This window comes from Cannabis sativa, chromosome 3 (genome assembly GCF_029168945.1).
Source record: "Cannabis sativa cultivar Pink pepper isolate KNU-18-1 chromosome 3, ASM2916894v1, whole genome shotgun sequence".
Taxonomy (NCBI): domain Eukaryota; kingdom Viridiplantae; phylum Streptophyta; class Magnoliopsida; order Rosales; family Cannabaceae; genus Cannabis; species Cannabis sativa.
In genome coordinates this window covers 61,618,108-61,690,196 of record NC_083603.1, presented here as the reverse complement: position 1 = coordinate 61,690,196, position 72,089 = coordinate 61,618,108, and the positions used below count along the sequence as shown (strand labels likewise).

Sequence of the window (72,089 nt, the reverse complement as noted above, 5' to 3'; positions counted from 1 at the left end):
TGTATGATATTATTATGCTTTTCTTACTGAGTCTGTCGACTCACAGTTTATGTTCATGTGTAGGTAAAGGCAAGGTCAGTGGGCGATGGACCGTGAGCGAGCTTATGAGATTGTACATGTCGGGGCGGTTAGGCCCTGGAGCGTACGATCCTCGGGACGACACGCTGAGATTTTTGTAACTGTCGTTAGACGACTTTCATTTTGATGTAAAAGTTAATCAGTTAAAACTTTTGTAAATATTTTATAAATCGGGATCCCGAGACTTTTGTAAAATGGTTTATAAGTTTAATGAAAAAGCAAAATTTTAATTAATCACGTTTTTCCATAAACCTCGTTGATTAGCAACGAGCTGCACAGTACGTTTAAAAATCACGTAATACGCCTAAGATAGTTAGAGTGTTACAATTTGGTATCAGAGCGGCCAGGTTGTCTTCCGAAGATCGTCACGACATGTACAATCATCATCAGCAGTTAGCTCGGTTCACGGTTCAGTAAGCCTTTATTGCTTTAGTAGTTTATTTTATTCAGTTATGAAAAAGAAAAGCCTGTTAGGAAGCATGTTAGTAGCCTGATAGTAGAATAGGCGTATGTTTCATTTCTAATTTCCAAATTAAGCGGCATTAGTAAGCTCGCCTTGAATACGACCTGATATGCCAACTCTTGGTTTCGCAGGCGGTTCTAACTAGATGGACGCCAGGCGGACTACCACCTGCTAGGGGCCGAGGCAGAGGCCGAGGCAGAGGTCAGTTTCCCCCACCTGCTAGGGGCCGAGGCAGAGGTCCCCGAGGCAGGGCTCGTGGCCGGGGTGATGAGAACCCGCCACAGGCTGCCTGTGCTCCCCGGCCGATCGTGGAGCCCCGAATCGGGAGTTACGGTTTGCGGAGATGCAAGCCCGGATCGAAGAACAAGACCTCGAGATTCGAGAGGTTGAGACGAGCGGGGTGCTCCTGCGGTTCCGGTGCCGTAGTTCCGGTGGCACTGCCCCTGCCGCCTGTGCCGAGATAGTGGTGGCGGCCCATAGATTGGAACCATTGTATGAGCGGTTCCGGAAGCAAGCACCTCCGGTATTCTTGGGAGGTCCGGATGTATCGAAAGCCGAGCAGTGGCTGACGGTGATTACCAGAATTCTGAATTTCATGGGTGTCACCGGTAATGACAGAGTGGTGTGCGCCACATTTCAGTTCCAGGAGGACGCCCTGGTATGGTGGGACATGGTGTCTCAGATCCATGACGTCACCACCATGACTTGGGAGAGGTTCCAAGAACTCTTCAACGCGAAATACTATAATGAGGCGGTCAGAAGCGCCAAGAGGAAAGAGTTCGTTCACCTGACCCAGCGGGAGAACATGAGCGTCACTGAGTATACTACTCAGTTTGACCGGTTGGCGAGGTTAGCCTCGGGAATTGTGCCGAGGCCGACTTCGGCGGGGAAGGAGAAGTATCTGGACGGGTTGAATCCCAAGATCAGGCATGACCTGATGATTACCACAGACGACAGCACCACCTATGCTCAGATGGTGGAGAAGGCAGTGCGAGCTGAGGGCGCAGTGGGGTGCATGTCAGATTCAGTCAGTACTCCGGTTGGTGGCGGGGCTCCTACCCCTCCTGCATCAGGCTTTAGCAGGGGGAGTAGTGGTTCGGCCATTGATCAGAGGAAGAGGGCACCCACTGCTTCGGCGGCTCGAGTCGAACAAGAGGTTCGGGGGAACCGCAACGAGAGGGAGTCGTCCCGGTGGTAATGAGACCCGATTCTCCTATCCCGAGTGCCCTAGCCGCAAGAGGCATCATCGGGGTGAGTGCAAGGGGCGGGGATGCTTTCATTGTGGCATGCCCGGACACTTCAAGAGGGAATGTCCCCGGCTCGGCCGGAGGCACCGAGAGCTCCGGCGATACCCACTCCGGCCGGGGTGTTCGCTATCACGCAGCCGATGCAGATGCCAGCCCATCAGTTGTTACAGGTCAGATTTTTATTAACAACTCGCTTTATTCAGTGCTGTTTGATTCTGGGGCTACACACTCTTATGTGGCGGCCAGAGTCTTTAGTAAGTTGGGTAGACCCTATGATAGATATGAATCAGGGTTTGGAACCCTGTTACCTGGCGGAGAATTGGTTATCTCCAATAGGTGGATTAGGTCTATGCCGATCAGGATAGATGGTAGAGAGTTAAGCGCTGATCTGATAGAGATGAGCTTAGTCGAATTCGATATTATTTTGGGAATGGATTTCCTATCTAAATATTCGGCGAGCATTGACTGTAAGAGGAAGATGGTGGTCTTCCAACCGGAAAGTGAAGAACCGTTCGTGTTTGTGGGTTCGGTTCAGGGATCTCGGATCCCGGTGATCTCGGCTATGTCAGCGAGAGAATTATTGCACGGTGGGTGCTTAGGGTTTCTGGCCGTGGTGGTGGACACCACTCGGCCAGACACCATTCGGCCAGAGGACATCAGAGTGGTTCGGGAATTTTTGGACGTTTTTCCCGAAGAACTTCCAGGGTTACCACCTCAGCGGGAGATTGACTTCGTGATTGACTTGGCACCAGGGGTGGATCCGGTTTCCAAAGCCCCGTATAGGATGGCTCCAGCTGAACTTAAGGAATTAAAGATTCAGCTCCAAGGGTTGCTTGACATAGGGTTCATTCGGCCCAGTGTGTCACCCTGGGGAGCCCCGGTTTTGTTCGTGAAGAAGAAGGATGGATCTATGAGGATGTGCATCGACTACAGAGAGTTGAACAAGCTGACGGTGAAGAATAAATATCCATTACCTAGGATCGATGACTTGTTCGATCAGCTTCAGGGGAAGACGGTCTTTTCTAAGATTGATCTCCGTTCGGGTTATCATCAGTTGAGGATCCGAGAGGAGGACATTCCAAAGACGGCTTTCCGCACTAGGTATGGACACTACGAGTTTCTGGTTATGTCCTTCGGACTAACCAATGCTCCTGCAGCATTCATGGACCTGATGAATAGAGTATTCAAGGATTTCCTCGATATCTGTGTGATTGTGTTTATCGACGACATCCTCGTGTACTCTCAGTCAGAAGAGGAGCATGAGTTACATCTTCAGATGGTACTGCAACGACTTCGAGAACATAGACTCTACGCCAAGTTCAAGAAATGTGAGTTCTGGTTGTCTCAGGTGTCCTTCCTAGGGCACATTGTGAGTAAAGACGGGATCAAGGTGGATCCCGGGAAGATCGAATCCGTCAGGGATTGGCCGAGACCGAAGACAGCGACAGAGATCAGAAGCTTCTTGGGATTAGCTGGGTACTACCGTAGGTTCGTGGAGGGGTTCTCCAAAATTTCAATGCCCCTAACCGAGCTTAGAAAGAAGAATCAGCGATTTATCTGGTCAGATAAATGCGAAGCTAGTTTTCAGGAGCTGAAACAGAGGTTGATTACTGCTCCGGTACTAGCTTTGCCTTCGGACGAGGAGAAGTTCGTAGTCTACTGTGACGCATCCAAACAGGGTTTGGGGTGCGTATTGATGCAAGTCGATCGGGTTATCGCTTATGCCTCCCGTCAGTTAAAGGATTATGAACAGCGATACCCGACTCATGATTTAGAATTGGCCGCAGTGGTTTTTGCGCTGAAGATTTGGCGGCATTACCTGTATGGGGAGAAGTGCGAGATCTACACCGACCATAAGAGTCTCAAGTATTTCTTTACTCAGAAAGATTTGAACATGAGAGAAAGGCGTTGGTTGGAATTAGTGAAGGACTACGATTGCGAGATCCTCTATCATCCCGGAAAAGCCAATGTAGTGGCTGATGCCCTGAGTAGAAAGGGTCCCGGGCAGGTAGCTAGCATGGTTCAGATCTCACCCCAGCTAGCAGAGGATATGGTTAGATCCAGCATTGAGTTTGTGGTAGGTCAGCTTCACAACTTAACGCTACAATCTGATTTGTTGGAAAGAATAAAGGTTGCTCAGACGACAGATCCGGAGTTAATGAAGATCCGAGATGAGGTATTGGCTGGTCAGGCCAAAGACTTTTCAGTGTCAGATAGTGGAATGCTTTTGTATAAAGCCAGGGTTTGTGTTCCAAACAGTGTGGAATTGAGAAACGAGATCTTTGAGGAGGCTCATTCTACTCCATATTCTCTGCATCCCGGCACCACCAAGATGTACCAAGATTTGAAACCGTACTTCTGGTGGAACGGTATGAAGAAGAATTTGGTAGAATTCGTATCGAGATGCCTCACTTGTCGGATCAAGGCTGAACATCAGAGACCAGCAGGGTTGTTGCAGCCTCTAACCCTACCAGAATGGAAATGGGAGGATATTACGATGGATTTTGTGGTCGGGTTACCTAGGACCACGGGTATGTATGATTCCATCTGGGTAGTGGTAGACCGATTTACGAAATCTGCTCATTTTCTCACGGCCGAACAACATTTACAGTGGATCAGTTGGCAGAGTTATACGTCAAAGAGATAGTGAGACTTCACGGGGTACCGAAGTCTATAGTTTCGGACAGGGATCCGAAATTCACCTCCAAATTTTGGCAAAGTTTGCAACGGGCAATGGGTACGAAGCTAAAATTCAGTACAACGTTCCATCCTCAGACAGATGGTCAGTCCGAAAGGACAATTCAGATATTGGAGGATATGTTGAGAGCCTGTGTTATGGACTTTGAGGGTTCATGGAGTAAATATCTACCGTTAATAGAATTCTCGTACAACAACAGTTATCAGAGTACGATAGGGATGGCACCCTACGAACTGTTGTACGGTAGAAAGTGTAGATCCCCTATCCACTGGGATGAGACAGGGGAGAGGAAATATCTGGGTCCAGAGTCAGTTCAGCGGACCAATGAGGCGATAGAAAAGATAAAAGCTAGAATGCTTGCCTCACAGAGCAGACAGAAGAGTTACGCAGATCCGAAACGTAGAGATGTTGAGTTCCGAGTAGGGGACCATGTGTTTTTGCGGGTATCTCCGATGAAGGGGATAAAACGTTTCGGGAAAAGAGGCAAGTTATGCCCTAGATTTACAGGACCTTTCGAGATTCTCGAGAAGATAGGTCAAGTGGCATATCGGTTAGCATTGCCCCCAGCCTTATCAGCAGTGCACAACGTATTCCATGTCTCTATGTTGAGAAAATACGTTTCAGACCCCTCTCATATACTCAGTTATGAGAGTCTTCAGCTTCAGCCAGACATGTCATATGAGGAACAGCCAGTGCAGATCCTGGATAGAAAGGATAAAGTCCTTCGGAATAAGACCATAGCATTGGTCAAGGTTCTCTGGAGAAACAGCAAGGTGGAGGAAGCCACCTGGGAGCTAGAGTCAGATATGAGAGCTCAATTTCCAGAGTTATTCAGGTTAGATTTCGGGGACGAAATCCTTTTAAGGGGGGAATAGTTGTAAAGCCCGCTTAGCTAATTTGGAAATTAGCAGTTGTTTATGTTAATTATGAAATTATTTATAGCTATTTAAATAATTTATTACTGTTATTTATGGAATTCAGATATGCATGATTATGTCATGAGTAGTTTTTATATTTCGCATTTCCGGTGTCCGGTATTTTGGAACTCGGCGTTTGGCTCAGTAGAAATCACAACTTAGTATAGTAGTATTTTGGGGACGGGTTTTAGACATTGGGAATGTCGGGAATGGCCGGGAATTTAGAATTTCCCAAAAATACCCCTTTAGTGGTTATTATGTGGTTTAGTATGGAGGGGCAAAATGGTCTTTTTGCCCCAATGATATTTTGTCTTTTAGTGATTATTAATTGGAATAAATGTTTATTTTAATTGTTAATTGTTGGCTGAAATGATTTTGGGTTAAATGGCTTTATTCCTTTTATTTCTTTCATTTTACAACACTTAGAAAAAAATTAGAAATTTTCAAGAAAACTCTCTCTCTTTTCCTCTCCATTTTCGGCTGGGTATTTGGGGTGCAAAGCTGGGTTTTTCTTCAATTTTCAAAGCTTGATTCAACCTTAATTTGTGAGCTCTTGATTGTGGTAGGTGATTCTAACTCTTTCTCTTTATTTTCTTGAATAAAATGGTGAAAAATGTTGATGCATGCATGAGTTTTTAGTTGATTTTGCTGCTGTGTTTTTGTGGTTAATTTGTGTGATTCAAAGCATGATTATTGATGTTGATTGAGCTGTGTTGAAAGCATATTAGTTAGGTTGTTCAAGCTTGTAGTTTTTATGTGAAAAAGTTGTGAATTTTTGGAAGAAATGGTTCATTTTGTTCTGTGATGTTGCTGGATGTTCTTGTTAGGTTGCAGAAGTGATATTATGCTTAGTTATGTAGAATTAAGTTGGTTTGCATGCTTGTTTAGGTGGTTTGCTCAAGCTTGAGTTTGGAACTCAAAGCTTGAGCTCCAATGGCAAACTTTGTATCTGTGGTTTCTGGGTAGGTTTGATGCCTTGGATATGTTATTTGGGACATATAGAACAGGTCTGGAAAGTTTGGGACCAATTGGGGTTGAATTGGTCGAGTTATGAATTTTTATGTTTGCTGCCTGCGAGGAACCGGAATTCCGGTTGTGCATCCGGAATTCCGGATGGGGGTCCTGAATTTCCCAAAACCGGAATTCCGGTTGGGCAACCGGTCTTCCGGTTGGGGGATTTTTCAGAACCCTAGTTTTCCTCGTTTTTGGGTTTTTAGGGGTATTGCCATGCTTTTTATCGATAGGGAAACTTTTAGTTTCGAGTTTTAGTCCCCGGGAAGTGATTTAGCGTGTCACTTATAGCGTTGTGATTTTTATGGTTTAGGAGCCGATGTCCGCCGCTCGGCTTCGGTTCCGGTCGGGTTGACGCACACCTGAAATCGGAATCCAGGTAAGATTAGTATAACAGTATGCATATGTAGATTACATGTTTAGCGTGCATGTAGGAAGCCTGCTAGATTACATTAGATATGTATTTAGGCTTCGAACCATCCAACCCTGTCACGTCGGTACAGGCTGGAGTATGACCGACGGCGGAGTATGACCGGTTCGACCGATCAGCCGACACTTGGTTGGTGGTTCGGCTATTGACCTATCCGTCGGTACGCTGGAGTATGACCGGCGGCGGAGTATGACCGGTTCGACCGATCAGGAGGATACTTGTCAATAGTACCGTCCCCTGAACGTTCAAAACTCAGTACCATGTTGGACATGGCAGTAGCGGGACTCAGTATCGTGTTGGACACGGCAGTTAGTTATGTATGATATTATTATGCTTTTCTTACTGAGTCTGTCGACTCACAGTTTATGTTCATGTGTAGGTAAAGGCAAGGCTGTAGCTGATGGACCGTGAGCGAGCTTATGAGATTGTACATGTCGGGGCGGTTAGGCCTGGAGCGTACGATCCTCGGGACAGCACGGCTGAGATTTTTGTAACTGTCGTTAGACGACTTTCATTTTGATGTAAAAGTTAATCAGTTAAAACTTTTGTAAATATTTTATAAATCGGGATCCCGAGACTTTTGTAAAATGGTTTATAAGTTTAATGAAAAAGCAAAATTTTAATTAATCACGTTTTTCCATAAACCTCGTTGATTAGCAACGAGCTGCACAGTACGTTTAAAAATCACGTAATACGCCTAAGATAGTTAGAGTGTTACAAATTTATACTACAAAGGTAATTAATTCAACAAGGATACTCTCTGATTGTTCAGAAATATGAATTTCAAAAAGTTAGGATGGCAAGGTTTGGGAAAGATTTTTGATTCCCAAACATCGATTCTTTAATTGGCTTGCTACTCTTAATCAGCTACAAACAAAGGATAGGTTATCTCATTTCAACATAGTCACAGATGGGAGGTGCTTGATTTGTGATCAAGGGGATGAAAGCAACTTACACCTATTCTTTGACTCCCATTTCAGTAGGAAATGCCTTGAAGCCACTGTAAACTGGCTTGGATGGAGAATTACAAGAACTCCTTTAGTTTAACTCCTGAGAGTACTCAAAAAGAGCAAAGAAGTCTAGATTTCAATAGTAGGTCTGTGCTACAGCTCTTGCTGCTACAGTTTACCACATCAGAAGAAGTAGAAACGATGTACTTTGGTGCCAAAAGTTGAGCACAATTCAGTCAGTAATCTTGTAGATTCAACAGGATGTAAAGATGAGAATTACAACGATTTTGCCAAAAAAGATAAGGGGAATTGACATTGAATGGTTTGATCAATTGTAATTAATATATGTAAAAATTACATATTCAGGCTTTTAAAAATAAAAGTGGTATTTGCTTTTAAAGTTTTGAAAGTTTGAAGCAATACAACTTTCTGATTTTCTCAAAAAAAAATAAAAATAATAACAATAAGAAATTGAGATTCTAGAGAGAGAAAGCTCGCATTGAGAGAACGATTATGAGCCTAAGGGTGGATTTTTATTGAGGAAAAAAGAAAAGAAAAATCAATATATATATATATATATAAAGGAAGGTTTTTAGAGAAGTGATGTGGCATGTTTAAGCTTCATATTATCTCTAATACTCATTTTTCCCTTTTCTTAATTTTTTTAATTTTTCTTTCCAAATTGTTTAATGTTGCAAGTTATGATTTTAATTAATATTTCAGTTTACGTTTTGTAATTAATTGTAGTTTCTCAATGTGTCCCTTCATGTGAAGATTATATCACATATAAAGTGTATTGATGATTAATTCAAAATCAATTATAATCTTTAATTATGTGGAGGAAGATCAAAAGATAAAAAATGCAATATATATACTGTATAGTTTTTTTACCTACAATTGCACATATCTAACACATTCTTTCCACCATCACTCTTTGCAATCTCAATTTTATTTTTAACATTTAAAGCAAAACTCAAATCAATTTTGCCTCTATATCTCTTTCAGTCCTCAATCTCTCTCTCAACCAAGTCATGCATAGTCACCACAAGCACAATGAAAGGAAGGTGACTCTTTGTTTCTTATTCTCTCCCTCACACCTAGCATATTATTACTAAAAAGGTAACTATGTTATTCATAAATTTGCTTATTAATCAATACATTTTTGTTATGGTACACTACTTAGTTTAGTTCTATTTAGTTTATATATTAGTTGAGTCATTATATATTCATATTATAATAATTAGTTAATTCATTTTTTATTAGTAAATTTTATTTTAGTGTGGGAGATAGGAGTGGGGGACGTCATAGCTATGCCATGGCCTCAAGTTTAGGGGTCAAGTCCTCTTCTATGATTCACTCTCTTATTTCTGGTGCTAATTTTTTTAATTGTCATATATTTTTTTTGATAAATTTTAATTGTCATATTAGCATATCATATTTTATTTTATTCTTCCTCCTTTTGTTATAGAATCATGATAATTAAGTTTATAGTAATTACATTTGTTTGTGTATTTTGTATTTGATCGCGAGCTGTATAAATAAATATTTGACAAATGTAATTTTCTTTTCACCTCAAATATTGTTACATTGTCATTCATGATTTGTTTTTTTAAATCACAACTCTTAAAAATATTTGAAATATCTATTTATTTTCTATTGTTATTTTTTTCTTCTTAAAATTGTAGTTCTCAAACCATTTTCCTTTTTTTAATTTTTTTAATTTATTTTTTTCAATTGCTTTAAATATTCTTATTAATATGCTATGGTTAAAATATTATTTATATATCATTTATGTATATTAATATTTTTTTCTGTATATATTTATAACTATTGTTATAATACTATAGTTAATATACTATTATATTTTTAAATGCATAACTATTGATCTTTGGTATGTAATATATTTATTTATGTCTTTTAATATACTTATTATAATTAATATTTAAATGTTATGAGTAATTATTTAAATTTATTAATTTATGTTATAAGATTTAAATGACCACCTAAGACAATATAGCTACAATTTAAAGAGAATATCATTATCTAAGAATGATAAATGAAAAAAAAAATATATATATATATATTTTAGTGGCCGATATGTATATGAATCACATAATGATAATCATATTTACTCTCACTACTATTATTTTGTATAGTATTATAATTATATATGTAAATTAAATACTTTCTCTTAATTTAATTATATATGATTATACTTCAATTAATATATATATTTATATAGAAAAATTTAAAAGAGGTCATGTGGCACTTCTTTCATCTTTTCTATTTATTTATTTATTTAGAGTTTTAAAAAAATAAATAAAAAAAATTGTACCTAAAAAACTATTTGAATTCTTTTCAAAAAAACTATTTTAATTATTTATGTAAACCTTATTATTTATGTTTATATTAATTTCATATTATTATACTAAAACTATTTATGTTCTTTAACTAAAAAAAACTATTTGTATTCTTATATAACTCTTATCATTTATGTGTATATTAATATTCTATTATTATATTAAAACTATTTGTATTCTTTAACAAACAAAAAAAAAAAAAACTATTGTATCCTTTTACTACAAAATATCTATATATAGTGTCCAAATCTAAGTTAAACTTTTGTGCTAACTTATATTTTGGATGTTTTTGTTATTAATTTTTTTTTTTTGTTATATTAATTTTTTCTTTCTAATTCTTGATTTGATCTATATTTTCAAATTTTAGAAATGATCATTCATGGATAAATTCTTCTCTAATGGATATTTGGCAGTAAAATTATTTGGTAATTTTTTCTCTTTCTTCGAAACATTATATACTTTAATTTTTATTTGGTTTTTAATTAAAGATTAAGTATCAAGTTTTTCTGCAATAGATTTTTTTTTGTAACAAACTCCACTTATAGTTATGAAATTTTTATTATATTATTTTTTTTTTTCTAATTTTTTATGTTTTATAATTTTAGATTACATAGAAAATACTATTTATTAACAAATTATTCTCCAATAGATATTTTACAACAAAATTATTGAATAGTTTTTTTTTTCTTACTTTGAAAAGATTATATTAATTCGATATATATTTGGTTTTTAATTAGAAATTAATGGATTTTAATTAGAAATTAAGTATCAAGTTCTTCTCCAATAGATTTTTTTTACAACAATGTTATTAGTAATTTTTTTTACTTTAAAAATTTGTAGTAATTTAATTTTATTTAATTTTTAATTAAAAAGTATATTAAAAATGAGAAATTTCTATCTCTCCATAAACTTTATATATGTATATATCTATATTAATATATATATATATATTTATAAAAAAAAACAAAGGCTATATAAGAATTAATATGATATTCTTTTTTTAATTTATATAATGAATTAATAATTTTTAATATATTTTTCTCCTTCAATCAATCATGAGCTTTAGGTTTTCATTATCTTAACTATTTAAATCACATACATTTGTATTAATGTTAATGATGTTTTTTTTATTTTTATAACTTACACCATATAATAAATATATTGAAAATAATGTATGTAGTATGTTTTTTTTTTTTATTAATTTAATAATTTGACTTTTAAACAAATTATTATTTTGAGAATTTTTTTTTGTTATTGATAAACTTAATTATTTGAATAATTTTTTGACGTTTTTAATTATTAATAATTAATTTCAATTATTATTTTATTTTAAGTTATCTTCTAAGTTATCTGTCTATTGTAAATTTTATATCTACATATAATCTTGAAATAAAAATAAATGAGGTGACTTGATCTTCTTCTAATTTTTATTTTATTTTGTAGTTTTTTTTTATATTTTTTTTCATTTAATAATATTAAAAAAATTGTAATATCTGAATTAAATATACACTCAAACCATACTACTTCTTCACTTATATAGTTAATTAAATCAATATCACTCATACATATTCTACTTACATCGAAATCAATGAAAAATTTATTGATTACTTCTTATAGTTTTTTCTTCTAATTTTATATTTTCTAATTAATTGATATAATTAATAAATACTTTACAACTACTAATCATGCAAAATAGTACGTATATAAATAGAGAATATCATACTAAATATCAATCAATATTACTGGATCAATTAACAACACAAATCAATTTTATATTAATGGTAAGTATTCTTGATCACTATTTTTTATATGTTATATATATATGAACAATTTTTTGTTATATATTGTTTAATAAATAGATTTTTATTTAATTTGAAAGTCTTCTATAAAAATGCATATGGAGATTCATGCAAAAAAGCACATTAAGGAGATAAGGACCAAATTCTCTATTAGAAGCTAAGCTTAACTTGATTCCTATACTGATGATATATATATATATGAAAAATTATTAGATAGTGATTATTTTTGCTATTTATATGTACTTTTAGTATTTTTGGGAATTAATTTATAATTTTATTATTTGTTATCTATAATAAAAAAAGTATTTTGATATCCTAACAAAAAAATTATATTGTGATGTAAATTTTTTTAAAATTATTATACATACCGCACGAAGTGCGGCTTCGTTAACTAGTTAAATAATAAATGAAAAGTTAGAGCTTGAAAAAAGGAGAGAATATGAGCCTTTTTGGCTGTGTTTTCAGTTTTCAATTTTTAGAATTGTGTTTTTAAAATTGAGAATAGAAAACAGTTTTTTGTCATTTTAAAAATTTAATGGTGTTTGGCACAAGTTTTTTAAAATAATTTTTTATTTCTTTTTACTAAAAAAAAATTAATATTTTAACACCATACCATGACATGAACCCATCCGAGTCCGGGTTCGGGTTCGGGTTCGGTTCCGAGTATGTGAGTAAAAATATAAAATATAATATGTTAGATAAACAAAAATTGTTTTTGAAAGTTGAAACTAATATTTTGATGTTTTCTGTTTTCTAGTTTTTTAAAACTCAGTTTTTAAAAATCTATTTTTAAAATTTTTTGCTAAACGACCCTTATTAGTTTTTAAAAACAGCTTTCTTTTTTTAAAACTGAAAACAAATTTTAAGTTAGGAAGCCAAACAACCCCACTTTTGACCCTTTGTCTCTTTTTAGAATAAAGAAAAAATTGCATGGGATTAGATCCGACCGTGATAAGTTGGGTCGGAAGGTCGGATTAGATCCAATTCGAAAAACTAGTCCAACGGGGCGGGGCGAATCATCATCTGATCTCGATTGAGTTAGATCATTGCTGGATCAGATGCAACCCAATCCATTTACACTCCTAAATGCCCCCAATTATTCCCACAATTTCCAGCCTGTGACAAAGAACTAAAATGGTCCTTCGGAACCCTATTCTCTGGAACTCTATTGATAATGTGAGGTGGCCTTTAAGTTAGCATTCTATTCACCATTTATGACGCCTTTGGATTTTAGAATGAAATTTGTAGCATTAGAAATTCCTAGCTATATTTTAAGTTGGGTATTATTAATATGATCCATTCTAACCCAAAACGAAATCTTCATGAATTGATTTCAAATGGTCCCATTCTCTTCCGGCCATTGTACACAAGTGGTGTACGTCTTCAATTAGATTTTTATAGCTAGATAAAGAATCCATCTCCATCTCTATTTCAAGCTCAGAATCCTTGTCTTGGTGCCACCTACACTAAACTCTAATCCAACATTTAATTTTTCTAACTTGATTCATCTTTTTTCTTTTTCAATCATTATAGATTTTCTTTGACCAGTTCATGTAATGGGGCTAGACAATAATGCAAACAAAAACAAGCAGGTAGCAAGTAACAGAAAAAGAAACTATTAATTTGTGAATATTTTTCAAATTTTCTCACTCACACAAGTAACAATTATGTAGAGAATAAGAATTGTAAGTTTAGACTTACAAAAGTACTAATCACTAAATCAAGAATAACCTGCCCGTGTTTGTGTTCATTTCCTTTTTTATAATTTCTCTTTCAATTTTAACACATGTGAAAATCAAGGAAAACTGTATTCTGATTTCTTTCTGAATCTCTTGCAAAGAATGTAAAAGAGTCATTGTCAATCCCACTCTCGATCTTATTCCTTGGCTGACACAAGCGAGCTCCTCTCTTTCTGTGACTTTAGTTCTTGCCACAGATGGATGTAACAAGGTCTAAACCACTTACGAGCCTGCAACACATGAAATGAGTCATGTAACACCAATGGGGGTGTGTTTCATGGTCCCCCACACCAATTCATGTGAAGAAGTTAATTACACCAAGAACTACTAATCTTAGGCTGGCCCCAGTACCTAGTGAGTAGGTTTAAGATGATAGAGATTATAGGCAACATGAATGCATGAAAGTTGGCCTACAATACATGTATGTTTAAGACATGATATGAGAGGCCTTATGCTTTAAATATATAATCCATCCATAGACTCTTCTGGAAAAATTTTCCTAGTTTTGATGGATAATTGACTTGTGCCAATCAGTGTGATTCTAGTCAATTTCCTGCCATGTATATTTGGTTTAAGAATATCAAAATTTTTACTTTAGGAGTGGTTTGGAGCAATGTTCTTTGACCAAAGTAGTGGTGTTTATGGTTTCTACAAATCGCACCAGAAACTACAATTTTTAGTGCTGAATGTCTTACATTTATGTTTTTGATTTTGTAGAAATTAGAACAAGAAAAATAAGAGAGTGACAAATAAGATGAATTCATACTACTTAAGAGAAAATTTAAGGCTGAAAACTTATGTGTAAACAATGCTCCTCTATGTTTCAATTTATGTTATACACTTATCAAAGACTATATGATCATTTTTCAAATTAAGAATAATGGAAAGGATGATCATATTCCATAATTTCTAAATACAATTTTTAGTTCAGGACTCGTAGAATATGTCAAGCCTTATTGAAGTGATTTAGAGATTATAACTTAAAGATCAGATAAGATATATTTAGTATATACTTAACATGTTCCATTCTTTGAAGAATTCTATTACAAATTCTTAGTAAGGGACCATCACTACATCTACAGAACAATTTGTTTCTTTCTTTTTAATAATATTGTCTTGGTACTATTTTTTTTTAATTGCTCAAGATAGTATTTTTCTTTTTATGTTACATTGTTATAAAAGTATGATTCCAACATAGATTATATCTATGTAAACATAATTTATGCTGGTTCTGTGTGTATGAAGTTCAAATAAAGCTATGCTCTCCACAGAAAAAAAATGAACCAATAGGAACATTAGGGATTGCGGAGAAAGAGTAGAATAATAATTTTCAATTAGGCACATCAATAATCATGAAATACAAACATTGTGTAATCCAAGCTTCTAGAATGCTTTAAAATATTTTGAATTTTTCACTATTAGTAATTTTTAATCTTGAACATGAGTACTAAACTTAGGACTTTTTGCTGCCTGTCTAGTCTGATTAACTTGTTGACCGTACAATGCTGCTGCCATCTTGTTGTAAAGCTCCATATTCACTGGCTAAAAAAAACAATAACAAAAGTGTAAGAAAATATTTACATACAAATGACATTTCAGTGAAAATTTTCATATAATCAATCAATAAAACAGATTATAAAAAGTAATAAGAAAGGTTATTAGTCAATAGTAAAACTGCGGATCATACTTGTGCCATAAGAGCACAATAAGGATCAGGTAAAGAAACCGAAGAAGAAGTGGAGGTGTCTGCAGGGCCAGGCTTTGCACCCTGAGCCATAAGTATCGGTGGCACCATAAACGGCGGTGGAACAAATGTTGAACCGGTGGTGGTGGCTGCAGTAGGGTGGATGACTGAAGAGAGAGACGGAGGTGAAGATCTTGCCATTGAGCTCATGTCAAGCATTCCCATTCCCATTCCCATTCCCATTCCCATCCCCATCCCCATTCCCATCCGGGCTAGCATTGACATCTGAAGTTGTTGTTGCATTCCCAAAGACATCACCATTTGAGGTGACATGTTTCTCAAACTGCTCATCACTTGAACTTGAGTTTGAAGTTGCTTTAAGTAGTGAATCACCTCATCAAGCATTGAAGCCTTATCTGTCTGTAAAATAAAAATGAATACAAATACCACACACATAAGGTACTAATAAAAACAAAAGGCGATACTTTGTTGTAAATTGTAATGTAACAGTATCACTTACCTTACTTGCATTTGGCACCAACTTTTGCAGGGCTTTCATCTTCTGGTTAATCCTATCTCTTCGCCTCTATACAGAACAAGTAAAAGAAAAAGACTTTGAAACTCTCAATAGGTTGTATCTAAGCTATACAAATATTTCATATGCCAAACATCATCGAAGACTATTTCTATTGATGATCACAAAGCTTATAAGTACAAATTTGTATACCCTTTCTGATTGGTTATGAATAGCAGCAGCACGACTTCTTCTTGTTGAGTTAGAGCGTCCAGATTCACCTTTTGTTTCTTGGTCTTCATCTTGGTTTCCCTGTTACACACATTTTAAGTTTAGAAAACATTGTTTTACACTAGTTATTACAACAGTTTATTAGCCTCTTAATTTGCATCAATACTATTTAAAAAGTTGCAAATTGGCATATGTTTGCAACAATAGTTAAGAATCAAATTCAATATTTCCTGGGAATTGTGTTTTGTAACTTTATCTATTTATTTATTTTTTGGAAGTTTTCAAATTTGTTGATGTTACACAATGCTGACAACTTTGAGCAAGTCATATATAGTTAATTACTACAATTCAAAAATCTCTCCTTTTTTTTTTACCATGCCATCATGACAGGCTGAATCCTCATCGGTACTTTTGTTCTTCAAGCTTTGGGGAGATTCAAAGGAAGCCCATGTCATCAGAGTTGTGTCACTTTCCTTGCAAAATGTTGTACTAGCACTAGCACAAGCACTTGGGCCTCCTTGCTCTTCTTGAATGCTACAATTATGGCTACTTAAATTCTTCCCTTCATTGTTGGAATTTGACTGATTTCGCTTTCTCATCACCGGCGGGGCCATGAAGGCGTTCTCGACCCGTTTTCCGCTAGAAGTTGCATCAGTTTCGAAGGTTATGGTGGCCGGGGTCTGTCCATGATATGTCACATAGGGGTCTTGAACTTGATTGTTGCATGTTGTAGCTTGGTGGACTATAGATTCTAGTGTCTCACAATTTGTACCCCATGTAGGCTTTGTTGGGCCTGAGGGAAGTAGTCCATCAAGCCCATGCATGGCTAGCTGGCCATTCTCCCACGTTAGCTCCTTAACTTTGTTATTAAATCTCGATCTACTATAATTTGTATATAATAAAATGAATGAGTTAAAATAAACAAATAAATAAATCTTGCGGCTACGAATTATATGAAATCTTATGGTTAGATATAGAAGAATGTTTTTTTTTTTGACAAAAATTTTAAATTTTGTTAATGAATGAGACAAGGAGTTGAAAAGAACAAAAAATAAGTTAGCGTGTTAAAAGTCTTTGTGCACATGATGTTGTAAAAAACAATTATGTTTCAGAGGAATTTTTGTTTTCTACTAGCATAAAAAATTGAGTAGGAGATTCTTTAGTCAAAAAAAGAAAATTAATTAAAGCACGGATTAAAAAAAATATTAAATAAACAAATTTGTTAACAAGTAATGATAAATTTTATAAGGACTAAGGTAGTAGAGTGAAGGAATATATGATTGAAAATGACACTAAAATAAGATGTAAATAGCTTGTGAGATAAAAGTAATCCTTGGAAAATATATCCAATGACTTCAATAAGAGGAAATGGAGAAGATAACACATTAATGGGCTAAAAGAAAAGGGTATTAGACATTTTCTATTTAATTAAGTGAATATCATACTTACAATCCCTTTTGGAAGGCCAAAATGTGAGTATGAAGAAGGAACTTTGTTTTTTAAATTTAATAAAGTATTTGAAACAAGAAAAATTACATAAAAATATATAATAAGAAAAAATGATATTGTTTTCATTGTAGATTCAATACCAAAAGAAAATCATACGTATAAGTATATAGAGATCATTAAAAAGATAAATAGGGAGATAGGTAGCAATAGAGAAATGGTGTGCATACATGGGGACTAGATGAGTACTATTACTACAACTACTGTGATTCTGCACGTGAGAAGATCTGTTTCCCTCTTCTCCTTCGACTTGTTCTTGTCTTTGGTGCCTTAGATTCCATTTTGGTACAACGTAATGACTCATACTCTCATATATGATACTTCTCTATCTTTCCTTTTTACTTCTCTATGTATTTGTGAAAATTATGAATCATTACTATATGAAGGCTCTTTAAGTTGGAGAGCTATAGCTTGGAATTTTGGACCCTTCCACAGCTTCACATTTCCTTGTCTTTATATGGTCCCACTCCTTGATGTCACATTGGTTGTGAATTGCGATAGACATTTTCCAAAAGAGAATATGTGGCTGCTATAAGAAGCATGAGAGGGAATAGGATATGTTAGAGATTTAATTACTGAAAATAAAGATATTTGAACTCTATTATAATATAATACATGAACCAACTAAGAAATTAAATAAATAAATATTATAACAATATATACTACACTATATATATGTATTTATATATATAAGCAAGATAGAAGAAGAATATGTATAGAAACACACTCATAACTTTGAGTGTATATTAGTGGGAATCACCATACTTAAAAAATGTATTATACATTTGCCTAAAAGTTTATTTCTCCCTATCGCTAAATACTAAGAAAATTCTCTAAGAAATTAATAACTTTGAGAATCATCAAACCTTTTAGGATAATTTCTATCAAAGTGTTTTGTTGATAGAAATTAGATTGTCACAATATGAGCACCTTAAACCTATTTATATAGTGTAGGATATCACCATTTAAAATTCTAACTCATAGCCTCTAATAGTTATGGACTCAATAAATGAGTATAAAACTCATTCTCTGACAACTATAACTCCTATAGCTTTTAAGAATTTTATATTAAGATGTGTAACACTTTTTTACACACTTAATATTGGTGATAATTGTGGAGGTTACTCATAGTAACAAGTAGCTCCACCATATGTTACAAAATGATGCAACTAATATATATTTTCATATATTACATAGTTTTAGTTTCTTATATATATATTTAATCTATATATTATATTATTTCAAAATAATTAATATAACAAGATATGTTTTATCTGTAACATACTTTTTTAAAGGGACATATTGTTGAAGTATTAAACTTGATTTAATATAGTTAATTTCTAGAATTTTCTTGCTGTTACTAAAGTTTCTAGACTATTTTTATATTCACTAAAGTGTCTAGAGTTTTCTTATTTGTTTGAGTACTCTTAAATTTTTTAGAATTGTCTTTCACTAGTGTTAGTAGTGAGAATTATGTAAAAAAATGTAGAAGCTAGTCATTTATTAATAATGTCTAAAATAGTCCATAGAGTCCTATAAATAGAGATGTAATCCCATCATATTATATCAAGCCCTATAAGTATTCTCTCCAAAATTCTTCTTCTATCCAAAAAAGTGGTACCAAAACTAAGTTTGTGAAGAAAAATAACAAGTGGAGGAATAATACCCTTCCAAGTTCTAATGCTCACCAAGAGAAACTATGACAATTGAAGTATTAAGATGAAGGCACTACCAGCAGCTCAAGATGTGCGAAATATTATTGAGAAAGGCCATAAAGAGCAAGATGATGGTGCTCTTTCCTAAGCTCAACGAGATGCCTTAGGGGATTCAAGAAAGAGGGACAAGAAAGCTCTCCTCCTCATCTATCAATGGGTGGATGAAGATGCGTTCGAGAAGATCTCAAATGCAATGACAACCAAAGAAGCGTGGGAGAAGCTTCAAACTTTCAACAAAGGAGAAGAGCAAGTGGAGAAGATTTATCTTGAAGCTCTTAGAGGTAATTTTGAAACTTTAATTATGGAAGATACTGAATCAATTTCTGACTATTTCATTAGAGCATTATATATTGTCAATCAGTTAAGAAGAAATGGCAAAGAAATTAGTGAAGTTTATCGAAAAAAATTCTTCGTACTGTGAGTACAACTGTAACCCCCTAACCCGTAAGGGTGCCATGTGTGTGCTTCTATAATTTAATTTATAATAATAAACTAATAATTTTAGAAAGAAAATGTGATTTGATTAAAACTTTTAGAAAATCAATTTAAGTATAACATGAACTCTTTTTCAAAATATTATTGGATTTGGGGATCCCTTTAGTTACAAAATTCTACAAAAAAAATCACTAAACCAGTTTGTTACAAAATATTACTACATATTCAAAAGATTAAAAAAGGTAGATCCTGTTCGCTGAGAACCAAAAGACAGTGAGGGTGATATGTTTATTGTCGAGAGACTTTTGACTCATAGCTGGTCTATTTTCCCTTTACCTTTACCTGCACCACGGAGCACCCGTGAGTCACAAAGACTCAGCAAGAAAAATAGGTAAAATACAAACATCACATATAGTACAACATTTTAAACAACACAGAGCATACATTGCAACATATAGTTTACAGAGTTAATCAAAGTGTAATCAAATGCTAATAACCATTTATTTGTCTAATAAGATAAGCTGAAACTCGATACTTTATAAAGCATCTTTAACCCTTGTTACCAACGAGTTTCTAATGTCACTATCGTTGCATAATTGAGCAATAAATAAGTAAGAAATCAATCAGCGGTTTCAAAAGGGAGTAATAACTCTTCTTAGTAACAGTAATTACCGTATCTTATTTTTGACATGCTAAGCGGTACAGTTAACTTTTCTTACCTCAAGTCCAAAGCCATGTGTGCGGACCGACCTGAGTGAAATGATGCTTGACGATCTTGGGCCCTATGTCACGACAATGACAATTCGATAAATATCTTAATCAATCCCCAAGACCTAAACTCAAAATCGGATGAACCCCTATCGATAAAACATAAAATCTAGTTGCTAGAAATACCCAAAAATGGTCCACCGTTTTCCAAAAATGGACCACCATTTTTCTGGATTCTAACCTGTAAGAACGATCCGTTCTTACAGCTATAAAATGGTAAGTTGTTTTTCCTACAAAACAGCCCAAACTCGGGTTTTTCACTTTAAACCCCGCCAAAACTTCTCCAAACCTATTGAAACTTTTCAGATCAACTTAATCTCATACAAATAGCATATTTCATCATTCAAAATCATCATTTCACTCAAATTTACAAAATCACCATTAATGGGTGAGCTTTGAGTTCTTAAGCTCAACTCACTAAAACTAAATCATAATAGCCCTTCAACCAGTGTGACACAAATTACAATTTTGTCCTCATTTCTGCACTTAAGCTATTGCATACACTAAGGGCATTTTGGTCAAAGCTATCTACCCCAAATAATCCAACAACTCAAGAATACTAAAACAATCCAGTACAATCCCAATAAAATTTATTCTATTACCGTTGTGACATCCTTGGCCAATCCATCGAGTTTCTACGGTCGCCGAACCTGAAAATTTATTATTTCAAAATGGTATATATGATACTCACATGTTTCAATAAAATCTCCATAATTAATAAATTACGCTCAATTATTCATTTACTCAGAACTCACAAATTATCTTATAATTAACTTAAGTAAGACTATAATCTTACTTTAATATTCATATAATTACATATTTAATAAAATATGTCTAATTAAATATAATTATATTTTACGGAATATTATAACTATCTCCTCCTTACAGAAATTTTGTCCTCAAAATTTACGTGAACCACTCGGGATACTGCTCCTGCATCTGTGACTCTAACTCCCAAGTCACTTCTTCAACCTTGTTGTTTCTCCACAGCACCTTAACTAGCAGAATGATCTTGTTCTGCAATACTTTTTCTTATCTATATATTCAAGATTTGAACAGGCTATGCCTCATATGATAAGTCCGTCTGAAGCTCAATGTCCTCATAATTTAGAATATGGGTCGAATCAGACACATATTTCTTAAGCATTGAAATATGGAACATGTTGTGAACTCCAGATAAAGCAGGGGGTAAAGGTAGCCGATAGGCTACTTGACCTACCATCTCTAGGATCTCAAAGGGACCAATAAATCTAGGGCTTAGTTTTCCTTTCTTTCCAAATCTTCAAATCCCCTTCATTGGTGACACCCGAAGGACAACAAAGTTCCCAATCTAGAACTCAATATCTCTATGCTTCGGATCAATGTAGCTTTTCTATCTACTTTGTGAGGCAAGCATACAAGCTCAAATCTTCTCAATAGCCTCACTAATTCTTTGGAATGCTTTGGGTCCAAGATATCTCCGTTCACCGACTTCATCTGAGTGAATAGGTGAACGACACTTCCTTTCATATAACATTTCATGTGGTGCCATGCTGATAGTACTCTGATAACTATTGTTATATGAAAACTCAATCAAAGGAAGGTACTTGTTCCAGGAACCTTTGAAGTCCAATACATATGCACGTAGCATATCCTCAAGTATCTGAATAGTCCTCTCCGAATGACCATCAATTTGAGGATGAAAAGTTACACTAAATCTTAATTTAGTACCCATTGCTCCCTGCAAACTTTCCCAGAACTTAGACATAAACTTTGGATCTCAATATGAGACGATCAACTTTGGAGCGCCATGAAGCCGAATTCTTTCCTTGACAAATAAATTAGCATACTGATCTCTTGCATACGTAGTTTGCATTAGTAAAAAGTGCACTTTGTATATCGGTCCACTATTACCGAGATAATATCATAGACTCGCATTGTTCTTGGTAATCTAACTACAAAATCCACGGTTCTATTCTCCCATTTGAACTCGAGAATCTTAAGGTTGAAGTAATCTCAATGGTCATTGATGCTCTACGATAACTTGTTGACAAGTTAGACATTTTGACACGTATTCCACTATATCACCCTTCATACTTGGCCACCAGTACAATGCTTTCACATCTTGATACATTTTAATTGTTTTGGGGTGTAATGAGTATGGTGTGGTATGAGACTCATCAAAAATTTTTTGTTTGATACTGTCGTCTGCTGGAACACAAACCCTATCTTGATACCACAGTAGCCCATTTGATGAAATTGAGAAATCCTTTGTTGATCTAGCCTCAAACTTCTCTTTATACTCTTGTAACACTGGATCACTTTACTAAGCGGTCTTAATTCTTTCTAATAAATCAGACTGTAATGTAATATTGGCTAATTTCCCAATCACAAACTCAATTCTTGCTCTAGTCATATCCTCAGCCAACTCTTATGAGATCTTCTTCAGTTCATAAACTTGTCCTGGACCTTTTTGACTTAGAGCATCCACTACCACATTTGGTTTTCCAGAATGGTAGATGATCTTGCAGTCATAGTACTTAACCAATTCCAACCATTGTCGTTGCCTCATATTAAAATCCTTCGGAGTGAAAAGGTATTTTAGGCTTTTGTGATTCGTGTAGATTTTGTACTTTTTGCCATGCAAATTATGACGCCAAACTTTCAAGGTGAAAACCACCGCTGTAATTTCAATATCATGTTTGGGATACCACTGTTCATTCTCCTTTAGTTACCAACACGCATAAGTAATAACCTTACCAAACTACATCAAGACACAACCTAACCCTTATTTTGAGGCATCATAATAAATCATAAGTTTCTCATCACTGATTGGCAATGTCAGTTCTGGTGCAGTAATCAATCTTTGTTTCAACTCCTAGAAGCTACTTTCACATTTATTAGTCCAAACAAACTTACAGTTCTTCCGAGTTAATTCCGTTAAAGGTGTAGAAATCTTGGCAAACCCTTCAACGAATCTTCTATAATATTATGCTAGTCCCAGGAACTTCTAACTTTGGTAGCAGATATGGGTTGAGGCCAATCTCGAATTGCCTCAATCTTCACTAGGTCCACCAAAATGTTATTATATTCACTTAAGAGAAATGTTACATCTTTTCATAAGAGATGATAAAAGTAATTTGATTACAAAGTTCCCATGACAAAGAATGGAGTGTTTCTCTTAAATACTCAACATGACATTCTGATGTGTTTAAAGGCCTGCTACAATGAGTCATCATGGATTTGTCATCTACTCTTTGGACATCTCAATTTTGGCGGGCTTAAACTTTTAGAGAAGAAGGAGATGGGGAGAGGCCTTCCATGCATCAACCATCCAGATCAACTTTGTGAAGGATGTTTGCTTCGAGATTAATCCCAAAGAAGTTTTCTAAAGGAGTCAGTATCAAGAGCCACAACGCCGCTTGAGCTCATACAGACTAATGTTTGTGGCCCAATTAAACCAAATTCATTTGGTAAGAGTAAATACTTCCTCCTCTTTATTGATGACTTTTCAAGAAAAGTATGGGCTTATTTCTTGAAGGAGAAACTAGAAGTGTTTGAGAATTTCAAGAAATTCAACGCTCTGGTTGAAAAAGAAAGTGGTCTTCCTATTAAGGCCATGAGATCTGACCGAGGAGGAGAGTCACATCAAATGAGTTTAACAAATACTGTGAAAATCATGGAATTTGTCGTCCATTAACAGTACCAAGACCCTCCAAAAAAAATGGAGTGGTATAGAAGAAGATTTGAACCATACTCAACAAGGCAAAAGAATGCTAAAAGAGTTTTGGGCTGAAGTGATAGCTTGCATAGTCTACTTGGTGAATCACTCTCCAACAAGAAGTGCACATGAGAAGACACCTCAAGAAGCATGGAGTGGAAGAAAACTTGGAATTTCTCACCTCAAAGTCTTTAAAAGTATTGCTTATGTTCATGTTCCCGATCAGAAGAGAACAAAGCTTGATGACAAAAGTGAGAAGTACATCTTCATCGGCTATGACTCAAGATCCAAAGGCTACAAGTTGTATAACCTAATTACTAGCAAAACTATCATCAATCGCGACGTAAAGTTTGATGAAGAAGATTCTTGGGATTGGAACACAGAAGAAGATGAGCATGATTTTCTTCCATACATTGAAGAGGAAGATGTAGCAGAGCAACTAAGGATGGAAGAAGTGTTGGAAATTATTTTACCAGGATCTTAGATCTACTCACAAGTATGTTGATTAACACCCTAAATATGAACTTCTAAAACGATTATAAGTAAACACATATAAAGTATGAGAAACCTTACATTGGGTGCAGCGGAATAATATGTCTCCTTCCACTCAGATCTCTAACCCTTGTATCCTTTCTGTTGCAGAGTATTATCAAGATCTGAGCCCGAATGTCCTTCTTGTTGAATTGCTTTCTTCACGATCTTCCACACTATGATTGAGGTACTACTTGCTGTGTGTGGGCACTACTCTATCACTAAGAGGTTTCGAAACAATCAAGGAATTATGAGGAAAGAGAGTGGCGGATAGGTTTAGTGTGATGGCTCAGGTTTTTCTCTGAAAGGAATAAGATGAATTGTTACTTTTCCTGAAGCCATCACTATCTATTTATAGTATGCCACATAGGGTTAAGTTTGAATTATTTGACATTAAAATAATCAAAACATTAAATGATAAACCCTACATAAGTGGCCGCCCATGGCTAGTGGATATGGGCCCCACTTTTGCAATTTTGCTGTTTTATCATTTCTGCATCTCATTTTCTCAAAAACGCCAATTTTCAAATTCAACCATTTAAATGTCAATTTTAACTATTTAATAACTATAATTAATTATTAAATAATATTGTCATTTATTATATTTATTAATTAGACCAACCAAAGTATTTTAATTAACAAATATACCCTAGAAACTCTTTCTTTACAGTTTCGCCCTTGCTTAGTGAAAAATTCACAAATAGACATAGTCTAATTTGAGAATTATAATTGATTAATCAAAACCAATTAAATGAGTCTTACAAGTAGTATTGTCTCAACTAGTGTGGGGACCATGGGTCTATATATCCGAGCTTCCAATAAGGAGATCAAGAATTTACATCTTATATTAACTGACTTATTAATTCTTCGTTGAATCCACGCATAGAACTTAGAATTGCACTCTCAACTATATAGAACGCTCTATATGTTCCACCATATAGACACGTCATTAATTATCCATTGTTGTAATCCTAATTTGATCAATGATCCTCTATATAGATGATCTACACTGTAAAGGGATTAAATTACCGTAACACCCTACAATGTATTTTATCCTTAAAAGACTTAAGCCCGTATAAATGATATTTCAGCTAAGTGAAATGAGTAGTCCACCATTTATTTTCGTTTGGTTAAGCTCGAAGGAAATCATCTTTTACTTTCTATTTACCAGATAGAAGCTATAGATTCCATATTTATGTTAGCGCTCCCACTCAATTGCACTACCGTGTTCCCAAAATGTACGTATCACCCTGACCCAAAAGTAGGCTTAACTAACAAATCAAAGATGTAACACCCTAACTAACATAGGCGTATTACGTGATTTTTAAACATGTTGTGCAGCTCGTTGCTAATCAACGAGGTTTATGGAAAACGTGATTAATTAAAATTTTTGCTTTTTAATTAAACTTGTAAAATATAATTACAAAAAGACTCGGGATCCCGATTACAAAATCATTTACAAAATTTAACTGTTTATACAAAATAAATGTCGCCTAGCGACTAGTTACAAAATCAGCCTCGCTGTCCCGAGGATCGTATGCTCCAGGCCTAACCGCCTCGACATGTACAACCTTCACAAGCTCATTCACGGTCCATCAGCTTTAGCCTTGCCTTTACCTACACATAAACGTAGAACTGTGAGTCGACAGACTCAGTAAGAAAAGCATAATAATATTCATACATAAAACCCGGTCATGATCAGACGCCCATACCCCTGATCATAACCCTAACTGCCGTCTCCAACACGATACTGAGTCCCACTACTGCCGTGTCCAACACGGTACTGAGTCACTACTGCCGTGTCCAACACGGTACTGAGTTCTGAACGTTCATAGGGACGGTACTATTGACAAGTAACAGCCTGATCGGTCAAACCGGTCATACTCCGGCTGCTGGTCATACTCCAGCTTGTACCGACGTGTTACGTCAATAGTATGGAACCACCAACCTAAATGTCAGCCTGATCGGTCGAACCGGTCATACTCCGGCTGCTGGTCATACTCTAGCTTGTACCGACGTGACAGGGTTGGATGGTTCGAAGCCAACATACATAACTAATGTAATCTAACAAGCTTCCTACATGCACGCTAAACTTGTAATCTACATATGCATACTGTTATACTAATCTTACCTGGATTCTGAATTCAGGTGTGCCGGTCAACCTGACTGGAACTTTAACTGCGCGGCGGATTACAGGCTCCTAAACCATACAAATCACAACACTATAAGTGACACGCTAAATCACTCCCCGGGGACTTAAACTAGGAACTAAAAGTTTCCCTATCGATAAAAAGCATGGCAATACCCCCTAAAACATAAAATCGAGAAAATTTAGGGTTTCAGAATTTTCCCCAACCGGCAGACCGGTTGTCCAACCGGAATTCCGGTTCTGGGAAAATTCAGAACCCCATCCGAAATTCCGGATGCACAACCGGAATTCCGGTTCCTCGCAGGCAGCAACATCAAAAATTCATATCTTGCACAAATCGACTCCAAATCAATTCAAACCTTCCAGACCTACTCCATATGACCCAAAAAACATTTCTAAGGCAACAAAACCACCCAGAAAGCACAGAAACGAAAAGTGCCATTAAAGCTCAAGCTTTGAGTTCTAAACTCAAACTTGAGTAAAATCACCTAATATGCATTCAAACCAACTCAAATCCTCTTAAACAAGCATATTATAACCTCTGAAAGCAATAACAAACATCAACAACATCACAGCAACAGAACATAGCCAACTCTCTTTGAAAACCATAGTTTTAACATAGAAAAATCATAACTTTACTCAACCTAACTATCATGCTTCAAAACAACTTAAATAACCTTAATCTAACAAGCTTTAAACCTCTGAAATTAAGAACAAAATCACAGCAACAACAACATCTAACAATCATGCATGCATCAACTATTTTCATCATTTTTTTCCAAGAAACAAAGGAAGAAAGTTAGGGAGCACATACCACAACAAGAAATCACTAAAGTTTTGCAAACAAAGCTTGAATCACCAAAGCAAAGGGGCTGGTTCTTGAAGCTCCAAGAGAGCCGAAAAAAGAGAGAGAGAATGAGAGCTTTTCTTGAAAATTTTCTATTTTTTTAAACTTCTAATTTTTTGTAAAGTGAAAATGAATAACCACATAGCATATCCCTCATTTCAGCCAATATTAAAAATCAAATAACATTTATTTTTCCATTAATAAGTCACAAAAGACAAAATATCATTGGGGCAAAAAGACCATTTTGCCCCTCCACACTAAAACCACACAATTAACACTAAAGGGGTATTTTTGGGAAATTCTAAATTCCCGGCCATTCCCGACATTCCCAATGTCTACTAAACCGTCCCAAACTACTAACATACTAAGTTGTGATTTCTACTGAGCCAAACACCGAGTTCCAAAATGCCGGGCACCGGAATGCAAAATTATGCAAACTACTACATGACATAAAAATGCATCTCTGAATTCAATAAATAACAGTATAATAAATTATTTAAATGGCTATAAATAATCTTCATAATTAACTGCTAATTTCCAAATTAAACTAAGCGGTCTTTACAAAAGAACACGAATAACACTCTTGAGATTGAACCTAATCATATCAAGATTAAGATCATTTGATCTAGGATCAACTAGGTGATATTGAATTGAATAGATATTACGGTAAGTTTAATAAATCTATGTCAAAGTTCAATATCGGTCCCTTCCGATGCATACTCCATGCATCCAACCCAAGCTTTACTTTAACCAATACTTTGGAAAGAACATAGCATTTCTCCAAATGCAAGTAAACTCTGTTGTAGATTGTCATGTCACTAAAACCCTAGTGTTCTGATAAATCTAGGAATCTTTAATCACATAGTCATGTTTACTTTCCACTGACAACACAATAAACAAGATCAAATATGTGAAAAGGGTTTGGATGAATTTATAAATCAAATAGACAAATAATTGATAAGGTGAACCAAAATATACACAAATGAATAAAAAATACTTCTGTTTCTTTATTGATATTGAATAATATGAATTACATTGAAATGGAGTTTTATTTAGGGCATAAAACCCAACAAACTCCCACTTGCACTAATATAAAACTAATCAGTACATCTCAATTAATCCTAAATTCTGACGGTGCTTTTCAAATGCAGTCACTGCCAACACATTGGTGAATGGATCAGCTAAGTTGTCTTTTGTGTCCACTTTCTCAAGCAGTACATCCCCTCTTGCCACATATTCTCTGATGATATGATATTTCCTTTCTATATGTTTGCTTCTCTTGTCGCTTCGAGCTTCCTTACTGCTAGCTATTGCTACATTGTTATCACAAAGTAAGACTAGAGGCTTTTCCATTCCAGGCACGACACCGAGACTGGTGAAGAACTTTCTCAGCCAGACAACCTCTTTGGTAGCTTCTGCTGCAACTATGTATTCCGCTTCCATGGTAGAATCTGAAATCGCGATTTGTTTAGCACTTCTCCAAACCACTGCTCCACCCCCAAGAGTAAACACTATCCCAGATGTAGATTTCCTGTCTTCAAGACATGCCTGGAAATCTGAGTCGGTATAGCCTATGGGATTTAAAGCACCACCCTTGTAGACTAACACGTAATCGCTTGTACTCTTTAAGTATTTCAGAATATACTTAACAACATTCCAATGTTCCTGACCTGGATTTGACTGATACCTGCTCACGATTCCAACTGCATAGCAGATGTCAGGTCTAGTGCATAACATTGCATACATTAGACTTCCAACTGCAAAAGCATAAGGAACTTTTGCCATGTCCTCTATCTCTTGAGGATCAGTAGGAGACTATTCCTTAGATAGACGAATACCATATCTAGAAGGCATATTTGCCCCGTTGGTGTTGGTCATGGAGAATCTCTCTAAAACTTTGTCAATGTAAGTTGTTTGAGAGAGAGCAAGGGATCTGTTCTTCCGGTTTCTAATAATTTGAATACCAAGAACATAGGCAGCCTCACCCAAATCTTTCATATCGAATTGAGTGTCAAGCCATTCCTTGATGTTAGTCATTTTCTTGATATTGTTTCCAATAATCAAAATGTCGTCAACATAAAGGACCAGGAATACTACTACTTGGTCTTCCTTGAGTTGGTAAACACAAGGTTCATCTTCATTCTGAAGAAAGCCGTAGGTTTTGATGATTTCATCTAACCTTTTGTTCCATGAGCGAGAATCTTGCTTAAGTCCATAAATAGACTTATTTAATTTGCAAACTTTCTTTTCCTGCCCTGGAAGAACATAGCCTTCTGGTTGCTCCATATAGATGGTTTCTTCAAGAACCCAATTAAGGAAGGCTGTCTTGACATCCATTTGCCAGATTTCATAATCGAAAACGGCTGCGATGGAGAGATGAGTTTGGATGGATTTGAGCATGGCGAGAGGACTAAAAGTTTCCTCATAGTCCACACCTTCTCTTTGGGTATAACCCTTGGCGACCAGTCTAGCTTAAAAGTTTAGACTTCGCCTCCAGCGCCTCTTTTCTTCTTCTAAACCCACTTACATTCGATTGGACGATAGTCATCGGGTGCGTCTACATATTCCCAGAGTTTGTTCTTTTTCATGGAATCCATCTCTGAATCCATGTCGGCTGACCACCGTTTCCGTTGTGGACTTGCCATTGCCTGTTTATAGGTTAATGGGTCGTCATCAATACCGTCACGAACGACCATATTGATTTCACCATCCAAGCCATAACGAGATGGTTTTGTAGAAACCCTCCCACAACGACGAGGAGGGGTGATCTTCTGAACAGGAACTTTGGTAGTAGTTTTCTCAGTTGCTTCGACTGAGGGAGTGGGATTATCCTCTTCTTGAGTGGAAGAGGACGAACATTGGAAGGAGTTATATCTGAAAGCATTTCCTCTAATACAACTTTACTTTTTGGTCTGTTGTCTTTAATATAGTTATTTTCAAGAAAAGTAGCATTTGTAGAAACAAACACTTTGTTATCCTTGTAACTATAAAACAGTCCACCCCTAGTCTCTTTAGAATTCTCGACAAACATGCAAACTTCAGTTCGCGATTCCAGTTTGCCTTCTTTCTTTCTCAAGACATGAGCAGGGCACCCCCAAATTCTATAATGGCGCAAACTAGGTGTACCACCATTCCATAGTTCGACAAGTGTCTTAGGGACTGCTTTAGATGGAACAACATTTAAAATGTCGTTTTCCATCTGTATAGCATATCCCCAGAAGGACGTAGACAGAGTTGAATAACTCAGCATTGACCTAACCATTTCCAAAAGAGTGCGATTTCTTCTTTCTACAACTCCATTTTGTTGTAAAGTGCTTGAGGAAGTGTATTGGGATTCAATTCCAAGTTCAATTAAATGAGCTTTGAACTGCATATCCATATATTCTCCACCCCTATTAGTTCGCAAGATCTTTAATGTTTTACCTAATTAGTTTTGAGCCAAAGCATGAAACTCCTGAAACTTTTCAAACGTTTCAGATTTCTTTTGCATTACGTAAAGAAAACTGTATCTAGAGAAATCGTCAGTGAAAGTGACAAAATACTCATAACCACCTCAGGCTTTTACATTCAGGGGTCCGCAAACATCTGAATGCACTAACCCTAGGGGTTGTTTGGCACGTTCTCCTTTTGCAGAGAAAGAACGTTTGGTCATTTTTCCTTTTAGGCATGACTCGCATACTGGCAATTCACCTAAGACGACATTTTTCAATGGACTGTCTTTGGTTAGCCTATTGAGTCTATCAAAACCTATATGACCTAAACGTAAATGCCATAGATAAGTTTGATCATCATTATCAATCTCTTTTCTTTTAAGTTTTCTAGGTTTAGCTACATTGAAAAGTTCACTATTTAGTGAGATTTGTGTATTTGGTCTTAAAACATAAAGCCCTTGTTCCATGTGAGCAATACATATATGAATTCCATAACGAGAAATTGAACAATAAGAACTCGAAAAATTCAATATATAAGATTGTGTTTGTAAACATGAAACACTAATCAAGTTTCTACTAAAGTTTGGAATAAATAAAACATTTTCTAAAAGTAAAAATTTCTGTTGAAACTTGATACGGGCTGTCCCTTTAGCTTTGACCGACACTAATTTGCCATTTCCAACTTTAAGCTTTAACTCTTCTGGAAGCAGATTTTCCCAAGTTTCAAGCAGCTGCAATGAAGAACATACTGTTGGAATTTATTTTACCAGGATCTTAGATCTACTCACAAGTATGTTGTTTAAAATCCTAAATAGGAACTTTCTAAAACGATAATTAAACACATATAAAGTTAAGAAAACCTTACATTTGGTTGCAGCGGAATAATATGTCTCCTTCCACTCAGATCTCTAACCCTTGTATCCTTTCTTTCGCAGAGTATTATCAAGATCTGAGCCCGAATGTCCTTCTCTTTGAGTTTGATCCTTCACAGTCTTCCAATCTATGATTTAGGTACCACTTGCTGTGTGTGGGCACTACTCTATCACTAGAGGGTTTCGAAATTATGAAGAAGAAAAGAGAAAGAGAGAGGGTCGGCTATAGAGAGAAAGTGGAAGGCTCAGTTTTTCTGAAAGGCAATCTTTTGAATTATTGAAAAACTCTTAAAAATTGTTATTTTTGACTGAGCCATCACTTTCTATTTATAGGCAACTACTATGTTTAGGTTAGTAATTACTTGGCATTAAAATAATAAAAATATTAATTGGAAAAAGCCAATCAAGTGGCCGGCCACAGGTGTTAATGGGCCTCACTTAGATTTTGCAGTTTTCACAATTTTTATTTCTATTTTCTCAAAAACGCCAATTTTCCAATTCTAACCATTTAAATGCCAAAACTAATTATTTAATAACTAAAATAGATTATTAAATAATATTTTCATTTAATATAATTATTAATCAGATATATAGAGTCTCTTAATTAATAAATAAACCTAGAATCTCTTTTCTCTACAATTTCACCTTTGCTTAGTGAAATTCACAAATTAGACATAGTCTAACTTTAGAATTATAATTGATTAATCATAAACCAATTATTGAGTCTTACAAGCAGTATGGTCTCAACTAGAATGGGGACCGTGGATCTATAATGGTGAGCTTCCAATAAGCGAATCGAATTTACTAAGTAAATTCCCTAACTTATTAATTCCTTGTTGAATCCACTCTGAGAACTTGAAATTGCACTCTCAGACTTATATAGAGCATTCTATATGTTCCACGATATAGATATGCTATCTCATTTAACAATTGTTATAATCTTAATGTGATCAAAGATCCTCTATATAGATGATTTACATCGAGATGGGATAAATTTACCGTTTTCACCCCTTAATGTATTTGGCCGCTTAAAACACTTAGCTACCTGTAAATGATGTTTTAGTGATCTAAGAAATAGTCACTGAAACAAGAGCTCATCCATTTACTTCTATTTAGCTAAGCTCGAAGGGAACCATCACTTGACTTCTATACACCAGTAGAAGCTATAGATTCCATATTTATGTTAAGCGCTCCCACTCAATCATACTATCATGTTCCCAAAATATACGTATCACCCTGACCCAAAAGAAGGCTTAACTAATAAATCAAAGAACATGAATAGCCCTCCTTAGTTGAGCCTAAGCATATCATGATTTATTCTTTTAATCTAAGATCAACTAGTGATATTGACTTGGAAAGATACAACGGTAAGTTTATAATATCTTAACTAAGTTCAATATCGGTCCAGTCGAATGTATACTCCATACATTCGAAACTAGTATACTTTACCAATGTCCTGGAAAGAACATAACACTTAATCCAAGTGTCAGTATACATCATAGCTGATTATCACATCAGTGTAAATCCAAAATATTGATGAAATAGGGACTTAGTCTTTTGAATCATATAATCGCAATCACATTCCACTGTGTTGACAATACTGTAATTGTGAATAAGTATATGTTCTGGACTTAATTGATATTGTGCATATATTAAGTATATTAAACCATAAGCATAAAAAATTCATGCAAACATAAATCACTTCAAATTTCTTAGATTAATAACTAATCAGATTGTAATGGGTTTTATTTAGGGCACAAAACCCAACACATACATGGTTAGTAGATCCAGAATCAACAATCCATGTGGATTTGTCATTCTCTAAAACACATGATTCAAAGACAAAAGCATTACCTTCGTTTGAATCGTTTAGAAGCTGGGGACATCGTTCTTCTCGATGTGCCTTTTCATTACAATTCGAACATAGAAGATTATGTCTGATAATTGTACTTGAAGAAGAAGCTTTGTTAGAGCCTTCATGCTTAATCCTCTTTCTCTGATTAAAGTTTGCAAAACCAGGAGGTCCCATTGCAATCAAATTTCGTTCATGAGCTCGTAATTCTGCTTCGAGCTTGTCCATGTCAGAGGAGTTAAAATTGTTGATCAGGTAAGATACAACAAATCCATTATACTCCGGAGGGAGACTATTAAGAATGAATTGTACCCATTGTTCCTTTGATAATTCAATTCCCAGTAGATTTGCCTTTTGGAACTTCAGATTTATCATCAACAGGTGCGAGTTTATGCAACTACGAGGATGCATTTTCACACTATAGAGTTCTTTTGCTAAGATATTAAGTAGGAGTGGATCAGGGTGAAGGTTATTCATATTGGCACTACAGAAGTAAGGTTTTGGTTCAATAATTCATACACAAGTTCAGAAAATAACAAATAATCACGTATGTTATAAAAATACAAAATCTAACATAGTTTATTTTCCAAGGTTTCAAACAAACTGATACAGTGTCCCGTTTAGGCGAGAGTCAAAGCATCATCCATTCAATAGATTTGTCAATTCATATAAAATGATAATCATTCTAGCAACCTTTTATTCAATCGAAAAGAGAATTCGACGTTGTCCCCTTTAGGCGAGAGTCAAGGTCATTCCTATTTCATGAGCTTCCACCATTGTTTCATACTCATGTAAGTCAAATACAGTCGCCACCATTAGGGTGATCAATACTAATATAAAACACTTACAAGTAATACTTATCTTTCGAGATTAAACGGTGCTAACTTGCTAATGAACGTTCCTCCATTAGGGAGGATTACTCACTAAAACAAAAGCTATGTAAAACCAACAATGGAGATGGCATGTCTCTTGATTAAAGCTCATTATTTTAAAATATGTATTTTATTTAATCATTTGTTCCATATTTTAATAATGAAAAATTACAAATTAAAGTTGGTTTAGAAAAAAAAAATTTATATATATAAAAAAAAATTCAACTTTAATTAAATTTCAATTATTATTTAAATTCGAAAAATAAATTCGAAATTTAAAAAAAATGGAACAAATTTGAAAAAATATCTTATTTAAGTTCTTTAGAAGAATCTAAATAAAATCCACCTTAAATATTTTTCAAATTATGATTTAATTAAATATTAAAACTAAGTTGTAACCACTTAATTTGAAAATATTCCATTTTAAGTTTATACATATTTGAAAAAATATCAACTTAAAAAATATCCAAAGATTCTTAATAACCACTTCCTAAAATTCATCAACTTAATTTTGAAATTTGAAATTCAAAAGATATTCAGATTTAAGTTGATTAGCTAGAAATAACTAATTTTCAATTTAAATAGGAATATTTAATGAAATAATTTAAATTAAGCTTCAGAAAGAATCTAATTGGTTATAATTCTAGATTTAATTAAAACAAGAAAATACATATAGTTTATCTAGAATATAATTCATTAAACTATGTTTTCTTAAATTAATTTCAAAATAAATGAAATTAATTATGTTGCTAATAAATTTTTTATTAGGTTAAACTAATTTAATTAACCTAGCACAGTTATCCAAATCAGGCAAATAGGCCTTCACAATTGGGGTAGTTCATGTGAGGGGGAGCTGGGTTCAGTATGTCGTACCCACTTCTATTGGTCCCCAACTCTCACACAAGACCCAAAAGAGAGGAATTTAACCTTAAAATGAACAACTGTTATTAATTGAATAGGCCCAAAAACTAAATGGGTCTAAATAAAATCTATCAAGGTATGACATTTTATTTAGCAACAACAACCTATATGCATCTATAACAAAAGTAAACATATAGGCTCACACAGGCACACAGATTTGGATGGATCCTATCAAGTTACTAGGTCATACACAAATGAAAGAAGAATGTAAAATTTACCTGTTACAAATTATTCACTTGACCTATTGACAATTGAACCATGGGTTAAAATCAGATAATTGGATCTGTCAACAAGTTAACCATGGCAATTTAGATCAAGCAATAATAGGTTTTATAAAACTTACACACAAGCTAAAACACATACTCCTGCAACAAGATGAATTGGATAGTTGGATGTAGGATTTATTTAATTTAAATAATTAATTTCGAAAATAATAAATAAATTAAAAAATATTTTCGGCATTTTTAAATAAAAAAAAATAATTAAAAATATTTAAAATTAAACCTACAATTTTTGAAAAATTAGGTTTCAACTAACCTAAATATCATTTCAAAAAAAAATTGCTAACCACTTTTAAAAATTTCATGTTATTTTATAAATTAAATATTCAATAAAATAAAAAATGATAAATAAATATCCTTTTCTGATTTTATAATTTAATTTAAATAAAAAAAATAAAAAAATTTAAAAGTTAGCAAAATATCTTATTTCTATTCAAAATATCATGATTATAGTAATCTTATTTTAAATTTTTAAATAAGGTCAAATTATTTAAAAAAAATATTTTTTTTGAAAAAAATTTAATATCTGACCTTAAATTTAAAAAATATGATAAAATAATCAAATTTAAAAATAAGATAAAAAATTAAGCAAAAAGATAGATATTTAACTATTTTCAAAATTCAAATTACACTAATATCATAAATTAATTTTTTAAAAAATCAATTAATTTAATTATGATATTTAGAATTGAAATAGGAATAGTAAATATCTAAATACAAAACTACACAAAAAATCGGAAGTTAATTCCTTGAAATAGCATGAAAATTCGAAGAAAACGAAAAAATTTGTGAGCTGTACGGATGGTTTGCAGTTGCATACTCATCCGCGCGCGTCACTAGGTGTCACAGCGGAGAAAACTCGGCGCTGGGTGTGTCCAGCAGCATTTCCGCACGCGAAATGGGGTTTTAGACACCCCATGCGTGTGTTGCTCGGACAAAACCTGTCCTAACACGCGTCTGGCCGAGGGAATGGGCCATTCGCGCGCGCGGGGGATAGGTGATCACCCTATCTTTTTTTAAATCTTCAAAAAATCATAACTAATTCAAATAAAATCGAAATTGAGTTCTGTAAAAAAGTAAATTGCTTTATTTTTCACGAAAATTCACAAACATCAATTAATCATCAATACAACACAAAAAACAATATGATACCATCCAAATCACAAACAAATCATTTTAAGTCCAAATTTCATGCAAGCAAATCAATTACCATGGCTTTGAGGCCAGTTGTTGGAAATTATTTTACCAGGATCTTAGATCTACTCACAAGTATGTTGATTAACACATATAAAGTATGAGAAACCTTACATTGGGTGTAGCGGAATAATATGTCTCCTTCCACTCAGATCTCTAACCCTTGTATCCTTTCTATCGCAGAGTATTATAAAGATCTGAGCCTGAATGTCCTTCTTGTTGAATTGCTTTCTTCACGATCTTCCACACTATGATTGAGTACTACTTGCTGTGTGTGGGCACTACTCTATAACTAAGAGGTTTCGAAATAATCAGGGAAGAAGGAGGAAAGAGAGTGGCGGCTAGGTTTAGTGTGATGGCTCAGGTTTTTCTCTGAAAGGAATAAGATGAATTGTTACTTTTCCTGAAGCCATAACTATCTATTTATAGTATGCCGCATAGGGTTAGGTTTTAATTATTTGGCATTAAAATAATGAAAATATTAAATGATAAACCCTACATAAGTGGCTGGCCATGGCTAGTGGATATGGGTCCCACTTTTGCAATTTTGCTGTTTTATCATTTCTGCATCTCATTTTCTCAAAAACGCCAATTTTCAAATTCAACCATTTAAATGTCAATTTCAACTATTTAATAACTATAATTAATTATTAAATAATATTTCCATTTATTATATTTATTAATTAGAACAACCAAAGTATCTTAATTAACAAATATACCCTAGAAACTCTTTCTTTATAGTTTCGCCCTTGCTTAGTGAAAAATTCACAAATAGACATAGTCTAATTTGAGAATTATAATTGATTAATCAAAACCAATTAAATGAGTCTTACAAGTAGTATTGTCTCAACTAGTGTGGGGACCATGGGTCTATATATCCGAGCTTCCAATAAGCACATCAAGAATTTACATCTTAAATTCACTGACTTATTAATTCTTCGTTGAATCCACGCATAGAACTTAGAATTGCACTCTCAACTATATAGAACGCTCTATATGTTCCACCATATAGACACGTCATTAATTATCCATTGTTATAATCCTAATTTGATCAATGATCCTCTATATAGATGATCTACACTGTAAAGGGATTAAATTACCGTAACACCCTACACTGTATTTTATCCTTAAAACACTTAACCCCGTATGAATGATATTTCAGCTAAGTGAAATGAGTACTCCACCATTTATTTTTGTTTGGTTAAGCTCGGAGGAAATCATATTTTACTTTCTATTTGCCAGATAGAAGCTATAGATTCCATATTTATGTTAGCTCTCCCACTCGATTGCACTACCGTGTTCCCAAAATGTACGTATCACCCTGACCCAAAAGTAGGCTTAACTAACAAATCAAAGAACACGAATAACACTCTTGATATTGAACCTAATCATATCAGGATTAAGATCATTTGATCTAGGATCAACTAGGTGATATTGAATTGAATAGATATTACGGTAAGTTTAATAAATTTATGTCCAAGTTCAATATCGGTCCCTTCCGATGCATACTCCATGCATCCAACCGAAGCTTTACTTTAACCAATGCTCTGGGAAGAACATAGCATTTCTCCAAATGCAAGTAAACTCTGTTGTAGATTGTCATATCAGTAAAACCCAGTGTTCTGATAAATCTAGGAATCTTTAATCACATAGTCATGTTTACTTTCCAGTGTGCTGACAACACAATAGACAAGATCAAATATGTGAAAATGGTTTGGATGAATTTATAAATCAAATGGACAAATAATTGATAAGGTGAACCAAAATATACACAAATGAATGAAAAATACTTCTGTTTCTTTATTGATATTGAATAATATGGATTACATTGAAATGGAGTTTTATTTAGGGCATAAAACCCAACAAGAAGAACTCAAAGAACCTACTACTCCACCAATCTCACGAACTGGAAATATACAAGAAGATTCAAGGGAGAGCTCAAATGGAAAGATGCCATTCTTTAGAAGTTTGCAAGAACTTTATTAGATAATTGAGAATCAAAATGATATTTCTCTTATGTTTCTATTTTGTGATTGTGAACCTCTAAGCTACCAACAAGCAGTAAAAAATAAGAGATGGAGAGAGGTGATGGATGAAGAAGTCAATTCAATTACCAAAACTGACACATGGGAGCTAGTTACTCTTCAATAAGGATACATACTAATTGGAGTAAAGTGGGTGTACAAGGAAAAGAATAATGCAAAAGGCAAGGTGAAGAGATATAAAGCAAGTTTGGTTGCAAAAGGCTATAGTCAAAGGGAAGGCATCAACTATAATAAGGTATTTACTCCAGTTGCTCGTCTTGAAACTGTTAGACTAATAATTTCTTTAGCAGTAAAAATAAATGAAAGATCCACCAAATGAATGTAAAGTTTACTTTCTTAAATGGTTTCCTTGAGGAAGAAGTCTACATCAAGCAACCATTGGGCTATGATGTAAAAGGGCATAAAAGAAAAGTTTTGAAGTTAAAAAAGGCTTTATATGGCATAAAATAATCACCAAGAGCTTGGACTACTCGAATTAACGAGTACTTTAAAGACATGAATTTCACCAAGTGTCCATAGAACCATGCACTCTATATAAAAATTAATAATGAAGGTATCTTGATTGTATGATTGTATATGGATAACTTGATCTTCACTGGAAGTAACTCAAGTATGTTTGAGGAATTAATGAAAGATATGGCAAAAGAGTTCGAGATGATAGATATTGGGCTCATGTCTTATTACCTCGGTATTGAGGTAAAGCAAGAAGACGAAGACATTTTCATCACTCAAGAAGGCTATGCTAAGAAAGTACTTAAGAAGTTCAAGATGGATGATTCTAATCCAGTTAGCACACCAGTAGAATGTAGAATAAAATTGTCAAAGCATGACGAATAAGAAATGGTGGATCAAACTCTTTTCAAAAGTCTAGTTGGAAGTTTGCGCTACCTAACTTGTACAAGGCCAGATATTCTCTATGCTATTGTAATCGTTAGTTGCCTTATAGAAGCTCCAACAACAACTCATTTGAAAACTACAAAGAAATTACTTCGGTACATCAAAGATAAGACCATTTATGGACTATTTTGTTCATCCTCTAACTATTATGAGATAGTTGGATATAGTGATAGCGATTGGAGTGCAGACTTGGACAATAGAAAGAGCACCACTAGATTTGTGTTCTTCATGGGAAACACAACATATACTTGGATGTCAAAAAAGCAACTAATCGTTACACTAACTTGTGAAGCCGAATACGTTGCTTCAACTTCATGTGTTTCTCATGCTATTTGACTAAGAAAGTTGCTGAAGGATTTGAACATGCCACAAGAGGAGCCAAATGAGATTTATGTTGATAGCAAATTAGTAATTGTACTAGCAAAGAATCCAGTCTTTCACGAAAGAAATAAACATATCCACACTCACTATCATTACATAAGAGAATGCAATAGAAGAAAAGAAGTAATAGTAGAATATGTCTTATCTCAAGATCAAGTAGCAATATTTTTACAAAGCCACTGAAGAGAGAAATATTAATCAAACTACAAAGTATTATTCGAGTCACAAATTAAGTTTAAGGGGGTGTTAAAATATTATAGTTGATTTAATATAGTTAATTTCTAAAATTTTCTTGATGTAACTAAAGTTTCTAGACTATTCTTATATCTAATAAAGTGTCTAGAGTTTTCTTATTTATTTGAGTACTCTTGAATTTTTTAGAATTATATTTCACTTATGTTAGTAGTGGGAATTATGTAGAAAAATGTAGAAGCTAGTCATTTAGTATTATTTCTCGATTAGTCCATAGAGTCCTGTAAATAGTGATATAATCCCATTAGTTTGTACCAAGTCAAAAATTACACAAATTGAGATTTAAAATATAACTTATTTCATTTAAATATTCTCTCTAAAATTCTTCTTATTATCCAACACTTATATCCTCATGTTCTATTATTTCTTAGCTAGTCTAATTTAAGTTTATATCAACACCAAATTAACTCTCGCTAATTCTTTTTTCTTTATATATATATTTTTGTGTTTCAACATATTATTTGAGCAGATGAGCAATAAGATATTTTACAAATATAGAAATTGAATAGGAAGAACTATATAGTTGGAGTGTCTTTTTTTTTTTTGTACGACCGTCTATTTTTTGGCATTAAGAGAAATTAAAACTCTAATCTTTTTATATGATTGTCTATATTAGAGTCATAATAAAAATCTAATCCATTCTAATAATTTGTGATATCTATTCATTTAAATAATTTATTGTATACGTATAAAAAAATATAGAGATGCATATACAGTTAAATATTTTGAACTTATTTTTGACATAAATTACTTTTTTTAAAGAAAATAAATAAAAAAAGTAAATATATTACATGCTATAACAAAAACAATAAATACGAGTCATGTTATTTGACATGACAACAAAACTTTGACATGCACACAGTTCATGCTCTTTGACACAGCAACAAAATAAGAAATATATATATGTGTGTGTGTGTTATAACAAGAGTTTATAATACATGAGTCAGTATAAAAGAAAATGGATTTGTGCACACGATACAATGCTACAATTAAAATGATATACGAGATGAAATATATGGGATTAATCAAGATACAAAGTAATAAACCTGAAGGCACGACATGTAAACATGAATACAATAATCTGATAATTTGATGATAATAATAATAAAATATTTAATAATAAATTATATATACAGTACAATGATAACAAAATCCAAATATAATACAAAGTTTTATAATTTTATAATTAAAATTATTAGTAAATGTAAAACTAAAATTGTTATCCCAATTTTTTTTCCACATGACGTAGCATGTCTACATAGGAAGGATTGAAGCCATGTGGTGTACAGCCTGTCCATAATGAGCTAAGTCACCATGCACAACTTATCAATTGACCAAGGGTCAAAATGCTCAAACAGAACGAATTTACAAGAAAATGGCCAACAAGAAGCGTCTGGCCGGATGACCGCTGGCCGACTAATAGATATCATGTGTCGGCTAGCCCTATAGGGTAGGCTAGCCCTAACCCATAATGACTACCAAAAAGAAGCCCATTCGATTGGTGTTTTTGTAGTTTTCACTCTGGATAGATCGTACCTTGTTTTCAGCTACAAAGACACTTCATCAACCCACAGAAATAGGAATTTAACCCCGAATATCTACCTATTTTTTGGGAACATTTAACTAGCTATATTTTTGTATATTTAAATACATGATAACAGATGATGTCTCCCATTTTTGAGAGATATTAGTCCATTTTAAATGTAGATCTTTTGTAAGCTCTAAACTATATAAAGAGCATTAGGCTAAGATCAAAATCCTAAGTTCTAATCTCGAAACCCTAGCTCTCTCTCTCTCTCTCTCACTCGTGTACCCTTAGCATTGACAAAAAGTCTGTCTCCTTTTCTCACTTGTTCGAGATCTGCCTTACATTGTTCTCACTATTGTAATGTTCTCAAAGAGCCACACTAGAAATTACAAGGTAAAAGCCTATAATTTTTGTGGTATTATCTCTTGAATCAATACAAGAAAAAGGAGAGTAGGTCATCACCTGCCAATCATAGGGGTTGAACCTCTATAAATCACTGTGCCTATTTCATTATTTGCCTACATTAATTACACGTGGTGATGGTCTATCATAAATAAAGCTCCGTTGTTAGTTGACCAAATCTGAGATTAATATTTTGGTTCTTTCATTGAGAGCATTATATATCAACCTAATGAATCATCATGGTTGTAACAAGAACAACTAAAACTTTTACTTCCTTGGGTCTTCCCCAAGACCCCATGACGTTTGATCGTAATGTGCGTGTTCCCACAACCACTGGAGTTTCCATGAACTTGGCTGATGCAGCAAATCCTGCCAACCCAGCAAGCCCAAGAAACTTAGCCAATACATCTAATCCAATTGCCCCTGCTAACCTCGCTAATCCTAGTGAATAGCCTTTACCACCCAGAACATATCAACCGGTAGCACCTCGAACAGAAGGACGTGTTAACACGGAGCAACCTCTATGGAGCAAAACCAGGACTATTCCATAATATTATGTGGGCGAAGCATGCCCAAGAATTAGTGAGCCAACTATTGGTGCGTCTCATGTGGACCTGGGAGAGGACATCGAACTGGCTAGCTTTAGAGAAGTCGTAGGCCAGGTCGACCAATCAAAAGAACCACGCGTTGTTTGTTACGATGCTTTCACCCAAGAGAGATATGAATTCCTAAGGTGGATGGCTGACTAGGAGGCCATCCTCCGGGCCCATCAGGCAGAGCTAAACTGTCGTAACTACAAAGGTGGTGACTTGATAAGGCAGTTGAATGAAAGAACTGTTGGGAGAGGCTAAGATCTAATAAAATATCCTTTACAAGTAAGGCTCATTGATAGATCAGGCAGAGTCTACAACCAAGTAGACAACGGGAAAAGAGCCAAACCAAGTCCCTTGAGAATGAGAACAAACTTTCCCTTGCCCAAAGATGGAAAAATTCTACCAAACCAATCTTATGGGAGGAATAGTCAGCCCCTGGCACCAAGTGGTGTTAGAGGATGACCAGGTATGCTTGGCTCAGTAACATCACCAATCGGCTAGCCTTTCTCTGTCCAAAAGTGTGATTTTCCTCCCCAAAATATTCAGGAGCAAGTCATTCTAAGGCCTATCTTTGTTAGACTATGCCCTGAGATAAGTGGAAAACACAATAGATAATGTCAACTCAAGAAGTGAGAATTGAAGTGACTCTCTTCCACCACTGAACAATAACTTCAAATAGGTAGATCCAACAAACCCGAGCAATTGGTGTGATCAACCTCCTATCAACATGCTGTCGCTCTGGCCAATCAAAGGAGAGCAGTCATCCAGACACTACCCAGTCTGGGGCTGGCCGGCCATGGCTCGTTACCTAGTCTAGAGATGGCCAGCCAAGGCCAATTGCCTAGTCATGGGTTGGCCATCCATGGACAGACCCTCACCAAGGGTATGACTTACTAAGGTCTGGCTGCCCAAGGGCTTCAGCATGGCTAAGAAAGGCCACTCGAACAAGTGTCCACCATAATAGATCCATTTGTGCAAGCACAGTTGGATAAAATTAGAGATATGATAAAAGGTGTAGCTGGCCCAAAATCATCAGACCCTGAACTAGATAGGTTGAGGGGGTCTCCATTCTCGACATATATTAATTCCTTACCCCTGTTTAAGTTCAAGATGCCAGAATGAAAGATGTACACCAGGAGAGGAGATCCCCTAGCACATAAAGTACTTTGAGTTGGAAATAGATCTCTAAAAGGTTATTGGGGATGTCCAATGCCATATCTTCCTGGAAACTTTATCTGAGATAGCCCAGTAATGGTGTTTCATGTTGGCCATGTGAAGGTTCAATTCCTGGAATAAATTCTCTCGAGAATTATAAACACAATTCTCAACCTCGAGGTAGATACAATCACAACTAGATGACCTTTTGGAGGTAAAACAAAGACAAGGTGAACCTTTGAAGAATAACTTTCAAAGGTTTATGGCTGAGGCCACTAACGTCTAAGGCCTAACAAAAGAAGGTCATTATACGACCATACTGGGGGCATCATTCCGTTGAGTGACTTCTAGAAAGATATCAGGAGGATCTCAACCAACAATATGAAGGAGTTCTTTGAATGAGCTGACAACTTCATAAAACTAGAGGAACCTATCTGATAAGCCCATATAGGAGGGCAAGTCAATAGCAGGCAGACTCTGGGTGCCATGACACCCCAAGACCTGTCCAACTTACAAACCAGTACAAGCAATGCCGGCCAGGCCTCAACCATAAAAAATAATGGAGGCAAGCGCAACAACAACAATTCTGGCAAGAATGGTGGAAATAAAGGGTCCTACAATACTTTCCCCACACCATAAAACCAAAAAGGAAAGGAGAATAAGTACACCTGCTTCACCCTCGTAACTGAGACCCCTGAGACCATCTACATGGCCACTGAAGCAACTGTCCCATACAAGAAGCCTCCTCCTATCAAGAAGGACATCAGTAAGAGGGACATGTCCAAATTCTGCCAATTTCCCAATGACGTCGACCATGACACAAAAGAGTGTCTACTTTTGAAAAGGGAGATTGAGTTCTTATTAAGGAAAAACAATCCCCACTTGCATCGTTACGTGTAGAATAACCAAGCTAAGGCACAAGCTTCCTAGAATGGAGAACTGATGCCACCACTAGTGGAAATGAGCAAGGGTAGGGAGTGCTATGCTCAAACTCTTTGTCGTGAGTCCAAAAGCGACATCCTAGCCATCGAAGAAAGAGACTCTAAGCAACTCAGCTTGGAGAGCCTGCCATCTTCTTTATAGATGGAGATGCTACCCAGGTCAGGTTCTCTCACAATGACCCTCTGGTCATAACTGCATAAATATGGAACATTAAAATTTCTAGGTGCATGGTGGATAATGAAGCCTCCAACATTTTTTAAATCAACTTATGAAAAGATGGGGCTCCAACTAATAGACCTAGAACCCTACACTCAACTAATGTATGACTTCTTCGGCCAAGGTCTTGCACCAGTGGGATACATTCGAATGCCTCTGATAGTTGCAGAATATCCCACAACAAGAACACTAATGGCACAATTCGTAGTAATCGACATTCCACTATCCTTCAATGAAATGATAGGACGACCTGCCCTGTACGATCTAAAAGCAGTAACATCAATCTACCACCTGTGCCTAAAATTCTTTAAAGGCATGGAGTGGGATGTTTAAGGGGAGACCAACAGTCTGCCTGACACTACTACAACATGGCTTTGTCTAAAGCTAAGAAAGAGAAGATTCCTGCCAAGAGCTTTGACTAAGACCATGGCAAAGGGCAATGAAGTCAAGCCCAAAGCGGGGAGGCAGGCATAGATCCTTGCTTTGGGGATCCTACAAGAAGCTTTTGACCTATGGAAGAATTAGAAGAGGTGGAGGTTGACCCCACTCTTCCAACTAGCAATCTAAAGATTCAGAAATGTTTTAATGCTAGAAATAAAATCAACTTTGATAACATTTCTAAGGGAAAACAGTGACCTTTTTGCATGGTCACAAGAAGACATGGTAGGAATAGACTCATGCACTGAACATCGATCCAAACTTCTGACCTATACAATAGAAAAGGAGGTTACTAGATAAAGAGCACTCACAAGCTCTGAAGGATGAAGTTGAAAGGCTAAGCGCCAATGACTCCATCACTGAAGCATTCTACCCACTTTGGGTATCTAACCTCGGGTTGGTATCCAAACAAAACATTAAATGGGAGTGTGCATAGATTTCACTAACTTGAATAAGGCATGACTAAAGGATTGCTTCCTGCTCCCAAGGTTCGATCAGCTAGTAGATGCTACAGCTGGTCATGAGATCCTGAGCTTCATGGTTGCCTATTTAGCTTACAACAAAATCAAAATGCACTCCCAGACCAAGAACATACAAGTCTCATGATAGACCTAGTCCTGTACTACTATAAAGTCATGCCCTTCTGACTGAAAAATGCAGGGGTCACCTATCAAATACTTGTGAATAAAATGTTCAAAGATCTCATTGGCCGTAACAATGAGGTGTATGTGGATGACATGTTGGTCATGTCCAAAAAGGCTGGGGAATCTAAATGAATGCTTTGAGATCCTTTGAGATTACAACATGAAGCTCAATCCCCTTAAGTGCTCGTTCGAAGTAGGGTCAAGATAATTCGTATCAAAATCCCCAGAAAAAGTGTGTCTCTTTCATCAACATACTGAGAGGAAACAAAAAATTTTAATGGATAGAAGAGTGTGAAAGAGCATTCCAAGAGCTAAAGATTCAATTAGCTCAACTTCCTGTCCTATCAAAACCTTTGGACAATGATGAACTAGGCATATACTTGGTCGTCCCAGAATATGCTACCCGTGCAGTCCTGATTAGAGAAGAAGATGGTATCTAGCATCCAGTGTATTACATCAGAAAAAGACTTATTAATGCTAAAAGTCGATACTCACTCATGGAGAAGGTGACATACTGCTTGCTTTTAGCACCAAGAAAGCTATGGTCGTACTTCCAAGATCACCCAATAAGAGTGTACACTGACTAGCCATTGCGACAGGTGTTATAGAAACCCGAAGCATTAGGTCAATTACTCAAGTGGGCCATCGACCTCAGCCAATTTAAGATTGCATACCAACAAATAATGGCCTTAAAAGGCCAAGATCTTGCCAATTAACTTTATGGCTGAATGTACTGGCATACATCCTAAAATCTCTCAAGATTAAGGAGAAAAGCAAAAGCCAGAGAAGAAGCAAGAGTAAGAAAAGAAGGAAGAGCACAAAGATTCAGATTGGAAGTTACATGTTGATGGAAGCTACACGTACCACTAATCCGCTGAAGGCATTACCCTTATTACACCTGGGGGCAACAACTGCGTGGGGAAATCAAGTTCAATTTCAAGGTTTCCAACAATAATGTTGAATATGAGGCTCTCAAGCTAGCACACAAAGTACGGGATGATCACCTAGATATATATAATGACTCTCAACTAATAGTAAATCAAGTCCTAGGTGAGTATACAGCTTGAGGTGAAAGAATGATACCCTATTTGAGCAAAATCCAAGACTTGTAAAAGTCAGCTCAAAGGCTAAACAATAAGGCAAGTCCTTAAAGAAGGAATGCAATAGACGATGCACTCACCTGTCTAAAATGCAGCATCACAGACGACAAGGAAAATTTGGTGCCTATATAGTTCTTAAAAAAACAAAACATTACTATTCTAGAAGAGGTTGACATCTTGGATGACAGTCCAACCTGGATAACGCCCATAGCAGCATACCTCAAGAATGGAGTCTTTCTCGAAAAAAAGGTAAAAATATGAGGAGGGAAGCTGCTTAGTTCTTAATACTAGATAGAGTAATGTACAGATGAGGTTTCTCAATGCTGCTCCTAAGGTGTGTCACTAAGAGAGAAGCCGAGCAGTTATTGATAGAAGTGCACGAAGGCTTCTGCAGCAATCATGGATGGCGGCAAAGCCTATCCAAATAGATACTCAGACAAGGGTATATTTTTCTTAATATGATTGAGGATTAAGTCCGTTTTTTATCGACATGAGTGTTTTATATCGAAAAAAATTCCAACTCTTCATTTTAAAACCATTTCTGGATTAACATGGTAGTAGAAAGAGTACCATGCTTGTATCTGGACTTCAAACGGTGTAGCTTTAACCCCGTTAATGGTCCCACATTATTGGTTCATAGAGAATCAAAGTAGATTTACCAATGAATCACGAAATGCTATAGTTCTTAAATATGATTTCTTAATTTATTCAGAAGTAATTCGTGGAAGTGGACTATCTAAAAAATTGTGACAAGTGCTAAAGATTCTCAAAGATCCCGAGAGCTCCACCAATTGAGGTCACACTGATGCAGTCTCCTTGGACCTTTGTTGCGTCGGGAATAGAACTCATTGGTCAACTCCCTAAGGGAAAATGAGGTGTATAATATGTCGTAGTTATAGTCGACTGCTTCACCAAGTGGACAGAAGCTGAACTACTAGTGACAATAATTTCCAAGAAACTCCTCAACTTTGTTGTCAAGAACATCATATGTCAGTTTGGATTGCCATAGAAGATTGTGTAAAACAATGGGAAACAATTTGACATTGACATGCTCACTGACTTCTACAACAGATACAACATCATCAAGAGCTTCTCAAACGTTGCTCATCCTCAAACAAATAGGCAGATGGAAGCTATAAACAAGACCCTGAAGGACACTTTGAAAAAGCATCTAGAAGAGGCAAAAGATAATTGGCCTCTATTACTCCTAGAAGTACTCTGGTCACACTGGACCACCAAGAAGACGACCACCGGGCATAGGCCATTTGCATTAGCCTATTGCTATGATACAATGTTTCCCATAGAACTAGAGCCACTGTCCCATAGGAGGGTCACCTATGCCAATAGGTAAGCAACACGTTGTTCGTGGAGTCCCTTGACAAAATAGATGAAAGGAGAGACCAAGCCAACCTCAAGCTGCATGCCTACTAATAGAAGGTTTCTAAGTACTTCAACAAACAAGTTAAGGAAAGGAAATTCTTCATAGAAGACTTAGTGCTCCAAAGAGTGTTCTTGAATACCAAAGATCTCGCAGCAGGAGTGTTTGGACCAAATTGGGAAGGCCCGTACCAAGTTATAAAGATAAAAAGCAAAGGCACGTACAAGCTTAACAGGTACAATGAAAACATGGAGTTAGTTCTCCTACCATGGTATTGGAATGAGGAAAATCTTAGAAAGTACTATCTGTGACCAGCTTGTGAGAACGCTACACTTCAGTAGTAATTTTGTTAACTCACTAGAGGAGTTAGTTTAGAAAGAGCTAAGTATCCATCACTCTTCAATGATGACCCCTACTTGGTATGTGGGGTAAGGGTAGCCATAAAATGAGTTCTAGAAGCAAACTTTTTATTTTGCAAGATTTCAGAATCAATAAATGTATGTTGCATAACAACAACATATTAAGACCAATTAATGAATAAAAATGACATGTCAGGTTAATATTGTGTCAAATAACTTGCTAACAAGTTAACTTTTTAAAGTTAATCTTTAATTCTACTTCCACATGCGTACAATAGGTCCCTCGAAGAAAATACACAAGAAAATGTCTATAATACTTGCTGAATTGCAAGTGACCAAGAGACCATAAGTCTGCTTGATCACTTGGGGGGCACCCACATCGTACAAGCCTTGAACAAGCAGAGCTAAACTTAAGGAAAATTTAAAGCTTTTTATAAGCAAAAAATTGAAAGTTAAGTAAGTGCAAAAGGCATACTTTCGATTAGACATAAAGAAGTAAGTTCAGACAATTATATGTCTAATAAAAGAAGGTAAAACCAGTATTAAATACCGCCTGGTCGATCCTATATTGAAAATAAAAGGCCTTAAAGCCATACACAAACATTGTTCGAAAGTAAAAGGCCTACATGCAACAAGAAAATACTATGAAAAATGAAAGCATGAAATACCAACAAAAGTTTCTAATCATTTGCAGGTGTAGGTTGGTTCAAAGTGTTTGGACCATGGAAGATAGTGTTAGCATGGGCGAGTGGAGCCTGAGTAGAAGGCTCTGCAGCCTGGTGTTGAAAAGGATAGCCGACTATAGCCTCAGTAGGCTAGCTAGCCACAGCCTCGTTAAGCTGGCCAGATAGGGCCCCTTTTAGCCTAGCTGGGCACCTAGTATGCCGCTTGGCCGGCCTGCTCTGCCAAGAGCCTACCCTCATAGAGCTGATTCCCTCAGCAAAGCGAACTTTCACAAAATAGAGCCTCTATGTAAGTCAGTTCAACCTTGGGATTATGCAAATAGACCTCATAAAGGACCTCTGAGGATAAGCCCAAATACTCCTCCCTTATGGCTTATTCCCCATCAAGGTCTGATTGCTTCTCTTGATGCTCTTTCTTGAGCTCCTTCTTCAGCCTGGAGGTCTCAGCAGCTAGACTTGTCACCTCTTGATTCTGAAGACCAAGTAGTTTGTTTAGGACATCACTCTTGTCCTCAATCTCACCAAAGTGAGTTGACGCTAAGTCTAGGCCAGCCTGTACTTGGGCACGTGCATCCTTTTTCGCCTTGAGCTCAGCCTCATTGGCCTCCAACTTCTTCCTGTGAACAACAACAAAGCTCTTGGCCCTTGCATGGGTGAGGCTAAGCTTTAGCATGACCTGAAATAAAAGAAAAACCAGATTCAAGTTGAACCATCCTAGCCGGTTAATGGACTCTATAGGTGCCGACCAAAGGATTCTGTAGGTCGGCCAACCCCTGTTAGATCAGCATCTCAAACAAAATTAGATAAACAATTTACATATGAAATATCCCTGAGGGTATTGAATGTCAAGTACTCTAAATTCTCGACCTCCAGCTCCTGGAGCTCCCTATTAACACTTAGCAAGATTTTACCAAGGTAATATTGGACAACCTCTATCATCTTCTCACCGGTGGATCAACATGCTCCCTAGCTAGGCCTCTCGACCTCTTTTCCTGAAAGCCTACAAGGGGGTGGAGTTCTCCTTGGGGGAGGGTCAACAATCACTAGATGGTTTGCTAGAACAAGACTTGGAGGAGGAGGTGGCAATGTTGACTGAGTTGCATTACAAGATCTAGCTGTTCGGGCCACCTTGGCCTGAGGACGACCTTAAGAAGTACCACCAAAAGGCTCTCCTTCCATGTTCCTCATCCTGGAGGCCATGTCTGGAAAAAAGGAATGTAACAAAGTTAGTATAAAAGTTTTCACTACTAAATGCAACCAAAAATAAAAATTACTACTATCAACTACCATCTAGAGGAAAATCATCCTCAGAAGATGAATCATCTAAACTATCATCAATGGCGGCAGCCTTGCCTTTCCCTTTGCACACAGGCGATGGTCGGGCAGGGCCAACAGATTCCTCTCCTCTAGAATTGATTAGCATAGGGGCATTCTTAGCACTGCTTTCTCGTGCCAAACAATTTTGAAGGGCCTGATCCCTCCTAGCTACATTCTTGGCAAGCCTGGCAAGGGGAACGTTGTCATTAGACTCACCTTTCTCTAGCTCAGGTATAAGCCTTTCCTCTTGACTAGCTCCCTCCACCATGGGAGTATCATTGGGACCTTCAAAAGGGCATCTAGTGCCGTTAGCACTGGGCATAGGATGGTATAGACAATACCTTCAAAAATTTTCCCTTGTTGCTAGCCTCAGTATGTTGCGCCTTTCCAAAGGCAAAGACAAGATGTGGTTTTCCCTATCCCTCAGCTAGAGAGTATGGATCGATCGAGTGTATGTGCGCACCCTCTGAAAGCGGTGACTGACATATTAGACTTCCAAGGAAATGAAGTAGTTTTGGGAGTACCTTCCATCATTCGACATAGCTTTACTATAGGTGTTGCCTAACCATTGGTAGCCTAGTTGGCTAAAGTAGAAGTATTTGGACCGACATTCCTTCAAAATGGATTTTAACTCAAAGAAGTATCCAACCTCATAGGGAAAGGGCTCAAGCCAGCCTAACTCGGCATACATAACAAAAAGCGTCAAAAGGCACTTGATACCTTTCGTGGTGATCTGAGTAGGACACAACCCAAAGAAGTTGGTGATGTCCCTGAAGTAAAAATACCAGGGTAGTACTATCCCTTGATCTCTGATAGGCCCGTTACAATGGACTCCTTCCACGAGTCTTCCCTTCCTAATCTCATCAAGTTTTTCGGTCAATAGAGATGATGGAGGGGATATCCATCTCTACTGCTCCTCCCACTCAAGAAGCTGTAGCTTGGGAGCCTCTTCTAAGACATGGTCTATCCCAACCTCATACGGGTGACCAAGAGCATTAAAAGACCACTCGACCTCATCATAAGAACCAAAAAGGTTGCTTATAACCATGGTGCAAGTCTTGTACCGCCTCTCAGTAGGTACAATCTCTTCTGCTCTAAATGTACTATCTATCCTTGTCGAAGCCTCTTCATGCTGGCTAGACATGGGCTGCTTGGCCACAAGTTCTATAACATGGCTGACCCTTGGATGATCATGTTGAGGTTGTTCAACCTCTTCAACATTACTGACCCTCCCTCTCATCATTAGCTCAGCGATGTGAGAGTCGCAAGGAGGTTCCCTACGACACATCCATTTGGTCCTCACCATAGCAGGTTTAGAGTGCCTAGCAATAGTAATTTTTAGTCTCAGTGTTAGGAGGATCACTAGCTCATGGAGTTTCTGACCTGTGGGCAATGTATCATGCACACCGTCCTATTGAATGTAATTCCACGAACTAGGGGGAATTGCCTCCACCCTTGACTTAGCTCCCAGACACATCAGCCGTAAAATTCATGACCTATTCTCTCTGAATAACGATGGTGCTAGACTTCAGGTTCTGGGGAACCACTGCTTACCTCGAGATCACTTGAGGTACTACCTGAAGAGCCTCTGGAGGGAAAACCAGCTGAAGAAGATGGAAGGTCATCTTCAAAGAGAAGACTAAGAAATTCTTCATTCAGTTGTCACTTCCCAAAAAGTCACACGGGTTCATCTTCATACAAAAGACAAGGGGAGGTGAGCAACCAGACAAAATAAAAAGTCTTAGAAGAAATCCTGGTGAACTAAACCGAAGGGTACTAGCCAGATATACTAATGTACAAAGCCAGAAATCAACAAAGTAGAAGTTCTAAGTGCAAAAACTTGAATGGACGTGAGTATTAATAAAATGGACTCGCCATAAGAAATTCCATATAGAGTTCCTAAGGGAATCATGTATTGGGCAAGGGTTAAACATGCTTAAAAAGTTGTAATAAAGTCCTTGCTAGATCAAAAGAGGGCCAAAAACCAACCAATACCTTGGGGCAGAAGCCATGTGCCAGCTAGGGTCCCAAGACAATAGCTTGTGCCGACCAAGGTTCCCTGATCAATGCAAGAACCGACCAGGGTTCCCACGCCGGTCAGGCCCCCAATGTGGCACCATGTGCCTGCCAGGGTCACAAACAGACCTTATAGCCCGGCCAAGGCTTCCTATTAATCAAAAACCCTATTTTTCTAAAACTCGAATATATTCTTCGTGACCCAAAGAGCCAAGAATCAAAATAAAGCTCAAAATGGAATTATTTTCTCCAAGAAACAATACATTATGTATCCTAAAACTATCATGCAGGTCATAATGTGAAAAAGATTACGATCTAATGTGAGAATCAAGAATGTAAAAAGCTTGAAAAAGCTTGAGCTCATCAATGGAAGATTCAAGAAAATAATAAGAAAATAAGATTTGAAGACTTACCCACTAATGAAGTCCATTGAGGATGGTTGTGGGAAAGTTGGATCGTCAAAACAAAGCAAAAATCTCGAGAAATGAAGACCTTGGGGCGTCGAGATGTAAGAGGAAGTGAAGAGCTTCTTTTTCCTTTTCTCAAAGAGGATTCGGAGAGAGAGAGAGAGAGAGAGAGAGAGAGAGAGAGAGAGAGAGAGAGAGAGAGAGAGAGAGAGAGAGAGTGGAATGAGAATGGAAATGAAAAATTGTTCAAATAAACCTTATATAGGTTTTTCTATGCATTTCCCCCCATAAACTTAGTGGGTGGTTACAATACTTACTAATTGGCCTTGTAAAAGATCAAGAGTTCCTCAGTAGGAACGTGTGCAGAAATTGGTAAGAAAGCAATTTTTTGTCATGAAATGGGTCGTATGAAAGGCCAAGTACATGGCCAGCCATCAACTGCCCGGTTAAGACTTCAACCGTCAGAGCTGGAGTTGGAAAGTCACTATCCATACAAACGTCCGCACAGGGCCTTGGGTGGAAAATTTTATCCCAATTTTTTCCCACATGACGTGGCATGTCCACATATGCAGGATCGCTGCCACATGGAGTACAACCTGTCAATAATGAGCCAAGTCACCATGCACAACTTCTCAATTGACCAAGGATCCAAACGATTGAGCAAAAAACAAAGTTACAAGAAAATGGCCAACTAGTAGGGTATGGCCGATTCACCCCTGCTCGGCCAATAGATGGCATGTGCTAGGCAACCCTTGACAAAGGGTAGGTCGGCTAGTACCCATAATGACTGATCTATTGGTGTTTCTGCAGCTTTCACTCTTGACGGATTGCAACTCGTTTTCAGCTACGAAACCACTTCATCAACCCACAAAACTAGGGATACAAATATTTACCTATTCTTTGGGAGCAATTAATTAGCGATATTTTTGTATATTTAGATATATGATAAAATATGATATTTCCCCTTTTTGAGGGATATTAGTCCATTTTGAATGTGGATCTTTTGTAAGCTCTAAACTATATAAAAAGCATTAGGTCAAGATCAAAAATCTAACTTCTAATCTCAAAACCCTCTCTCTCTCTCTCTCTCTCTCTCTCTCTCTCTCTCTCTCTCCATCTCTCTCTCTCTCTCACACACACTCGTGTGCCCTTTGAATTGACACTAAGTTTGTCTCCTTATTTCACTTGTTCGAGAGCCACCCTAGAAATTATATAGTAAAAGCTTGTAACTTGGGTGGCATTATCTCTTGAATCAATAAAACAAAAATGAGAGTAGGTCATTGCCCGCTAATCAAGGGGGTCAAACCTCTATAAATGGATGTGTCTATTTCATTATTTGCTTACATTAATTACACGTTGTGATTCTCTATTATAAATAAAGTTCCATTATCAATTGACCAAATCCGAATTTAACAAAAACTATAAACTAATTTATTTTAAGAGCCGTGAGTGAAAAATGTAAGTACTAGTAAATATTCACATTTTAATATAAGTTTCTTTTATATAATTTTTTTGTTGAAAATTTATATAAAGGTTGTTTATTTAAATTATTTTTCTATTTATATATATATATTTAATAATTAGCATAATTGTAAGAAAAAAAATTAAGCAAGAGAATAGACATACAAATTGTATATAAAAATGGCTTGAAAAAAAAGCCTGTTGAATTAAAGTACGACACATTAAGGACGAAAAGAAAATATCAAGTTTATAAGCTATACTAGCCCTATCCTATAAATTATTGTTGGCACGAATGAAATTTTTTGTTGCCTGCACAATGCATAATTCATATTTTTGTGAACTTTCCAAAATACAAACTAGACAAGTTTGACATGTACACACATATTTATATGTCTATATATACTTGGTATCGTTACATTAATAAAGAATTGAATTGTAATTTTTTCAAATATTAAAAACAAAGATGACTTTATGACAAAAGAATAAATAAATAAGTTAATTTAGTGGTTCTTCTATTTTTGGTTTTGAAAGAATTTTTTAGTTGTTAAGAAAAAAGAAAAAGAAAAGTATATTGAATAATCATGTATATTATACTTAAAATTACATACAAATTTAAATAATTTAAGGTATTCTTCCATAAAAATATATAAATATAGAATACGTTGTAAAGCTTTTGCAATGGCAGCTTGTTGAAATGGTACATACCAGATGATACAAACCAGAAAATAGAGGAACATAGTAAAGAGAAGGAGAGAAAATAATGCCAAGAAAGCTTCACCAAAACAGTTGCCTTTAACCTCTTTATTTATAGTGTTGAGTACAGATCAAGATACAAGAAAAATGCCTAACAGATTTTCAACAAACTAAAATTAAATACTAACTAACATAACTGTTTAAATAACTAATTAGTTAATAGGTTTATATCCCCCTCAAACGAAACTTGGAAGTAGCTAAAAGAAGTTTGTTCTTTAAGTACAAAAATATTTTTGTAGACAATGGTTTTGTCAAAGCATCGGCTACTTGATCTAATGAAGGTACATAACGAACTGAAAGTTGGCGTGCAAGTATTTGATCTCGGACAAATGCAGATCAATTTCAATGTGTTTTCTTCGGGCATGAAACACAGGATTGGCAGCAAGTGAGGTTTCACTTTGATTATCAACCCATAGAGCAGGTGGTTGAATAATCGAGACATGTAGCTCAGACAACAGGGAAGTGATCCACTTGATTTCAGTAGCAGCATTAGCTAATGCTCTGAATTCACTTTCAGTGGATGAACGAGCAACCACATGCTGCTTTTTGGCAAACCAAGATACCAGATTATTGCCCAAGAACATTACATAGCCTCCCGTGGAACGTCAATCGTCTAGACAACTCGCCCAATCAACGTCACTAGAGCCATGAAGAGTCATCGAATCTGATGGTGAGAGCCATAAACCATCAGTTATCGTCCCTTAGAGATATCGTAGTAGCCGTTTACATGATTCCCAATGTTTGGTTGTGGGTGCATGAAGAAATTGACTAAGTTTATTAATAATGTATACAACATCAGGTCTTGTGAGGCTGAGGTGTTGTAAAGCCCCCAAGGTGCTTCTGTAAAGAGTGATATCTTCTAGAGGTTCTTCATCAGTAAGGCTGAGTTTGGTTGTAGAGCTTGTAGGATTAGGACATGACTTGGCTCCTTCCATATGAAGTCAAGTTAGAATTTCTGTTATGTACTAGCTTTGAGTGAGGTATATGCCAGTATGATCTCTATATATCTCTACCCCCCCCCCCCCAAAAAAAAATGAACAGGACCCATGTCCTTGAGTGAAAATTCCCTGTTGAGATCAGATATGAGCTGAGAAATTAATGAGGAATTCGACCCTGCGATCAAGATAGCGTCAACGTATACCAGTAGATATACTAATGAGTTGCCCGAGCCATAGATGAATAGGCTATTATCAGACCGCGAGGCTTGAAAACCCCATTGAAATAATGTGCTTTTGAGTCGGCCATTCCATGCCCAAGGGGCTTGTTTCAATCCGTATAAGGCCTTGTGAAGAAGGCAAATATGATTTGGATGTTCAGGATCTACAATTGTGGTTGTTTCATAAACACTGTTTCTTCAAGATTTCCATAGAGAAAAGCATTGTTGACATCTAGTTGTTTCACTATCCAATTTGAGGATACAACAATGCTTAAGACAATGCGAACAGTGGTTGGTTTAACAACCTGACTGAATGTATCTTCATAATCAATTCTCGGACTTTGAAGATACCCTTTAGCAACTAACCGTGACTTGTATTTGTCCAAAGAACCATCAGCATTCAACTTTATTCTGTGAACCCACTTGTTATCAATGACATGCATTGATGGATTGTATGGAACTAATGTCCAAGTTCCTTGTCTCTTGAGAGCCTGAAATTCAGATTTCATAGCAGCAAGCCATTTGGGATTTTTGAGAGCTTCTTTTATGTTTCTTGGTTCAGTAGGTAAGAGGGACTCGGGTAGGGGATGTCTTGTGGCAAGGTAAGCTTTGGGTTTGTGAATACCACTCTTTGATCTAGTCTGCATTGGGTGAATATTGGATCGGGTAGGAGGTTCAAATTCTAGAGGGATAGGGCATGTTGTGGTGGTTGCTGGATGTTGTAGAGGGGTATTTTCTGGTGGGATTTGTGATGGTTCAGCTTGCAAACAATGAGTGTTATCAGCAACTGCAGCTGATTGTGCACCAGTATCTGCACCGGGTGTTGCACCAGCAACAAGATCAGATGTTGCACCAGCAATAGCAGTGGGAGTTACACCAACAGCCTCAGTAGGTGAAGCACCAACATCAGGAGTAGAAGTAACATCAGCATCAATGTGAGATTGTATACCAATATTAGGAAAAAAAATAGGTATATTTGTGTGGGAAGGTACCTGGTTTGGTGCATCAGAGAATGATGCTGAAGTAAAGTTTGCACCAGGGAAACTTTCTTCATTAAAAATGACATTACAAGCTATATAGATTCTTCCCTCTGGTGCTTGGCAAATGTAGCCTTTGTGATGAGATGAATAGCCCAAAAAGAGACATTGTGGGGTTCTAAAGTCCAATTTATGTTTGTTGTATGGCCCCAAATGTGGAAAGCATGCACATCCAAATGGGTTGAGGATAGAGTGATCAGGCTTATTGTGAAATAGTGTTTCAAGAGGAGATGACCAATCTAGAAATCTTGTTGGTAACCGGTTGATGGTGAAAACAGCACAACTAAAGGCATGCCACCAATAGTGCATTCCCAAACCAGCTTTTTCCAATATTGTGAGACCAGTTTCATTAATGTGTCTATGTTTCCTCTCTGCCCTCCCATTTTGTTCGTGAGTGTGGGGACATGGATGTTGAAAATGTATCCCTTGATCTTCAAGAAATCGTTTCAAGGGTCTATATTCACCTCCCCAATCAGCTTGTACAGATTTCATGAGCAAATTGAATTACTTTTCAACAAATGCTTTCCATTTTATAAACACCTCAAAGGCTTGGGATCTTAAAGTTAAAGGAAAGATCCAAGTGTACCTGCTATAGTCACCAGGAAAATGAACATAGTACTTATAACCATCAATAGAAATATCATGGGATGGACCCCAGAGATCAGTGTGAATGAGTGCGAGGGGTTGTTTGGCTCTACTTTGTGAAATAGGAAAGGGAAGAGTGTGGATTTTACCTAATTGACAAGAGTTGCAAAATTTTAGGTCTTTTAATGTGTCAGTGTGTGGCAACTGAGGTAATAACTTACCTAAAGTTTGAGCACCAGGGTGCCCGAGATTGCAATGCCAAGTGTTTACATCTTTGCTAAGAGATGAATGAAAAACAGTGGGAGTGCAAATATTCATATTAGTGGAAAAAGATGGATTTTTATTACTTGTAAAGTTGTTACAAGAACTGATGTTGTTTGTTAGGCTAAAATTAGTCTAAGTTTTGGGTCATATTTTCGGTTAGTTTTCACTCATTGTTTCTAGTTTTAGGGCTATATTACGCTTGATTCTTTGGTTTCAGGTCCTCGGGCATTTAAAGAAAGTATGTACAAGAATTGAGGAAAAATGGTGAAAGAATCGAGAAGAAAAACCAAGATTGGTGTCGCCTGCCTGTTCCAGTCGCGACGGGGAATTTTCCAGTCGCGACGGGAACTGGCAGAAAGTTTTCAAGAAGTTGAAGTATAACTCCCGTCGCGACGGGGGCTTTGCCAGTCGCGACGGGGAACTAGTGACGGGATTTTTGGGCAGTTTCGTAATTTCACGAATTTTTAAGTTGAGACTTGGTTTAAATAGAGGAAGCTCGTGAAAATTAGGGAGCATTCAGAATTGGAACCCTAGAAACAAAGGAGGAGGCTAGAAGAGCGGCTTGTGGCAACCCGGATCAATTGCTTCAATTAGTTCTTTCTCTTCTCTTTAATTTTTCTATGTTCTTTTCTATTTCAATGTTAATTATGGATTTGATTATGGATGTTTTGAACTAAACTCCTATTTAGGGAGAATGATGAATGTTGTTTAAGTTTTTCCTAGTTAATGATTAATTGCCATTCCTCCATCTTGATTGTGAATACTATTCATATTTGTGTTTAATTTCCATGTGCAAGATTGATCACCTTTTACATGTTTTATGATCTCAATTCGAAATCTGAAAAGTGAGAATTGAGAATGCTAAAATTGGATAGTCTAGGTTTTGATGTGAAACGAAAGTATTTACATAGCCTTTGTGACATTTAGATTATTGCTTAATGCTGATTTCATGTTAGTTTAATTAAGAGATTAATTAGAGAGCATGAGATTTAGAACCTAGAAGATTTGATAAGAGCTAGGTTAATTCATAATCTGTCATTCACTTCAAGAGAAGGATAGCAATTAGACATTAACATTGGTAACTTAACAACAGGATTCGTCTCCCTATTTTCTTATCTTGATTAATCTTCCTTTGTTATTTTTAATTTTCTGAATTGTCTTATTTAATTCATAAAAAGTATTCTTTTACCAGATAGAATCAATAGTATAATTTAGTAGTAATTAGTCCAATTCCCTGTGGTTCGACCTCACCTGTGTGAGTTTACTACTTGATTGCGTATACTTGCGTAGTGATTATAGTTTTAGCAACAAGTTTTTGGCGCCGTTGCCGGGGAATTGTATAAAGATTAATATTACCCAAAATTATACTAACTTCTACTTTGGTATATTTTCTCTAGCTGATTTTCTAACCTTTTTCTTGCAATATTTTCTTGATCTATTTCAGGAATCCTAAGTGTATGCGCCGTCAAGGACAAGCAGTCATATTACCAGTTGATCCTGAAATCGAGAAAACCTGCAGGAGGAATTGAAAGAACAAGAGGCAAGAAAGAGTTTCAGCAACTGCTGAAACATCAAAAATCACGGCTGCCAATGTGAACAATAATGCTGGAAACAATGGGGGTAATAACGGTAATAATGGAGGCGTCGTGGAAGATCAAGCTAATGGCCGTAGCTTGAGAGATTACATTCTCCCTACTCTGATGGGAGTGCAGTCATGTATCAGGCCACCGGCAGTGGATGCGAATAACTTTGAGATCAAACCTGCCATACTTCAAATGGTGCAGTCTTCAGTTCAGTTTGGTGGCCTCCCTTCTGAAGATCCTAACCTGCATCTCTCTAACTTCATGGAACTTTGTGAAACTTTTAAAGTTAATGGAGTTAGTGATGATGCCATTCGACTGAGACTGTTCCCATTTTCGCTCAGAGAACGAGCCAAGAGTTGATTAAACTCCTTGCCACCCAACTCTATTGCCACCTGGAATGATCTGGCAACAAAATTCTTGTCAAAGTTCTTTCCTCTAGCAAAGTCTGCAAAGCTGAGAGGAGAAATCAACAGCTTCTGCCAACAAGATAATGAATCTCTCCATGAGGCTTGGGAGAGGTTTAAAGATCTGATCAGAAAGTGTCCTCATCATGGTATAGAGAAGTGGATGCTGGTCCACAACTTCTACAATGGGTTGGTTGGTAACAGTAGAACTCTAATAGATGCAGCAGCGGGCGGAGCTTTTATGAGAAAGAGTGCTAATGAGGCTTATGATCTATTGGAGGAGATGGCTCTAAACAATCAGCAGTGGCCAACTGAAAGGAGTCAATCAAAGAAGGTAGCTGGTGTGTTAGAGGTTGATGCCATCACTAAGTTGACAGCTCAGGTTGAGGCATAGACAAAGCTGATTGAAGTTCAAGCTAAACAAGCCCAAATTGTTTGTGAGATATGTGGTGGAAATCATCACTTTTCAGAGTGTCAAGCAGATGTGGATGATTTTCCAATGGATGAAGCTAAAGCCATTAGAAATTTTTCGCAAAATAACAACAACAATTATGGATTCAACCAGGGTAATAACCGAAGAAACAGTGGGTTCTATCAGCAACAAAATCAGAATCAGAATCAGAACCAACAGTTTAATCAGCAACAAGCCTCTGGTGGAAATTCTAGTTTGCAAACAGATTTACTGCTTCAATTCATGACTGAAACTAGATCTTCAATCAAAGACCTGCAGACTCAGACGGGCCAACTAGCAACTCAGGTAGCAACCTGTCCTCAAGGGAATTTGCCTAGCACAACTGAAGTAAACCCCAAAGAAAACTGCAAAGCAATTACCCTGAGAAGCGGTAAAAATTATGATGGTCCTGAACTGCCACAACTAGCTGATGGAGAAAAGGAGAATGAAGCTCAACCAATGCCAACCCCAACACCAACATCAGAGAAGGCTACTGATAGCCCAACCAAACCACAACAGTCTCCACAAATTAGCATTGATCACCATGTGAAAATACCCTATCCTCAGAGGCTCAGAAAATCAAGTCTAGACAAGCAGTTCACCAAATTCCTAGAAGTCTTCAAAAGACTTCACATTAACATTCCCTTTGCTGAAGCTTTAGAGCAAATGCCCCGCTATGTGAAGTTCATGAAGGAGATTCTGTCAAAGAAGAGAAAAATGGAGGACTATGAAACAGTGGCATTAACTGAGGAGTGTAGCGCCATTTTGCAAAAGAAACTACCGCCCAAGCTTAAAGATCCGGGTAGTTTCAATATTCCATGCTCTATAGGGGGTTCGGTGGAAACTAAAGCTCTTTATGATCTGGGAGCAAGCATTAATCTAATGCCCTTGTCTGTCTTCAAAAGGCTGGGATTGGGAAAAGCAAAGCCCACAACAGTGACTTTACAACTGGCAGATCGTTCTTTGACTCATCCTCGTGGGATAATTGAAGATGTACTGGTGAAGGTTGGTAAGTTTATCTTCCCTGCTGATTTCCTAATTCTTGATATGGAGGAAGATTCAACTATTCCCATTATTTTGGGAAGACCATTCTTAGCCACGGGCCGAGCATTAATAGATGTTCAAAAGGGAGAGTTAAAGTTGAGAGTGCAAGATGAAGAGGTCAATTTTAATGTTTTTTCCCCAACCGACATTCCTACCTGTTGCAAGATTGAGATGGTGAAGGGTTCTTTTGTTAAAGCTGATAAGAAGAAAGCAAAGCCTAAAGAGCGACTTCGAACGATTCGGCGTCATTGGAAAAGATTAATGTGTGGTAGTTCTGAAGGTGAGCTTACTCTTGTGCGAAACTCTGAAATCAACACGATTGGTGGTAAATTTTCTTCATTTAGTAAGAGGGTTCTTTTGGATGAAAAGGGTCCGCCCAACCCCTTCTGATGGGGGTTCAGGTAAGTCCTTCTCACCTTGAGTATAATAGCACATTGGGGACAATGTCATATTTAGTTTGGGGGGAGAGACTTAAAATTTTTAAGTTCTGCACTTTAATTTCTGCTTTAGTTTTTTTTTTTATTTTAGTTGAGGAATAGCAATAAGCTTGACGATAGTTGTATACTGCTGTTTAGTGTGATGTGATCTGAAATTGTAAAATAACTGTGTGCTTGATTCTGTTAACTCTTTGGATTAGTTTGGATGCTTAGGAACCTGTGTTTATCTGTAAATACTCAATCTGTGAAAATTGTTATAATTGTTTTACGGTGGTTTGTGGTAAGATTGACAGGATAGCTTAGAACTTGCATGTTTATTCTTTTGAGACGAAATCCTTGATAGTGTTCAATTGGAATATGACTTAGGCATTTGATGGATAGTTTGAGCTTTTCAAGCCTACCGTAAAAATGTGTATCCCTAGTTAACCTTTTGAGCCTAAACCTGTTATGTTTTTCACCCATCGATTTGAAAAATTGCAACCACACTATTAATTTTTCTTCACCATGTTATCCATGATATCATAAGCTACATAATTAGTTTGTGGGAGGAGAAACATTTAGTGTGAGGAAATAGTGAGAGGGAAAAAAACTTGTAAGATTGAGAAGAGCAAAAAAAAAAAAAAAAAAAAAAATTGTGTAATTCAATGTCACTGGAAAAAAAATGAAATATGATGAAAAGAAAAACACAATAAAAAGTAAAAATATGTGTGAAAAAAAAAGAGAATTTTTTTTTTCAGTGATGTTTAAAAATAATAGAGATGTCTTCTATCAATCTTGGTAAATTCGGGAATATTATGGGATCTTAGAAAAAAAAAAAGAAAAGTAAGAAGCTTGTGGGTTCTATTTGTGTGCTTATGATATCTTGAGCCAAAATTGTCTTTTGCCTATCCCTGAATATCTGAGCCATATTACCCAAAGCCTTGAAAAGACCTAATGATTCCAAAGAATACTGTCAACATTAGTGGAGAAAGGTAAGCATGCAAGCTTATGAGTTATCGGGCTGTGGAACTGTTGGAAAGAGTAAAACTTTTATAGCAATGTTTCACATTTGAATAAATTTTTGCAGTTGTACATAGTGTTGTAAATTGAGCATCTGGGTTAATTGTTAGAGTTAGTAGGAACGAAATTCTAGTTTATGCAAGGAAGAAAACAGAGCATGAGTCAGCAGCGTAGTGATTATCTAATAGCGTAGTAGTTTTTTTTTTCCTTACTCGGGGCGAGTAAGAATCTAGTTTGGGGGAATTTGTTAGGCTAAAATTAGTCTAAGTTTCGGGTCATATTTTCGGTTAGTTTTCACTCATTGTTTCTAGTTTTAGGGCTATATTACGCTTGATTCTTTGGTTTCAGGTCCTCGGGCATTTAAAGAAAGTATGTACAAGAATTAAGGAAAAATGGTGAAAGAATCGAGAAGAAAAACCAAGATTGGTGTCGCTGCCTGTTCCAGTCGCGACGGGGAATTTTCCAGTCGCGACGGGAACTGGCAGAAAGTTTTCAAGAAGTCGAAGTATAACTCCCGTCGCGACGGGGGCTTTGCCAGTCGCAACGGGGACCCAGTGACGGGATTTTTGGGCAGTTTCGTAATTTCACGAATTTTTAAGTTGAGACTTGGTTTAAATAGAGGAAGCTCGTGAAAATTAGGGAGCATTCAGAATTGGAACCCTAGAAACAAAGGAGGAGGCTAGAAGAGCGGCTTGTGGCGACCCGGATCAATTGCTTCAATTAGTTCTTTCTCTTCTCTTTAATTTTTCTATGTTCTTTTCTATTTCAATGTTAATTATGGATTTGATTATGGATGTTTTGAACTAAACTCCTATTTAGGGAGAATGATGAATGTTGTTTAAGTTTTTCCTAGTTAATGATTAATTGCCATTCCTCCATCTTGATTGTGAATACTATTCATATTTGTGTTTAATTTCCATGTGCAAGATTGATCACCTTTTACATGTTTTATGATCTCAATTCGAAATCTGAAAAGTGAGAATTGAGAATGCTAAAATTGGATAGTCTAAGTTTGGAGGTGAAACGAAAGTATTTACATAGCCTTTGTGACATTTAGATTATTGCTTAATGCTGATTTCATGTTAGTTTAATTAAGAGATTAATTAGAGAGCATGAGATTTAGAACCTAGAAGATCTGAAAAGAGCTAGGTTAATTCATAATCTGTCATTCACTTCAAGAGAAGGATAGCAATTAGACATTAACTTTGGTAACTTAACAACAAGATTCGTCTCCCTATTTTCTTATCTTGATTAATCTTCCTTTGTTATTTTTAATTTTCTGAATTGTCTTATTTAATTCATAAAGGGCTCGTTTGGAACGCCGTATTAGGTCGTATTGTATTGTATTGTATTATATTGAATTGTATTTTATGCAATATTTTTATATAAAACTTTATGTGGTATTAACTTTTATGGACACCTAAATGTATAACATTTTAGTATAAATTAAAATTTAACATAGTATTATATAAAAATATGATATATAATCCAATTCAATATACTACAATACAATACAATACGACCTAATACGGCGTTCCAAACGAGCCCAAAAAGTATTCTTTTACCAGATAGAATCAATAGTATAATTTAGTAGTAATTAGTCCAATTCCCTGTGGTTCGACCTCACCTGTGTGAGTTTACTACTTGATTACGTATACTTGCGTAGTGATTATAGTTTTAGCAACATTGTTATCAGTATGAAAAGTACAAGAATTATTAGTCATATCAGATGACATATAGGCAAGGTTGTATTGCAAGGCTGGTTTTGAGGTTGAAGAACCCTCTCCAAGTAAGTACAGACCTTCTTTAAGCCTCCCTCTTAGCAGAACTTGGCTAGTGGTCTTGTCCAGGACAAAACAAGAATTTTTATGAAATTCAAGAAAAATATTATTGTCATTAGTCAATTGAGAAACACTTATCAATTTTTTTGTAATAGAGGGAACTGTGAGAACCGAATTGAGATTAAGAGATGTATGAGAGGAAGAGGGTAAGGAGGTAGAGCCTATATGAGAAATAGCCAATTTCTTACCATTACCTACAGCCAAGGTGTCATTTCCAGTATAGACTATAGCAGTGTCAAGGTTGTCTTGAGTATTGGTGACATGGTTTGTAGCTCCGGTGTCAACAAACCACCCAAAGTCATCACCAAAATCAGGAAGAACTTGAGGTGAGTAGCTGGTAGAGGCTTGGTCAGTTTCCATTTCAGCAAGATAAGCCCAAGGGTTGTTGGCATTGGGTTTGGGGGTAACCCGATTCTTGTCGAATCTATAGTGACATACAGTTGTTGTATGGCCACTTTTTAAAAGTTGACATATAAGACGGGAATTGGAAGTGAATACTCTGCCATTACCTCAGCCAAAAGATCGAGAGGAATTATTTGGCGCAAAGCCTTTGGCAGCAGGTTGAAATGGTCGAGATGGACCATTCTTTTGTGGTCCATAAGCAAGATTGGCTTGCATCTTTAAGGTCAGATCAGTAAGAGTGTTATGATTATCAAGACAACTCTCATGAGCCATTACAAGGGCCTGCACTTCTTCAATAGTTAGATCATCACTCCGAGAAGTGATACCCGAGACGAAAGACCCATTTTCAGGACCCAATCCATTCAGCAATTGAAGTATTAAGTCTTGATCAGAAATGGAGGAACCAGCAGTGATAATAGAATTAGAAAGAGATTGGACTTTGTCAACATAATCAGAAAATGGATAAAGAACCCTTACGAACATGAGAGAATTAACCTTTTAGTTGGAGTAATCGGGCACGAGATTGGCTTGTGAAACATTGTTCAAGACCATAGCTGAGATGAAGTTGTGCAGGAGGCAACAACAGCAAGAATTCCTTTAGTCATGGAGGATCTGAGCCAAGAGTGTAGAAGTTGATCACGTTTGTTCCACTGAAGATATTGGAGGTTAGGAGCTCCATTGACAAGAGTTCTTGGGGGTGGAACACTAGAAAAAAGAATATCATCAAGATCATGTCCGATTACGGTCGAAACAACCTGTTATTTCCATGCCAAAAAATTCGTGCGATCCAATCGCACAGTGAGAGATGCAGAGAGGGAATGAGCAAACAGATTTCATGTCTGAACTTGTTGAGGCAGAGGGGGGGCAGCGGTAGCAGTAGCAGTAGCAGTAGCAGGATCATGTTGAGCAGCAGTGGAGGAGGTGTTGTCTTGGGAAGCCATGGGACACAGAGGTCAGAGGCGATTGATACCATGTAAAGCTTTGCAATGGCAGCTTGTTGAATTGGTACATACTAGATGGTACAAACCACATTACAGACCAACAAAGTAAAGAGAAGGAGAGAAAATAATGCCAAGAAAGCTCAACTAAAACAGTTGGCTTTAACCTCTTTATTTATAGTGTTTAGTACAGATCAAGATACAAGAAAAATGCCTAATAGATTTTTAACAAACTAAAATTAACTACTAACTAAGATAACCGTTTAACTAACTAATTAGTTAATATAGATTTATATACGTATTGAAAGTGTTTTCTTATCAAATATCATGTAACTGTTTGAACGGTTTCTGTTACTTTTTATATTTTGATTATTAGGACATATATAAGTAGGTTATGTAGCTTATAGGCTTTTAAGAACATCACTAGTGAAAGTTACCGTCGAAAGGAAGAAAGAATAAAGTTGACTATTATTTTTTTGCTGAATATAAATTTGACTCTTATTGATCTAAGAAGTTATGATGGGTCGGCAGCAATATCCTAAGAGTTAAGAAAATACAAACTTGCAAATATTTGGATTTTTTGAATCATCTGCCAGAAAGAGACAAAAACCCAAATTGCAGCCCTTTGTTATAAAACAAAAAATGGACGCCGTATTATGAACCCCCTGCTTAAACACGTATGAAGGTCTAGAGATAGCCACATTATGATCATGCAACAAGCTTATCAAAGCTCTTCTCCTACCGCCACGTGTCCTTTGACATGAAATTATGCCATCTCAAATTTTTCCATTATTATTTTTCCACCATAAAAGCACTGCCATCTCCAATTAAATCCAACAACTCTTTCATTTTCTTGTTCTTTTGTTTTTAATTATAGGTCTATTATTAAAATAAGTAAACCCTAAAATCACAAATGTGAGACTAGAAAATTAAACCACATAATTATTGCAAACATCTTTTCTTTTGGTTGTAACAAAAAAAAAAAAAAAAAAAAAAAAAAAAAAAAAAAACAGAACTGTGAGGATCTCCTTTTCTCTCTCCATGTAGTGGAGGAAAAAATAGATTTAGAAAATTAACATTAAGATAATTAGTATTGTACGTAGAAACTGAGCCGAAAGTCCTTTTGATCTAAACGATGGCTGAAGATGCTAGCCAAACAAAAGACTTTCATGATACTTAATTAAATCTGGGTATTGATGTGGTTCTCTCTTTAAAAATAGAACAGAGGCTTCCTGGAGTTCACTTGTGGGCGGAGGAGGTCGAAACTGATTATCAGAGTTCAGCAATGGATGTATGGGGCAATTTTAAGGCAAACCAACCAAGAACTCCATCAACCAAACTTGATTTTAAAGAACTCATTAGACATGGGGATCAACTCCTTACTAGAGTTGATGTGGATGAAGTAGAAATTAAAGCTTCGCACTGGCAATTCTCTGTGGTTTGTGTAGTGTTGGGGGCGAACCTACCTTTTCAGGTTTTGAGGGATTTATCAAATGTATTTAGGGCAATCTAGGAGTGGAACATATTGCGAAGATGCATTCGGGATTCACTCTAGTTAGTTTCAGAAATAAAACTACTACGAATTTGATTATAGAAACATGGGTCATTCATTTTGATAAAAAGTCAGTGGTTATTCGACCTTGGTCCAGTGATTTAGATTCAATGAAATTCGTGCGATCTGTTCCTACTTGGATAAGATTAAATGGCCGTGGGTTGCAATATTAGGGGTAGAAACTGTATTAATGCCCTTGTGAGAACTATTGAAAAGCCCATCATGATAGATAAGGTTACTCAGAATCGCTCGATGATAAATTAGCTAGAGTGCTAGTTAAAGTTGCAATTTTGGATGAACCTCCACCGAGTGTTAAATTTCTTAATGAAAAAAAAATAGCTAATGGAGAAATCGCTTGAGTATGAATGGCTTCCCACAACTTGTACTGCTTATGGAATCATGGGAGAAGGGGTTGGTTTGGGTTCGTAAATCCAAAACTACTTAGGGGAAAGAAAAGGAAGTGGTGAACACTGCTAAACCCGAAACTAATTAAGCTGGTAAGATGGATAATCAAGAGAAGGATTCAAAAGTAGAAAATGGTGATAATACTTATATGGAGAATGATACAAACACTGAACTTATAGAGGAACAAAGAACTTATTCGCCTATTGATTTCTCAATTAGTGATCCTAATATTCAGCAAGTTATGCAACATGTTGGAGATTGGATCACTCCCAACAAAACTAGCATAAAAGAGCTAAGTGTTGTTTGGATTTTTGTAAGCATGACACGTGGAATCTGACAAGAGAAGCCGAGTCAATCTTCAACTATCAGAGCGTACAGGCCAGACTTCTGGGAAGGGTACATCCGTCACAACGCAAGGGCACGTAAGAAATATTGGAAATATATTTTACCAGGAACTTAGATCTACTCACAAGTATGTTGATTTAACAACCTAATATTGAACTTCTAAAACGATGAACTAAACACATAAAAGTTAAGAATAACTTCCAGTGATGGCAGCGGAATTAAATGTCTCCTTCCACTCAGATCTCTAACCCTTGATTCCTGTCTGTAGCAGAGTATAATCAAGATCTGAGCCCAAAAGTTCTTCAGTTAGATGTGATCCTTCACAGTCTTCCAAACTATTATGAGGTACTGAGTGATGTGTGTGGGCACTTCTCTCTCACTAGGAATTTCGAATTCTCTCTTGTTTTTCTCTCTTGATTTCGTGTGATACAATATGCATGCAAGAGAAGAGAGTAAAGGGCTACTATATATAGGAAAAGGGAAGAGCACAACTTTCCAAATAAGCAGTTTCCTCTTTTACTGTGTAATTGATTAACTGCCTTATTTAGTGTGATCCACCACTTTCCTATTTAGGATAGGCTTTGATTAGCAATTATATGAAAATTTAAATTGAAAATAATAATTGGGAAACAAGCAAAGGGTGGCCGGCCATGGTGTGTATGGGCCTCACTGGAATTTTGCAGTTTGCTCAATTTTATTTCTATTTCTCCAAAAATGCCATTTTCTCAATTCTAATCTTTTAAATGCCAAAACTAATTATTTAATAACTAAAATAGATTATTAAATAATATTGTCATTTAAAATAATTATTAATTAGACATGCAAAGTCTCTTAATTAATAATTAGACCTAGAAACCCTTTTATTTAAAATTTCATCCTTAAACTGTGAGAATTCACAAATTAGACATAGTCTAACTTTTAGAATTATAATTGATTAATCATAAATCAATTATAGAGTCTTACAAACAGTATAATCTCAACTAGAATGGGGACCATGGATCTATATGCTGAGCTTCCAATAAGTTGAACCAATTTACCAAGTAAATCCCTAACTTATTAATTCCTTGTTGAATCCACTCTTAGAACTTGGAATTGCACTCTCAGACTTATATAGAGCATATTATATGTTTCACGATATCAATATGCTATCTCATTTAACCATTGTTATAATCTTAATGTCATTTCGAGATCCTCTATATAGATGATTTACATCGAGATGGGACCAATTTACCGTTTACACCCCTTATTGTATTTTGCCCCTTTGAACACTTAGTTACCTGTAAATGATGTTTTAGTGATCTAATATACAGTCACTGAAACAAGAGCTCATCCATTTACTTCTTTCTAACTAAGCTCTAAGGGAATCATCACTTTACTTCTATACACTAGTAGAAGCTATAGATTTCCATATTTATGTTCAGCACTCCCACTCAGTTATGCTATCATGTTCCCAAAATATATGTATTATCCTGACCCAAAGGTAGGTTTAACTAATAAATCAAAGAACATGAATAGCACTCCTGAGATTGAGCCTAAGCATATCAGGATTTAGATTCTCTTAATCTAAGATCAACTTCTGACATTGACTTGGAAAGATACAACGGTAAGTTTACAATATCTTTGACCAAGTTCAATATCGGTCCAGGCCAATGTATACTCCATATATTTGAAACCAGTATACTTTGCCAATGTTCTGGAAAGAACATAACACTTACTCCAAGTGTAAGTATACTTCATCGCTGATTATCACATCAGTGTAAATCCAAAACACTGATGAACAGGGACGAAATCTTTTGAATCATATAATCACAATCACATTCCACTGTACTGACAATACTGTAATTGTGAATAACTATATGTTCTGGATTTGACTGATTTTGTGCATATATCAAGTATATATATTAAACCATAAACATGTAACATACATGTAATCATAATTCACTTCAAAATTCTAAATTGATAACTAATCAGATTGTAATGGGTTTTATTTAGGGCACAAAACCCAACAAACTCCCACTTGCACTAACATAAAACAAGTTGTGCATTACAATCAATCTTTTGCCTTGATCCTCTGATCAAGTGTAGTATATTTGAATCCACCCATATATCTGGAACGAGGTTCATAAAACTTATGAAACCTCCTTAACTATATGCTTTACTCATCAAGGGATACTGAAATTCTTACTGCCCATTAAGTACATCTGAACAAACAGAAGACATATCTCTAAAATTTTAAAATTTGGAATTGAGATAATGCAGTGTAGAATTTTCTTCAGTAAAATAACTTTCTAGTAATTTCGAATTTACAAAGTTATGTTTTCTCTGATGAAGCTTGAATTATTATAGATGGGTTTTTACACTCTTCTATAATGATTCCTCCACCCCCAGAGTAACCACCATCTCATAATTCTTAACGAGTCGGTGTGGATATTGGGATCACTAATGCATAGTTCCTTAATTACATATAGGTCACTTTTATAAATC

At 36.1% G+C, this 72,089-nt stretch overlaps 3 protein-coding genes and 1 non-coding gene across 6 annotated transcripts; 1 reads left to right on the top strand and 3 right to left on the bottom strand.

Moving 5' to 3' along the window:
- Nucleotides 1-14,668: 14,668 nt before the first annotated feature.
- On the bottom strand, nucleotides 14,669-18,049 carry LOC115711472 (transcription factor PIF7). Of its 3 annotated transcripts, XR_009686949.1 has the most exons (7): nucleotides 17,798-18,049; nucleotides 16,496-17,003; nucleotides 16,104-16,202; nucleotides 15,897-15,962; nucleotides 15,380-15,796; nucleotides 15,035-15,234; nucleotides 14,669-14,768 (listed from the first exon to the last, which is right to left on the bottom strand). XR_009686949.1 is itself a non-coding variant. In XM_030639811.2 (6 exons), exons 1-6 carry the CDS (start codon nucleotides 17,929-17,931, stop codon nucleotides 15,121-15,123), a joined length of 1,338 nt encoding a protein of 445 aa, XP_030495671.2. In that variant the 5' UTR covers nucleotides 17,932-18,049; the 3' UTR covers nucleotides 14,995-15,120. The 3 variants fall into 3 exon arrangements, 2 of the variants coding, with proteins under 2 accessions (XP_030495671.2, XP_030495672.2); XM_030639811.2 differs by lacking the exon at nucleotides 14,669-14,768 and having other exon boundaries at nucleotides 14,995-15,234; XM_030639812.2 differs by lacking the exon at nucleotides 14,669-14,768 and having other exon boundaries at nucleotides 14,995-15,234; nucleotides 16,496-17,000; nucleotides 17,798-18,041.
- Nucleotides 18,050-48,339: 30,290 nt separating this feature from the next.
- On the top strand, nucleotides 48,340-49,139 carry LOC133036213 (uncharacterized). Its single transcript, XM_061112726.1, has 2 exons — nucleotides 48,340-48,437; nucleotides 48,860-49,139. Exons 1-2 carry the CDS (start codon nucleotides 48,340-48,342, stop codon nucleotides 49,137-49,139), a joined length of 378 nt encoding a protein of 125 aa, XP_060968709.1.
- Nucleotides 49,140-61,237: 12,098 nt separating this feature from the next.
- LOC133036350 (small nucleolar RNA R71) lies at nucleotides 61,238-61,344 on the bottom strand. Its single transcript, XR_009687007.1, has one exon. It is a non-coding gene; the product is annotated as a small nucleolar RNA R71 (small nucleolar RNA).
- A 5,129-nt stretch (nucleotides 61,345-66,473) lies between these two features.
- Nucleotides 66,474-67,306, bottom strand: LOC133036212 (uncharacterized). Its single transcript, XM_061112725.1, has 3 exons — nucleotides 67,211-67,306; nucleotides 66,915-67,120; nucleotides 66,474-66,837 (listed from the first exon to the last, which is right to left on the bottom strand). Exons 1-3 carry the CDS (start codon nucleotides 67,304-67,306, stop codon nucleotides 66,474-66,476), a joined length of 666 nt encoding a protein of 221 aa, XP_060968708.1.
- Between the last annotated feature and the right edge of the window lie 4,783 nt (nucleotides 67,307-72,089).

Bases quoted from the DNA above. Each gene is read 5' to 3' on its own strand.
- LOC115711472 (XM_030639811.2), bottom strand. From the start codon at position 17,931: ATGAGTCATTACGTTGTACCAAAATGGAATCTAAGGCACCAAAGACAA. The intron at 17,004-17,797 runs GTATGCACACCA...TACAAATTATAG, and splicing joins AGTACTCATCTAGTCCCCAT to TAGATCGAGATTTAATAACA. The intron at 15,963-16,103 runs GTATACAAATTT...TGTTCTGTATAG, and splicing joins TTCATAACCAATCAGAAAGG to AGGCGAAGAGATAGGATTAA.
- LOC133036212 (XM_061112725.1), bottom strand. From the start codon at position 67,306: ATGGCTTCCCAAGACAACACCTCCTCCACTGCTGCTCAACATGATCCT. The intron at 67,121-67,210 runs GTTCAGACATGA...TGGAAATAACAG, and splicing joins CCCCCCCTCTGCCTCAACAA to GTTGTTTCGACCGTAATCGG. The intron at 66,838-66,914 runs GTCTTGAACAAT...CATGTTCGTAAG, and splicing joins ACAACTTCATCTCAGCTATG to GGTTCTTTATCCATTTTCTG.
- LOC133036213 (XM_061112726.1), top strand. From the start codon at position 48,340: ATGGTAGTAGAAAGAGTACCATGCTTGTATCTGGACTTCAAACGGTGT. The intron at 48,438-48,859 runs GTAGATTTACCA...CTTCTACAACAG, and splicing joins TTGGTTCATAGAGAATCAAA to ATACAACATCATCAAGAGCT.